The 72,089-nt window shown below is 39.6% G+C and overlaps 1 protein-coding gene and 2 pseudogenes across 1 annotated transcript; 2 read left to right on the plus strand and 1 right to left on the minus strand.

Moving 5' to 3' along the window:
- The first annotated feature begins 5,489 nt into the window (after positions 1–5,489).
- On the plus strand, positions 5,490–6,481 carry LOC105463394 (E3 ubiquitin-protein ligase RING2 pseudogene; annotated as a pseudogene).
- A 5,166-nt stretch (positions 6,482–11,647) lies between these two features.
- Positions 11,648–12,798, plus strand: LOC105463390 (hsc70-interacting protein pseudogene; annotated as a pseudogene).
- A 13,017-nt stretch (positions 12,799–25,815) lies between these two features.
- Positions 25,816–30,381, minus strand: LOC105463389 (neuropeptides B and W receptor 1). The gene is made up of 2 exons (XM_011710453.3): positions 30,198–30,381; positions 25,816–29,825 (listed from the first exon to the last, which is right to left on the minus strand). Exon 2 carries the CDS (start codon positions 29,626–29,628, stop codon positions 28,642–28,644), a length of 987 nt encoding a protein of 328 aa, XP_011708755.3. The 5' UTR covers positions 29,629–29,825; positions 30,198–30,381; the 3' UTR covers positions 25,816–28,641.
- Positions 30,382–72,089: the final 41,708 nt, after the last annotated feature.

The raw sequence follows: 72,089 nt of genomic DNA on the forward strand, positions 1-72,089 counted from the left end.
CCCTTGTTTGGGAGACTAGCTTATGTACATGTATATGTGGACACCTTTTCTCACTTTGTCTGGGCTACATGCCAATCAGGAGAGTCTTCTGCCTGTGTTAAATGTCACTTTTTACAGTGTTTTGTGGTGATGGGCGTTCTAGCTTCTATTAAAACAGATAACACCCCAGGCTATACTAGCCAAGCACTAGCTACATTTTTCTCTATATGGAATATTAAACACATTACTGGTATCCCATATAATTCTCAAGGACAAGCCATAGTGGAAAGAATGAATCTCTCCCTGAAACAGCAGTTGCAAAAGCAGAGGAGGGAAAACAGGGACTATGGAATACCACATATGCAACTGAATCTAGCATTATTAACTTTAAATTTTTTGAGCCTGCTCAAAGGCCAGATGCTATCAGCAGCTGAACAGCATCTACAGAAACCAGCTGCAAAGACAGAAGCAGAACAACTGGTTTGGTGGAGAGATCTGATAACAAAAAGTTGGGAAATAGGTAAAATAATAACTTGGGATAGAGGTTATGCTTGTGTTTCTCCAGGCCAAAATCAACAGCCAATTTGCATACCATCAAGACACCTGAAACCTTACCATGAAACAGATGCTGAGGAAGAGATTCCAGGAAGATCCTGAGGACCCCCCGGTTGCAGCCTTGTTGAGACTGACTCTGAGGAGGACCCCAACGGTCACAAGCAACACCCATCGAACACAGCCATCCACCTGGGGACAGATCAAGAAGCTGTCACAGATGGTAGAAGAAAACCTGGGACCTGAGGAAAGCAAGACAATCAGTCACAGTAAGTAATTTAATGGTAGCTATGACAGCAGTGATCACCATTGCCACTGCAGATGTGGATCCTGACTCCTGTGAGAAGTATCTCGTCATGACAAAGCTGCCTTTGCTTTTATTGCTTTGCAAAACAAAGAAGGGGGACATGTTGGGAACAGGCCCCAAAATCTGCCCATAATCTGGCCCCAAAACTGGCCATAAACAAAATCTCTGCAGCACTGTGACATGCTTGTGATGGCCTTCATGCCCACACTGGAAGGTTTTCACTTTATCGGAATGAGGGCAATGAACACCTGGCTCACCCAGGGCGGAAAACCGCTTAAAGCGTTCTTAAATCACAAACAATAGCATGAGTGATCTGTGCCTTAAGGACATGTTCCTGCTGCAGATAACTAGCCAGAGCCTATTCCTTTATTTCGGCCCATCCCTTTATTTCCCATAAGGAATACTTTTAGTAAATCTTATGACTGGCTTGCTGTCAGTAAATATGTGGGTAAATCCCTGTTTGAGGATCTCAGCTCTGAAGGATGCAAGACCCCTGATGTCCCACTCCACACTCTATATTTCTGTGTGTGTGTCTTTAATTTCTCTAGCGCGGCTGAGTTAGGGTCTCCATGACTGAGCTGGTCTTGGCACAAGGTCAATGGAGAAGAGGCAGACAAGGAAAAAGGGAGCCAAATATTGGAAGGATTATCTGTGTGGATACTGAAAGATCTAGAATTATAACAGGAGTGTTGGACAGAGCAGCAGGGCAGGTGCTAACATCTTCCATTAACGTGGAGAGCAGGACAGGGCCTGGAGATGATTGTGCTAAGGAGGGCTAGTGAGTAATATAGACTAACGGCATAGGCTGCAAAGCCAGGGCTTTTTCAGAAGGAGGATGGGACACTAGTCTGGATGTGGCAGTGGGCAAGGTGAGCAAGTACTCTACCCCCAGGCCTAGTGTTACAGAGCTTAATGAAATGTAAATAGACGCCAATTGATAGAGCTACAAGGGAGGCAGTACACTCAGATAAGATCATGATTTTGGTCACAGCAAGAAGGAAGAGGGTCAGAGGAGGTCCCTAAGGAATTTACTGGTGATGCACCATGAGCTCCAGAGGCTGCAAGAGAGGATTTTCAGGAGGTCAGGAAGGATAAGAGAGAAGGAAAAGAGTTCAAGTCTTTTTTTTTTTCACTAATGATGTAGTTTATATCCTCCCATACTAACAGATAAAAACACATACATTCTCTAGGCACAAAGCTTGTATTCATAAATAACTCTCTGCCTAAAGACAAAATTTCAATTAATATTCACAATGGGAATCTAATTATTTAACTTATTTAACACAACCATGAATCTAAAATGTTATCGATAAAACCTAAGAAGTTTTATCACAAAACCGGGGACGTGCATTAGTAATCTATACAACTTACATTACATCAGAAAAGGAATTGAATATTTCCCTTGATTTTTATACAAAAATTAGCTGGGCATGGTGGCACATGCCTGTAATCCTACCTTTTCAGCAGAGTGAGGCACAAGAATCACTTGAACCCAAGAGGCAGAGGTTGCAGTGAGCCAAGATTGCACCACTGCACTCCAACCTGGGCAACAGAATGAGACTTTGTCTCAAAAAAAAAAAAAATTCCCTTCATTTTTAGTGATTTTCAAATTTCATAGCACAGATTAAAAAAACAAACCCTGTAGAAACATATTTTAAATACATTTAGAACACCAAGCTAGCCCCAATCTGTTGAAACTGACTGATAAATATGTGCAATAACTAGACAGACTTCAGTTGTCATGGTACTGGAGATCTATCTATCAAAAATCCTTTGGGATTAATTTCTCAATGAAAACATATGTTTGTAAGTAGTGCAATAATATAAACTTGGAAACATACCTAGAGTCAGGAGAGAGATGAAAAATAACACACAAGTCAATCTTATTTCTAACCTGTCAGCATAAAGCCTTCTGGCTCCCAAACACCCAACATTGTCCCTCAGTATACAAATTAAGAGTAGAATGACTTTACCCTACTAGCTGACATTCTTCTACAGAATAATCTTTCACTGCATATCAAAGCAGGGCTCAAGCTTCATTCATCTGCTTCCACAACATGTAATTAGCAGAGCACACCAAATTTATAAGCTGATGTGGCAACTCAAAATGCTAAACACACTTTTCTAATGGAAGCAAACTGGATTTTCTTTTCTGTTGTTCATTCTATATACTGTATTATTCTTTTTTTTTTTTTTTTTTTTTTTTGAGACGGAGTCTCGCTCTGCCGCCCAGGCTGGAGTGCAGTGGCCGGATCTCAGCTCACTGCAAGCTCCGCCTCCCAGGTTCACACCATTCTCCTGCCTCAGCCTCCCGAGTAGTTGGGACTACAGGCGCCCGCCACCGCGCCCGGCTAGTTTTTTGTATTTTTTTAGTAGAGACAGGGTTTCACCGTGTTAGCCAGGATGGTCTCGATCTCCTGACCTCGTGATCCGCCCGTCTCGGCCTCCCAAAGTGCTGGGATTACAGGCTTGAGCCACCGCGCCCGGCCTATACTGTATTATTCTTTATTTTATTTATTTATTTATTTATTTATTTATTTTGAGATGGAGTCTCCCTCTGAGGCCAGGCTGGAGTGCAGTGGCACCATCCCTGCTCTCTGCAACCTCCGCCTCCTGGGTTCAACCAATTCTCTTGCCTCAGCCAGGTCCCAAGTAGCTGGGACTACAGGCACCTGCCACCATACCTGGGTTTTGTGGGGTTTTTTATTTTTAGTAGAGATGGGATTTCACCACGTTGGCCAGGCTGGTCTCGAACTCCTGAGCTCAGATGATCCACCAGCCCCAGCCTCCCAAAGTGCTGGGATTACAGGCCTGAGGTACTGCACCTGGCTGCCATATTCTTGAAACTTATGTGGCTACCAATTTAAAAAAAAAGTAGGGAAGCTTTAAATATATCTTTTTTTTTCTTTTTTTCTTTTTTTTGTTTTTGAAATGGTGTCTTGCTCTGTTGCCCAAGCTGGAGTGCAGTGGCGCCATCTCGGCTCACTGCAAGCTCCGCCTCCCAGGTTCATGCCATTCTCCTGCCTCAGCCTCCCGAGTAGCTGGGATCACAGGTGCCCTGCTACCACACCTGGCGATTTTTTTGTAATTTTGTAGAGACAGGATTTCACTGTGTTAGTTAGTCAGGATGGTCTAGATCTCCTGGGTTTGTGATCCGCCCACCTCGGCCTCCCAAAGTGCTGGGATTACAGGCATGAGCCACTATGCCTGGCTGCTTCAAACATATCTTATACTTTTCATCAAGGCTAATGTGTCAAATGTCTCCATATATCTGGTATTTTAATAGGAAAAAAATCAAACATATATAATAAAGGACCTGAAGTGATAGTAGAACACCAAAAAAAGCACTCTTTTTTTTTTTTTTTTTTGAGATGGAGTCTCACTCTGTTACCCAGGCTGGAGTGCTGTGGTGTGATCTTGGTTCACTGTAACCTCCATCTCCCAGGTTCAAGAGGTTATCCTGCCTCAGCCTCCCAAGTAGCTGGGATTATGGGTGTGTGCCACCACACCCAGCTAATTTTTTCTTTTTTTTGTATTTTTTAGTAGAGACGGGGTTTCACCATGTTGGCCAGGCTGGTCTCGAATTCCTGACCTCAGGTGATCCGCCCACCTTGGCCTTCCAAAGTGCTGGGATTACAGGCGTGAGCCACCATGCCTGGCCAAAAGCACTCTCGAATATACTTGACGACTACATTTCACAACCAATTTAATTTTTCTTTCTTCAGCAAAATCTGTCAATGAACCAATTTCTCATAGATTAACATTAAGATTTTGTTTGATTCTCTTTCCAGGACCAGAAATTCCAAAATTATGAGGGAAAAGAATAGAAAAAAGTAACAACATGGCATTACAATGGACACTAACTCAATAAACACTTGTTTCTAAAATAAGAAAATTATGGAAGAAAATACTATGGACGGAATAATTCTATGAGAATTGTCTTTAAGCATGGTAAATTTGATCCTTAGTCTTCATGAAGATACTTCAGTTTATATAGAAAAGAAAATATACAAGACTCTAGGGAAAAAAGTCGGAATACATATTATGTAATATTCTGTAGGTCTAAAGACTTTTTGAGGGGGAAAGGGGAAATGATGGCCAACTGAATGTTTACTTAAGGATACAGAACTATGAAAAATTTCTGAGCCAGAAGTGTACTTTAAATGGAACCAAACTCTGTGGAAAAGAATATATATATTTAAATTAATTTATTTAGTTTTTCTGAAATGGAGTCTCGCTCTGTTGCCCAGGCTGGAGTGCAGTGGCGTGATCTCAACTCACTGTGACCTCCACCTCTCAGGGTCAAGAGATTCTCATGCCTCAACCTCCCAGGTAGCTGGGATTACAGGTGTGTGTCACCAGACCAGGCTAATTTTTGTATTTTCAATAGATACAGGATTTCACCATGTTGTTCAGGTTAGTCTCAAACTCCTAACCTCAAGTGATCTGGCTGTCTCGGCCTCCCAAAGTACTAGGATTACAGGCATGAGCCATTGTGCCTCGCCAAACTTAGACATATTTTTAAGAGAAAAGAAAAAGTACTGAAAATGGAGTCCCTTCCAAAAAGAAAATCATAAATTAAGGGGAAAATATTTGAATAGTCCTGCTAGTCTAGGTCAAAAAGAAAATTGGGCTGGGGGCAGGAGCTGCAATGTCTCAGGCTGTGCAAACAAATGGATCTCAACCATTAACCAAAACATGGGAGTTCAGTTTATATGAATTACAACGAACACCTGAAGAGGCGGTAATAGATGGCTTAGAAATTGGGGCTTCACCTCAAAGTCTACACAGTGAAATAATGGGCCTAATTTGTTTGGATGTGTTGAAAGACACCATGACCACAAAGGAGTGTTTACATCATTTTTGTGCAGACTGCATCATCACAGTCCTTAGAAATGACAGCAAAAGACACCCCTCCTGTCAAAAAAAAAAAAAAATCTGTTTCCAAAAGATCACTAAGGGGATCTTTCAGCTCTTGGTGGTGGTAGCAATGGGCTCAGTGTTAGGGATGCCAGAAAATGCCATAGGGTGAGAAAGGAAAAAAGAGCTAGGATTATCAAAAATGAGGTGGGGTGGTAGGCAAATAATTGGGAAGGCCTCGTAAGCCTTATACTTTAGTCTAAAATGTTTGATGCACTCATCAGTAAAATTTACCCAAGTCGTGATGAGTATGAAGTTCTTGGAGAGAGAGTATTAGCCAATATCCACAAGCACAGTAATCAGTGAGCACTCAGTCTCAGCTCTGAAGAAGGACTGAAGGTACCAGTCAGGAGCAGATTACAGTGAGGCAAGAAACAACAGACTGAAAATGGTAGCAGAGCAGAAGAGAATACTGATAGTTTGCACTGTAGTGCATCCACACAGAAAAATAAGGAAACAGGCCATAGTCACAAATGGACTAAAACATCTGCTGATTCTGGGCTTGAGCTTGATCTTGACAATGCAACATTTGCCATTGATTCAGAAATGGATGGTGCTAGTGAGATTGAATTAATATTCAGGCCTCATCCCACAATTATGGAAAAAGATGATAGTGCACAGATAAGATACATAAAGACTTCAGGTGACACTGCTGTTGATCACTTATCCAGGTATCTGACTATGAGGTTAGTTTCAGAAGAACTTTGAAGCCAAGGTACATAAAACTAGATGAACCACGGCCAGAGCAAAACTCAAGTATCAGACACCATGGCCACTGGCATCACCAGACTATATGGCCAAGAGTTCAAGTCTTCAGTGGTGATCTAGGAGTCTGGGGATTCTTTGGGCAACTGACAGAAACACAAACAAGGGGTCTTGTACTACAATGTCTGATGTTCTCCTAGGCAGATTGAAGTGCTGACATCATGGGTATTAGGAGGAAGGGTGGCAGGAGAAAGGAGCTGCCAAGATCACATAGCTCTCTGGCCCTTTACTCCTGCCTATGGCAGCTGGCAATCAGGGAACACATGAGGTCGCCAGGATCATGGGGGCTGGGGGACCATTTCTCAATTTGCTGACATCAATATGTAGGCTGGAGGAATGACACATCCCACACATCTCAAAAAGTCAACTCTAGATGGGATATCTGAGGGTTTTATATAATTCTAACCAAAATCCTGCTCTCTAGATTTCTCCGTACTGTAGATAATACATTTGGTAAAGAACACATCATGAAGCCTTTCAGCTATTGGCTGTAGGAGCAACAGGCTAAATGTTAGGGATGCCACATAAAGCCATCAGGTGGGAAAGGGAAAGAAGAGGGAGGGATGAAAAAAATGAGGTGGGGAGGAAGGCAAAGAATTGGAAAGGCCTTATAAGCCTTATACTTCAGTCTAAAAATGATGGGAATCTACTGAAAGGTTATAGGCAGGGGGAAGATAGGATCATTCACTTTCAAAAAAGTGAATCACTCTGGAATGTTGCATCTGTTGTCATCAGGCTGTAAACTGAAATTGTCTAGTTTGTGTTACATTTATGAAATACAAATTGAATGACTTAAGGCCAATTTTATAATATTTCCCTTAGCCCTAGAGTATCATAATAATATGGATAATACAGTCTATTTCTGAAGTGTTAGAGAATGTATCAGTCAGGGTTCTCCAGAGAAACAAAATCAGTAGGACACACATAGACATAGAAGAGGGGATTTATGATGGGAATTGGCTCATGCAATTATGGAAGCTGAGAAGCCCCCTGATTCGCCCTCTGCAAGCTGGAGGCCCAGGAGAGCCAGGGGTGTCATTCAGTCTGAGTCTGAAGGCCTGAGCACCAAAGCAGCTGAGAGTGTGACTCCCCGTTTAAGGCTGAAGGCCTGAGAACACAAAAGGCCAACAGTGTTAAATCCCAGAGTCCAAAGGCCCAAGAACCTGGAGCTCTGATGTACACGTGCAGAAGAAGATGGGGATGACTCGGCTCTAAAAAAGAGGCCTTTCTGTTCTACTCGGGCCCTCAACAGATTGGATGGTGCCCATCCCACACTGGTGATGGCAGGTCCTCTTTGCTCAGCCCACTCAATCAAATGCCAGTCTCTTCCAGAAACACCCTCACAGACACACCCAGAAAGAATGCTTTACCAGCTATCTGGATGTGCCTTATCCCAGTCAAACTGACATAAAATTAACTACCACAGAGAAGTTAAGGTGTAATTCATATCAAAGATCTCCTGCATACTTCACACCTGGCTAATATTGACACTTAGCCAATAAATACTAATATTCTCCACAAGACCCTTTTTATATGTATATTAGAATTAGGATTTTGTTATTTGGTATGGGAAAACATTCATAGTATTTTCTAAGAAAACATATAATATGCAGAATTCCAGAAAACAGCCCTTTGATGGTAAACAGAGCAATCTGTACTTTATTCCTTAGCATAGATACTTGCTTCTTGAAATAAAAATGGTGTTTCCAATAAGGGGTGAGTTCTCAGAAAGTTTTGTCCTTTCGGAAAAAAAAAAAAAATCCTCTTATTTATTCTTCAAGCTAGTAAATATAGTGAAGAGACAGTAAAGTGAAGCAGAACTCATCATTCTACTTCCCTATAAGTTTTTTGAAGGCATTCAAATAACACTGAGCCAAAAAGATGCTTTTTCTAGCTCTTCATCTTGTCTTTGAATTTAAAATTTAAAAATTAACACAAAAAGCATGAGCAACAAAAGAAAAAACAGACTGGACTTTATCAAACTTAAAAACTTTGGTGTGTTAAAAGACATTGTCAAGAAAGTGAAAAGACAACCTACAGAATGAGAAAAAGTACTTGCAGATCATGTTTAATAAGGGTCTAGAAACCAGAATACATTTTTTTAAAACTCTAAAAACAATTTTAAAAAGACAAGCCAATTAAAAAATGGATAAAGGACTTGACTTGAACAGACATTTCTCCAGAGAAGATATACAAACGGCCAAAAAGCACATGGAAGGATGCTCAACACCATTAGTCACTAAGGAAATGCAAATCAAAACCACAGTGTGATAACACTTGATACCCACTAGAAGGGCTAAAATTAAAAAAAAAAAAAAAAAAGATAATAACAAGTCTGGTTAGGATGTGAATGTAAAATGGTGTGGCCCTTTTGGAAGATAGTCTGGCAGTTCTTCAAAAGGTTAAACATTGAGTTACTCTATGACCTAATCACTCAAGAGAAATGAGAAAAGCCTACACAGAAACTTGTACATGAATGTTCATAGTAGCATTATTTGTAATAGCCAAATGTAGAAAATAAATGTCCATCAACCATGAATAGGTGAATGTAAGGTTTTTCAAATGTAGAAAGCAGCAAAATTCTATACATGCTACTGTGGGGACCCACTCGGCCCCCAGAGTTGGTATGAAGATTGTTTTAAACTGAAGGCATTTGAGGGTCAACAAACTGATGGCATTTGAGGCATTTGTGGAAAGAAGCTTTTTGGAGCTTCCCTTATCCTACTAGAAGCAGAAACTTCTAGGAGTGAGGCTGCCACAAAATCCCTCTCCAGGGAGTTTTACAGCCCAGAAAAAGATGAAGACCACTTGTACCTACATAAACAAAAATCATCACAAATTTTCTTATCTTCTATTTGTTCCCCTAAAAATCCATTTGTCTTTCATAAGGAAACCATTGGATCTGCCCACAGAAGTCCCTTCTTCCCTCTCCTCTTCCCCTATGAAAGCTGCCATATAAACCTCTACTTTAGCAGTTCAGGAGCCGCTTCTTTTGTGTTCTACATATGAATAAACTTTATCTTTTCTCCTGTTAATCTGTCCATTGTCAGCTAAATTAGCATACCCCAGTCACTGAACCTAGATTGGTAGGGAAAAAGGTTTTTCCTCTCACACCACACTATGAATGAACCTCGAAAACATTATGCTAAGTCAAAGCAATCAGCCACAGCAGGTCACATGTTGTGTGAATCTATTTATATGACATATTCAGAACAGGCAAATCTTTACAGACAGAAAGCAGATTGGTGGTTGCCAGCGGCTGGGGGAAAGAGGAACGGGGAGTGACTGCCTATGGGTACAGGGTTTATTTACGGGTAATAAGAATGTTTGAAACTAGGTAGAAGTGGTGGTGGCCAAACTTGGTGAATGTACTAAGTATCACTAAATTGTTCATTTAAAAGTGTTTATGTGAGTTTCACTTCAATAAAAAAAAAATTAAAAATTTAACTGGGGCTCAACTTTGATGAACCTTGAATGACAAGATAAAGTCTTTAGATTATAGCCCATAAATAACTGGAAACATTTCATAAATATTTCTTAAAAGCAAACTTAACATTTTAGGATAATTAATTTCTAATGTATGCGTTTATCCAAGATCAAAGCACCCAGTTAGGAAGTAGAGCATTCAATCGACTTGTCTAAATGAAGCTCCCCAATTGCCAAGCCTATTTTTTTTATTTTTCCCCCACTTAATGAAATTGGCAAATATAGTGACTGGTTCTGTCTGCATTCAGTTGTGTGTGATCACAGAGCCCCTTTCAGTCTTTAAACAAGAATCATTTTATGGATACCTGAGATAGTAACAGGGTTTTGAAAACGCTAATCTATGATGATCTGAAAGTAGCATGAAAAAGTATGTACAATAAATGAGAAGAGTGAGATAAGAGAGAAGAGCAGTGCCAGAGACAGAGAAAATAAGTCAGAGGCAGCCAGGTGGTGGCCTGTAATGTCAAAAGATTGCTTGGCAGGAAGTGAGGCCTGAACAGGGGTTTGCTCCTTTCACATGGAACGGAGGGATCACGATCCGTTTTCTTAAGACTCGGGCAACCTGAGACAACATTTCAGGAAAACTAAAGAGGAAGGCAGACTTCTGGAAACTCAGACAACAGAAAGCCCTGTATCTGTTAATTTATACTGGATTTCTAAAATTGCTCTACATTTGTGCAGTTTACACCTCAAATGATTCACATTTTTGCCCTTGAATAGACAAAGACTGCTACAAAGGAGAGGAAAGGGGACAGAGAGCGAAGGTAACAGCTTTAAGGTCTTAGCACTTCATAGAAGCCCTGACTCCAGCCACATGGAGCCACCTACCGGGAATTGATGGGCTGCTGAGGAGGAAACCTGGTTTTTTTACCTCGCATTCAGGTTTATAAGTCAAAAGCCACATCATGACACCTAATCATTTACTTCTCTATTTGGTTTCTTTTTTTTTTTAATTTTCTTTAAATACTCAATTAATATAAAGCCCCACGGGATATCAGTGATAAACTCTCATTTTCAAGATAAATGAAATGGCCAATATGGTCTGTAAACTAATAGATCAATAAAAAAACACCCAGCTTAGGACTATAAGGTGACTTCTTTATGACTGAGTAAACCATCTTTAGCAGCTATTAGAGAAGAAACACTGTCATAAATCTATTTCTTACTGCATTCCCATAACACCTTATGTGTATTTCATGCCAGGAGGCCTCACCTGTAGTGAATGTATTCATCTCCGCCATTAGACCATGAGCTCTCTGAAAGTAGGAACCTTTTCCTATATTTCTGCAGTACCAGTGGTCAGCACAGCACAGAGACATAGAGGAAATGTTTAGTTAATAATATGAACTCTGTCTATGGCTCATGAGGTCAGAGACTGTATGCCTTGCTCACTGTTGTGCCTTCAATACACAGTTCAGATGTAGCACATAGTAAGACCTCAAACATGTGTTTGTTGAGTGAATGAATGAATGAATGAATGAATAATAGGTTAATTAAGGGATGCAGATATTCAGCTATTTTCATTTCTTAGAACCCTCTTCCAGTATTAAAATATCCAAATACTTCTGCGCGCTCACGCGGAGCCAGCGCCTGGGCCTGGAACAGGGCCGTAGCTCCCAGCTTCCCCCACCACCTCCCTACCATGGACCCCCGCAAAGTGAACGAGCTTCGGGCCTTTGTGAAAATGTGTAAGCAGGATCCGAGCATTCTGCACACCGAGGAAATGCGCTTCCTGAGAGAGTGGGTGGAGAACATGGGGGGTAAAGTGCCACCTGCTACTCAGAAAGCTAAATCAGAAGAAAATACCACGGAAGAAAAACCTGACAGTAAGAAGGTGGAGGAAGACTTAAAGGCAGATGAACCATCAAGTGAGGAAAGTGATCTAGAAATTGATAAAGAAGGTGTGATTGAACCAGACCCTAATTCTCCTCAAGAAATGGGAGATGAAAATGCAGAAATAACGCAGGAGATGATGGATCAGGCAAATGATTAAAAAGTGGCTGCTATTGAAGCCCTAAATTATGGTGAACTCCAGAAAGCCATTGACTTATTCACAGATGCCATCAAGCTGAATCCTCACTTGGCCATTTTGTATACCAAGAGGGCCAGTGTCTTCGCCAAATTACAGAAGCCAAATGCTGCTATCTGAGACTGTGACAGAGCCATTGAGATAAATCCTGATTCAGCTCAGCCTTCCAAGTGGCAAGGGAAAGTACACAGACTTCTAGACCACTGGGAAGAAGCAGCCCATGATCTTGCCCTTGCCTGTAAATTGGATTATGCTGAAGATGCTAGTGCGATGCTGAAAGAAGTTCAGCCTAGGGCACAGAAAATTGCAGAACATCGGAGAAAGTGTGAGCAAGAACGTGAAGAGCAAGAGATCAAAGAAAGAATAGAACGAGTTAAAAAGGTTCGAGACGAGCATGAGAGAGCCCAGAGGGAGGAAGAAGCCAGACGACAGTCAGGAGCTCAGTATGGCTCTTTTCCAGGTGACTTTCCTGGGGGAATGACTGGTAATTTTCCCGGAGGAATGCCTGGAATGGGAGGGGCCATGCCTGGAATGGCTGGAATGCCTGGACTCAATGAAATTCTTGGTGATCCAGAGGTTCTTGCAGCCATGCAGGATCCAGAAGTTACGGTGGCCTTCCAGGATATGGCTCAGAACCCAGCAAATATGTCAAAATACCAGAGCAACCCAAAGGTTATGACTCTCATCAGTTTGTCAGCCAAATTTGGAGGTCAAGTAATGCCCTTCTGATAAATAAAGCACTTGCTGAAGGAAAAGCAACCTAGATCACCTTATGGATGTCGCAATAATACAAACCAGTGTACCTCCGACCTTCTCATCAAGAGAGCTGGGGTGCTTTGAAGATAATCCCTGCCCCTCTCCCCCAAATTCAGCTGAAGCGTTTTACAGTGGTTTGCCATTAGGATATTCATGTTTTCCTACTAGGAATTACAAACTTTAAACACTTTTTAAATATTCAAAATATTTAAAACAAATTTAAAGGATCTGTTAATTCTTATATTTTTCTTTACTGATCGTTTTGGATTATTTTCTTTGAATTGGGCAGGGAAGATACTTATGTATGGAAGATTATTGCTCTAATTTGAGTGAAATAAAAGTTATTAGTGCGAGGCAAACATAACTCATTTGAGGATAAAGTTTGTGTTGGACATGTGGTTCATGATGCATTTTGACTTGTCTTTTTAAATGCTTTATCTTTTTCTTTAAAGATTTATTTCAATAAAACTAATTGGAACCACCCGTATTTCAGAAAAAAAAAATCCAAATAAAGGCTTTTAAAAAAAGGCCATGTGGACATTTTGCCCGTACATCACCAAACATTTTCATGGTGGATATATCTAGATGTGTAATACTATGAACCTGGGTGACTGTATATCATACTTCTTTAGATACTTTAACGTGGTTCAGTACAAGCATTTTCAATCATTTTCTTTGTGAGCACTATTTGTTAATTCTCCTTTATGTGAAACAAAAAAATGGACTTCTAATCTAGCTCCTTTCTAGACAAGAGCTATTCTGTCCTGGGTAAATCAGCATCTGAGTGTACATGATTTTTCTGCTGTTCTTTCTTAGCTGAAATGCCCTCTTGCTCGGGGAAATGATCTGAAATTGCTGCTCATGATTTGCCTCTCAGAACTTTGTGTCATCAAGGGTGGCTGTGGCCTGGTTTCATGCCTTTAAAGTAAATTTCTTTTGGACAGAAATGTTCATATGCTGTACTAAACCATTACAAAAGCAATGTCCTTTTCGCCTTTTGGAAACAATAACAAAAGTAAGCAGGGAAAAGTACAGTCTTTTAGTATTTAAAGCATGACTTTTTACATTGACGTATATTTAAAACTTGCTTATCAGATATTTTAGCAACTATAGTTTATTAACTCGCAGGCTAGTATAACTAAAAAAAGGAATGGTAGATATGTAAAATTCTAACACTGACTGGAGACATTGGGAAATCTGAAGTATCTTCAGATTCATAGAAAACATATTATTATAGAATTCTTTAGGTATTAGGCATATGCTGTTTTAGCCAAAGTCTAATTAAAAAAAAAAATACTAGAGTATAAACTACTGTCTATGGATGGATAGATCACAGATATAAGCAGATAAAGGTCAACATGTCTAGTCAAAGTCTTAAATTTTTCAAAAAATGTAGTATAAACTGTTGAATATGTATAGTCAAAAATCTCCATTTTTTTCAACTACTTACAATACAAATCAGTTCTGGTATATTTGCTTCTATTTAAAAAGATTTGTGCACATTTTCATTTGTAACTTTGGACCAAATATTTAGCTGTTATTATGACAAATGCCAAAGCTATGACTAAGTCACAGTATAGGAAAAAGTGACAGAGGATTACTAAATATACATGGTATATATATGTAGTTTACAAATAATTATTGTTATTAATGCTAACTAAATCTGCTTTTGTTTTATGTCACATTCCCTAAGAGACCCATTTTCTGGCCTGCCAGAATGTTCTGATTAATAGAGTGGATAATGTCAACATATCCAGACAATCAAAGTCATTTTCTGTGTGATAAATGTGAAAATGTTTGAGTCCTGGAAAACTTCTCACATCCACCTTGCCAAGAATTTCCTCTCTCATCAGAAATATTTTAGGAAAATCCAAAGCTCAAATTTCTTATTACTGTGCATTTACTCACAATAGTCTTTGACAAGAGTCTCTTGATTCTCAGCTTGTCTTATGGGGGCGTTCCAAACTCGTTTTCTTTGAAAGGGAGATTTTCCTTTGCTATCGGTAAGTCAATGCTAGACTTTAGTTTGGTTACTAGCTTACATATTTGAATAGAAGATTTAAATTTGGCATCAAAAGCAAAGGTGCCTACAGACACTGTTCCCAAATAGAACCACTGTCAGCACTGTGAGCTAAACTGAGCCCAAAGAGCAGTGGCTAAGAACACACAAGAACAGACCCCGGGACCTACATGAAGGTGGAGGGTGGGAGGAGGGTGAGGATCGAAAAACTACCTTTCAAGGACTATGCTTAATACCTGGGGGATGAAATAATCTGTACAACAACCTCCTGTGACATAAAATTTACCTATATAACAAATCTGCACATGTACCCCTGAACCTAAAAGTTAGTAAAAAGAGACATAAAGAAGAGAAAAGAAAGAATTCAGCAATCTATGAACTTGGATTGAAGGGAAAAAAAAAGGTTCTCTAATCTAAAACTAAAATTTTGCATTTCTATTATGAATATGGCAACAAACTATAGTAGCATTAGGAGTACCTAAGACTTTGTCACCAAGAATGATGACAGGAATGTTCGTAACTCAGTATAGGCATTGCAGAATTCTCAAAGCATGGTTTATTATTATTACTACCTCAAAACTGTAGTAAATGATTGGACCCACCACTAGATCTTGTTTAATGCATTAATAGACATTTGTTTTCCTGTATCACACATATACAAAGAATACACAAGAAACATGTTGTACTTTTCAGGACAAAAGAGTTATTAATATAACAAACCTTATAGGGTTGTTATTGTTATTTTTTCCCAAAGAGTTTCCTCTGTAAGAATTAAACTAAAAACAGTTATATCATCATGGTTGCACTAATGTCAACAAATGTAAAATTTATCATATCTCAAATTATGCCTGTAATCCCAGCATTTTGGGAGGCCGAGTCAGGTGGATCACCTGAGGCTGGGAGTCTGAGACCAGCCTGGCCAATATGGTGAAACCCCGTCTCTACTAAAAATACAAAAAATTAGCCGGGCATGGTGGCAGGCACCTGTAATCCCAGCTACTTGGGAGACTGAGGCAGGAGAATCGCTTGAACCTGGGAGGCGGAGGTGGCAGTGAGCTGAGATGTTCCACTGCACTCCAGCCTGGGCGACAGGGTGAGACTGTCTCAAAAAAAGAAAAGAAAAGAAAAAGTATGTTATGCTTAAATTGATTGTATTTGGAGAAATCCAAATGTTTGGGATAATATAAAAATAACATACAAATAAAGCTATAGTGAAATTAAAATCCTGATATCTTCATCATGTATACATAAGCATAGAATTTAAATTTAAATTTCTTAACAATTGTGTGCAAACATATCATCAAAATCTTAACAATACAGAAGACTAATACAATTATTGAAATTGTTTCTGGTCAAAATTACCTTAATTGTGGTTTCTTAATTCTTAATTCTGGTTTAAGAGTGAATCTATAACTATTAATATTTCAAATTTTGTGGGTTTAACTTTAATGTGTAATTTTTATTTTAATATACAAGATGTGGTTACATAGTCATGAGAAAAATTGCCATTTCTGAGTAAAACCTGGTGAAGTTATATAAAAGACCCAACTGACTTGAATAATTAATAATACTGGGGATTTTTTTCCCTGCAAAAATGGTCTCCGTGCTCCCTCTAGTGGCTTCTCTGGAAAATTGACTTGTCTGTTCTCCAAAGTTGTTTCCAGGGCTTAAAATTTCAAAGAAAATTTACCAAAACTCTAAATAAGCAGCGAAGCTGCCTGAAACATAAATGCCTAGCATTAAAGATATTCATTTACCTATCCTCGCATTCAAAACCATTCACTGGGTACTCACTACGTCAGATTCTGCTTTGGGTGTCAAAGGCTCAGTGACATCCCAGGAAGCACCAGGCCTGCCATCAGGCGGCTCACATGCAGTGGGAATGACAGACAAAGTCAAGGAAGCAAAGAAATAAAATACCTAGAAATTCTAGCAGAAACAAGGAGTCAAAATGGAGAAGAGCATTGAGTAGTAAGCTGAAGTCTTCCTTCTGAGTAGATAAGTGGCCTCAAGGATAAGGAGTTGGCCCTGTGAGAACCGGGGCGGCATGGCTGGTCTAGCACAGAGCAGGTGCGGAGACACTATGGTGCAGAAGCCCGGGTCTGGGCAGCCATGACCCCTAGGGCGTGGTGAGCCCAGGGGAAGTAGCCACGTGAAGAGTTTGGGGAGCAAAGCAGGGTGGAGTCAGGCAGTTCCCTAAAGAGCATGGTAAACATGGTAAGACATTTGGATTCTATTCAAACTGTAGTGAAAATCTACTTAAGAGACATTTGCAAGAGAGTGAGTGAAACAATTTATTCTTTAATAAGATAACTCTTGCCGCTACAAGGAGAATGGGTTGGAGGGAAGCATATCAGTTCACAAGGCTGTTTCAGTTGTGCAGGCAAGAGATGGCAGGACTCCCACTAGGACACGACAGTGGGGGTAAGAAAGTGTTCTAACATGGAGAAAAGCTGAAAGAAAAGTGCGAAGAACACCTGTATTTCTTCTAATTGTGACTGTTTTGATGTACATGCTTTCTAAAGATACACACATATTTTGCCAAATAATCTAAAAGTAAATTACAAATATCATAAGACTTCACCCCTCGCGTTTATACCTTCATATCCTAATAAATTCTTCTATATAACCAAAATCTTTTCTATAAGTAAAAAATTTACCAAAAAACTTAATAATTTCTAAAATCTAATCCACATTCAGATTTCCCCAGTTGTCTCTGAAAGCTCTTTTAGAGCGGGCATTTCAAATCAGGATGCAGTCAAGGTGCATGCATTGCATTTGGTTATTATTTTCCTTTAGTCTATTTTAACATTTCCTCCATCTCTTTTGGGTGTATGTGTGTTCCACGGACTTTTTTGGAGAGTTCAGCAAGACAGTTGTCTTATGAAATTGCTCACATTCTAGATTTGTGTTTTTTTGTTTCCTCATTTTTTTTCTTATTCTTATATCCCCAGATTTTCTATTTTCTCCAGAAATTAGTCAAATAATTGATTAGGTTACAGTTAAGCATCTTGAGCAAGAACATGTCATATATGCTATAGTGCATGGTACCATACAGCACATAATCCCAGCTTGTCTTGTCATTAGTCACATTACATTGGATTATTTGGTAATCCAGCCAGATTTCTAATTTATAAAGGTTTATCTTTTACCCTTGCAATTAGCAAGTGATCTTTGGGGTGCTATCTTGGCACCATGCAAATATCCTTGCTCCCAGAAAACCTTCCACCTAATAGTTTTGTATCCATTGATAAACCTTGCTTAAATCAATTATTACAATGTGGTTGATATTCTAACTGCAAAATGGTGATTTTTCAAAATCTTTCATTTGTTTCTACATTTATTAGCTGGCATTCATCTGCAGAGAAGAGTTTAAGGAGTTTTTTGTTTTTTGTTTTTTGTTTTTTTGGAGACAGAGTCTCACACTGTCGCCCAGGCTGGAGTGCAGTGGTGCGATCTCTGCTCACGCAAGCTCTGCCTCCCAGGTTCACACCATTCTCCTGCCTCAGCCTCCCGAGTAGCTGGGACTACAGGCTCCCGCCACCACGCCCGGCTAATTTTTTGTATTTTTAGTAGAGATGGGGTTTCACCATGTTAGCCAGGATGGTCTCGATCTCCTGACCTCATGATCCACCCACCTCGGCCTCCCAAAGTGCTGGGATTACAGGCGTGAGCCACCGCACCCGGCCCTAAGAAGTTATTTTTAATTAACCATTGAAGTTGAAAATATTAGAATGTTTGAATGTTTAGGGATGGGGCACTTTTCTTTTACCCTTCTAGGTTATCTGAATGTGGCCCTGGAAATTAAACCAACAGAAAACAGATGAACAAGAGAAAAACAGAGTTTATTAACATCTGCAGCATGCATACATGTGGAGAAACTCAGTGATGAGTAACTGAAGGGTGATTAGAACTTAGGCTTACATACCATCTCAACAAAGAACAATAAACTTACAGAGAAGTGACAAGATTTTAAAAATGGGTTTAGGTTTTTAGGGCTAGCAAACTGTGGGAAAGTAAATGTAACAGGGAAACTAATGGAAGAAATGTGCAGGGTTTGCTGTGCAGATTCCTCTTGGTGGCATTTCTGGGCTACAAGTCTAGTGTTGTCTTTGGTGATTCAGAGACAGCCTGCTTTTAAGCAAATGGGAGGGGAGGCAGAGAGTTCTTTTTTGTTTGTTTTGTTTTGTTTGAGATGAAGTCTTGCCCCCAGACTAGATAGAGTGCAATGGCACGATCTTGGCACACTGCAACCTCCACCTCCTGGGTTCAAGCGATTCTCCTGCCGCAGCCTCCAGAGTAGCTGGAATTACAGGCGCCTGCCACCACACCCAGCTAGTTTTGGTATTTTTAGTAGAGACAGGGTTTTACCATGTTGGCCAGGCTGGTCTCGAACTCCTGACCTCAGGTGATCAGCCAGCTTCAGCCTCCCAAAGTCCTGGAATTATAGGTGTAAGCCACCGCCCCTAGCCAGAGAGCGTTTTTGAATTGGTATCCAATGTTTCTCAATTATCTTCAGCTCAAAATAATCCTCATGCCAAAGTAGCATATTTTGAGGCCAGGCACAGTGGCTCATACCTGTAATCCCAGCCCTTTGGGAAGCTGAGGCAGGAGATTACTTAAGGTCAGGAGTTTGAGATCAGCTTGACCGATATGGTGAAATCCTGTCTCTACCAAAAATACAGCTGGTCATGGTGGCGCCTGCCTGTAATCCTAGCTACTTGGAGGCTGAGACAGGAGAATCGCTTGAACTGGGGAGGCAGAAGTTGCAGTGAGCTGAGGCCACACCACAGCACTCCAGCCTGGGTGACAAAGCGAGACTCCATCTCAAAAAAAATAAATAAATAAAAACTAATAAAATAATAAAAGTAGCATATTTTGGAGTGGTATATTTTGATCCCCTACAAATGCTAATAAATATTATGCAGTATGTGGATGTGTATAATTTAGGAGAGAAGAGGGAGCCAAAAGAAACAAGCCCTTGAGAAGGTGAGAAGAAAAGGAATCAAGAGCCACCGGATGCAGTTGATGTTTGGTTGGAGAGACACCTCTTTCATATGACAAAAGGGTGGAGGGGGAAGCCTCACAGAGGCTTCACCGTGAGAAAATGAAGGAATAATTCCACATCTAGGCACACCCTAAGGAAATGATTTTTAAAACAAGCTAAAACACATGTATGGAGATCCCATTATAGTAATAAGAAAAAATGTCTAAAATAGCAATAGTAGTCTGGGGACAGGGGCTCATGCCTGTAATCCCAGCATTTTGGGAGGCCAAAGCAGGCGGATCACTTGAGGTCAGGAGTTTGAGACCAGCCTGGACAACATGGTGAAACTCCATCTCTACTAAAAATACAAAAATTAATCAGGTGTGGTGGAGCACACCTATAATCCCAGCTACTCAGGAGACTGAGGTAGGAGAATCCCTTGAACCCGGGAGGCAGAAGTTGCGGTGAGCTGAGATCACGCCACTGCACTCCAGCCTGGGCAACAGAGCAAGACTCCATCTCCAAAAAACTAAAATAAGATAAAATAAAATAACAATAGTAAAGGAACAAACTGCAGTAGAGAAATGGCAAAGACTATTGCTACATTTTCGCTTTCTGTGGAATGTTATGATAAACAACCCAGCAAGCGGGGAAAAATTCAAGATTATTATTATTATCATTATTACTACAAAAACTAGCAGGGCTGCAACTGCAAAGCTCGATTTTTCTGCACCAGTCATCCTTAAGGTGGCAGCAAGTCCACTTTTTACCAACACCTTAAATAGAGAGAAAATACAATAACTCTTGCAGATTTATTTTATCAGTTTTGCTCCCCCTACTGAGAATAACAAATATAATTAATTTAACTAGTTTTCTTTTTTACTGACTGGGCATAAACTATTACTCATAGAGAAAATGTTTATTTTGGAGGGTTATTTATATTTCAATATATTAATGGCAAGGAAAAAAACAGAGTTTTTATACACACCACAGGCCAAAGAAATAATTCTTGTATGATTTTTTAAAAAATAAGGCACTATAATCAAGAGAAGCATGTGCCCTGGAAAGCCTAAACAATCAATATTTTGATATTTTAGATTCTAAAAACGTGCAAGCTTCTGAAAGAGAGCAGTTAAAAGCAAGCTCAGAATCACTGATAATTACTGATAGGTGAGAAAATAAAATCACATCAGTGTCTCAGCTTTTACCACAATAGTGCCACATAACTCAGAGGCATGCAGTGGCAAGCATTGATTCTCACGTTCTCAGAGCTGCATGTCGTCTGAATGGCTTTGTTCCACGTCTCATTCTCGGGTCTGGACTGGGAGCTTTGGAAAGGCTGATGCCCTGATACCACCTGGAGAAGCTGATCTAATTAACGGGCCTCAAAGGCAGCCTGGCCTATGTGGATGATGACTGCTGCTGTGTGTGCTGGGCCTGGCCTGAGGGTGATGCTGAACTACACAGAGGTTCTGTGGCGAGTGGGCTACGCTTTCTTGACAGATACATGTGGGTATCTCCAAATAGCAGAATGCTGGTTGTCAGGGAAACCTAATATTTTAGATTGCTTGAATTTATCATTTCATTCCAAGACATTTCTTGACATTTGTAGACTAGGCTTCTTCCAAGTAACTCATTTCTTACCGAGTTCTTCTAAGCCAGAAAGAAATTTCTCTAAAATGTCATTGAACCTGTTACACACACACACACACACACACACACACACACTTCAGTTTAAGATGATGACATTTACACAGTATTTATTTACTGTTATATTCTATGAAAGCCCTACTATAAGAACAGGAAAGAAATTTCTTAAATGGACAAAGAGCTAGATAAGCAATGACAAGGGTGAGAGATACCGGTGGATTTCGAGAGGTTGGTCAGCAGAAGGAGCGCTGGTAAGCAACAAAATGCAGAAATGTCTACAGCAGTGTCCCTTTTATCCAATCTGATTTGCTTCTAAAGCTACTCAGAGAGACCACCGTGCCCGTGGAAGTTGGGAGTGAGCTGCAGGGCCACAAATAGGGATGCTGAAGGAAAGCTGTGTGAAGAATGGTTAGGCTCCCCAGCCTGGCCGCTGCAGCCAGGGGACACCTACTCCCCATCTCTGCTGGAGACTGGAGTTTCACAGTCTGGAGAAATTGGTTCCAGAGATGCGTTGCAGGGAACCAGGTGCTGCAAAAAGACAGGAACCAAGTACAGGAACAAAAACTAGGGAGACAAAGTAAAAGTCTGAAAACAGAATAAGTGGAGGGATCCCCTGAACACAACTGGCTTTCAAAAGTGCCAACAACCCCGCCCCCAAAATCTTCACTATCATAATGTCCAAAATTAAGCAAATAAAACATTGAGGTATAAACCTAAACCTATAAGTCAGTAACAAGGAGGTAAATCCCAGAATCAATAGTTCATGTGGCTGGGAGGGACTATGGCCAGTTGGGACTGGGTGGAAACTTGATGCTTATAATAAATCTTCTGCGACAATCAAAAGTTGTAGAAGTTTAAAATCAGCAAGAAAAATACCAATAATCCCATTAAAAATGGGCAAATGACATGAATAGGCATTTCTCAAAAGAAGATGTAGAAATGGCCAACAAAGTCCAGGGGAGGTGGCTCATGCCTGAAATCCCAGCAGTTTGGAGGCGAAGGCAGGGGGATCACATGCAGTAAGGAGTTCGAGACCAGCCTGGCCAACGTTGTGAAACCTAGCTCTACCGAAAATGCAAAAATTAGCTGGGCATTACAGCAGGCACCTGTAATCCCAGCTACTGAGGAGGTTGAGGCAAGAGAATTGCTCGAACACAGGAGGTGGAGGTTGCAGTGAGTTGAGATCGTGCCACTGCACTCCAGCCTGAGCAGCACAGCGAGACTGTCTCAAAAAAAAAAGAAAAAAAATGTCCAACGAACATGAAAAAATGCTCAACATCAACATCACTGTAATCATCAGGGAAATGCAAATAAAACCATATGAGATACCACCTTACCCCAGCCAGAATGGCCATTATTAAAAAGTCATAAAACAATAGATGTTGGCATGGATGTGGTGAAAAGTGAATGCTTACACACTGTTGGTGGGAATGGGAATCAGTACAACCTCTATGGGAAACAGTATGGAGTTTTCTCAAAGAACTCAAAGTAAATCTACCATTCAATCCAGCAATTCCACTGCTGGAGACCTACCCAAAGGAAAAGAAATCATTATATCAAAAAGATACCTGCTCTTGTAGGTTTATGATAGCACAATTCACAATAGCAAAGATATGGAACCAACTTAAGTGGCCACCAACAGATGAGTGGATAAAGAAAATGTGGCATATATACACCATGGAATACTACTCAACCCCTAAAAAGAATGAAATAATGTCTTCTGCAGCAACTTGGATGGAGCTGGAGGACATTATTGTAAGTGAAGTAACTAGGAATGAAAAACCAAATACAGTATGTACTCACCTGTAAGTGGGAGCTAAGCTATGGGTACGAAAGGCATACAGAGTGGAAAAATGGGTACGATGTACACTACTCACGTGATGGGTGCACTAAAATCTCAGACTTCACCACTATACAATTCATCCATGTAACCAAAAACCATGTGTACACCTAAAGCTATTGAAATGTTTTACGTTTGGATGTTTTTAAATGTAATTTAAAATTAATGTATTACTTTGATGAAAATTAAACTGTCTCAAGCTAGGCGAGGTGGCACTTACCGGTAGTCTTAATTACTTAGAAGGCTGAGGCAGGAGGATCTCTTCAGCCTAAGAGTTCATCTCCAGCCTGGGCAAAATAGTGAGATCTCATTGTTTAAATAAATAAAACAATTTCAAACATAAAATTTAAACGCAAATTGAGCTCAACATTATTAAATGAAAGTTAAAAAAATTATGTGGATTATTGTTTTCATTATCATTTGAAAGATTCAATAGAAAAGTTATATAGATGCATTCTTCCTTTCAACTGAAAGTATAAGCCACAAGAAACCTCATTAGTTAACATATTCTGTACATTTAAAATACATTTTCATTTTAAATAAATGTATTTAAAGGTTTAGTATAATCTTTAACCATAATAATAAATTCTCATGATAAATCCAAGATGCAGTTTTTTTTAAGGAATTATGTAACTCCCTTTTAACTAAGACCCCTGAAATTCCTCTGGAAAGAGAATAAATAGAAATGTAGCAATGAGGAGTGGTATTTTTATTGGAAGAGAGGAGTTAAAGGAATCAAAACAGTATTATGTAGGAGAATGTGGATAATTCACTTGGTACTTTTGCAGGTGTAAATATTTACATCTTTTCAGGTTTGATTGCTGCATTCATACCACAGTGACTGAATAGGGCTGATTTTTCCTTCTCTACCAGACCATTCATCACTGCCTAAAGGAAGAAGCTGCTTTGACAAATGGATGAATCATTTAAGATATCCGTTTTGTTGTTACTATTTAGCATTCACAAATGATTTGCCCCTCGCCTTTGGGAACACTAGCAATTTCTTCCACATTGTTGACTACACACACACCCACTCTTTCCGTGGTGAACGGTGGCCTGGTTATTGCAGTTGTGACTCTGGTCCTTGGGTTAGCTCAGAATGGGGGTGAGTTAACCTTCTGGTAGAACAATCTTTGTGAGAAGATCCAGATTTTACAGGAAAATGCTGAGCCGCTCTCTAGGTCTTGGCCCAACAGGGCATCAGGTCTGTGTGCACTATTGCCTCCCAGGCACAAGAGAAATCTTCTTCGGGACTGTGGGAAGTACGCAGTTCATGCATTCTGACAGTTTCTGAACAACATCATTTTAAATTTCCTTCCCTTTTTCCATCTTTTATTTTTATTTAATGTGATGTCACCAATGTAACCTTATGAGATATGGTACAAACAAATAAATTTCCCTTGCCCTAAATTCAAGGACAGCATCATCGATTGCAAAGCTCCATTCTATGGAGATAGAGCCATCATTAGCATTGTATCCTATACGAACAGTCCCTCTGGAGCACAGTTCCACGTACATAAAGTATGGGGGCTGCTAGGCACATGGTGCCTTTGTGTGACAGCTCTGTTAAGAATTTTTGTTCTCATATAATTTTCAACAACCCCATACACTTTGTAAGTCTCTGAATTAAGACTGGAGTTTTATAATATTAAATCTTACCCTCCCTTTATCTCATATGAACTAATGGTAGATACACCTTGCTTAATCTACTAAATATTTAAAAGATATCGTTTTCTAGTCTAATATTTCCAAATTACACATTGCAACGAATTCCATCTCTGCTGAAAAAAGATGACGCAATTCCTAGAATAGAATAGGAACTGGATGACTCTGATTAGTCTTCATTGATCTCTGTGGGCGTGGCTAAATTGATCTACTTCCTTGTATCTCACTTTCTTTGTATGTAAAACGGGGGCCGAAGAGCCAGACCCAAAGCTGTGCTAATAAAAGACTGTTATGGGCAGAATTCTCTGATCTCTTTCTTAATGGGCATAAGCATACATTATTAATATCCAAGGTGGGTTATTGTTTTATTGTCTTCCTGTTGTTTTCCCAGCATGTTGTTGAGGAAAGAAGGGTTTATAATAAGTTTGTGGGTTTTTCAGGTGAGATTCTCCACCTTGCATATTTGTGCTATGTCTATGCATATTGCTGATAGCGATGTGTATGCTAATAATTCAAGCAATTTATCTTCCCTTCTCCCCCTCCACATAGCTGCTCAAATATTTAAGAAATGAGGCTTTTGATGGTATGGCAAAAGCTTGGCATCCTTTCTCTGCCCAGCATAAGTTCTAGAATCTCTGCGTTTATCAGCAGCTTTGCATCATTTTCACAATCAACCAAATTAAAAAGTGGGGTGGGGGTGTTCATTCTTAATTTTGTCCTGTCAAATAATTCTATTTATTCATTGAGTATTCATTAGATCACTTTTCCAATGAAGGTAGTATTTTTAAATAATAATACTGCACAAATGCTAAGGTGACTGAATTGTGAATAACATGTTCTCAGAAAATAGAATGCTCACTTATTACACAGAATGTTTCAGCTTTTATTTTAAACTGAGTTCCTCTACAATGTACTATAGAGTTTCTGCGTTTATCAAGAGAAAACATAAGCATATACATTACGTAACTGTACTAAATTAAGTAAAAGCAAATAGACATTTTTAACTATTCAAAGTGGTAAAACCAAACCATAGAGTTTACACAGAAACTGCAAGAATTCAACACAGTGTTAAAACCTTTGCAATACAATGATGTGAATAAATTCTACTTTTGTCTGGTTTATATGTGTATTTATTCAACCGATTACCCAAGACATAAAAAGGAAGCCTGAGATGTACAGTCTACATGCTCATATGAAGGGCAACTACCTAGAAATAATGATACAACAGTTTATCCAGTGATCAGAAAGCCCAAGAGGAACTGAACTACCGAGTCCTAATTAATCCCACAGGCATACTCAGAAGCCAATCCATGCCTTGCTGGGGATGAATAGCAATGTCAGCCAGTGTATTTTTCCAGCAGTCATCTCCATAGATTCCAAGAAGGCTCAAGGTCAATCTACTGTAGGGATGAAACAGTGGACAGATGGATCACTCAGCTGTCCCCCATCTGAGTCCAGTTACTGAGCTTATTAAGACTGATGAGAATTGAATCCAGACAATCACCCCGGCTGTGTTTGTAGCCAAATGTTCACCTTACTCTTTGTCCATCACCTTAGGTAAATCTAGAAGTTACTCTAAATTTAAAACTTTAATTTTGAAAAGTTACGGAGGATTCATGAGATAATTTTGAGAGTTTTAAGGAAAATCAATAGAATGATTCCTGGAAATTCAAAAGATACTAAAATGAATTCCAAGAAGCCTCTGAAGCCGGCCAGGAGAGAGAGGCTTGAGGTCCACCATTTGAAACTCATTGCAGATGAAAGCTTTCTTTTAAACAATTAACTATTATTTGCCACCCAAGACAGAAGGTTTTTTAATGTATATTTTCTAAACTGATGGTTATGAATTATTTCAAGGTTTCTAAAAACTCTGAGAGCTAAGAAAGCAATTCTCATTCACCAAAATCAGAGAGGGGGTTTGCTTCCCCCCATTCCAAGGGGGCGTTTTTCCCTTCCAAATATTTATTAAAAGCTATTTTCAACCTAAATAATTGAGAAATTGATTGAAGATGCCAAACTAAGCAAACAAAATCTGCTGCAACACTCACATTTTGTCTCACATATGACATAGTAGGAAAAAAACATTTGTAGAAATTTTCATCCTGTTTGGACTTCATCCCAAAGATTAATACCTTTTAAAACACCATAATCAATGACCAGAGTTTGGTTAGGGTTCCGCCCTCATGTCTAAGGCTAAACTGCAGAGGATTGGGCAAACCCAGTGCCAGTCCTCTCTCTTAATCTACTTTGTCTTCCATATGCAGAGATAAAAACACAGGTAGGATGCTGGCCAGTATCCCTGATGACTCCAGAACCAGTATTTACCCGGTTTACCGGGACTACCTGCCGGATGCTGTCTACAAGTAAGGAATAAAGCCCAGGTAATCCACAGCTCCCTGTGAAAAGTCCAGCAGAAAAAACCTGAAGCCATCGGTCATCTCTGCTTCCTGCTGTCCCTAAGGCGGGGCCCAGGAAGCACAGAGGAGAAAGGGAACACAAGAGAATAGATAGCATTTCTTTTTATCTTATTTGATCTTCATGGCAACTCGTGAGATTAAGACATGTACATTATTTGTAAAGTTTTCAGTTCTGAAAAACAGTACACACATGAACAGTTACAACAAACTGGTCTAAGTCAGACAAGAGACGAGGCCAATTGGGGGAATGGGGCGTGGGGCTTGGCGTCCTCTAGAAGCAGCGATGACCAGTGCGCCGCAGTGCTGTGAAGCGCGCTCAGCCCGAGCGCTCCACCACAAAGCCCTGCGGTCCTCGGACGCTAAGCGCCCGGCCGCTGGCTCCTACTGGGGGCGCCGGAACCGCGCGCCCGGGCTACTCCAGGTTCCTTGCTCAGGAAGTCTGAGACATTTTCAGGGGAGATTACGGATAGGAAAGAGAAAAGACAAAGAAAAGAAGGAGTTGGGGCACACAGGAAGAAGGATCACTATTCGTATCATATTCTAGGCAGTCACAGCCAAGCGCCACCCTCCTTCCCCGAATCTCATGCCTCCGCAAAGGCGCGCACACCATACCACACAGGGGTGTACACGCACCCCGATGGGGCACCCCGAGTTGGTGTGTTTTCCCGAGTTGAGAGACGCTGGCGGCCTCGGCAGCCGTCCCCGCGCGCGGCGCCAGGCCAAGTGCGTCTCACAGGGTGGGCGCCAAACGCTCGCGCCCAACCCTCTTCCCAGAGCGCGCGGAGGACAAGGTGACCCGCCCCGGCTGTGCGCCAGCTACAGCAGGGGCCACGCGGAGCCGACGCCTAAGGGCGCCCGCAGCGTCCTCGGGCCTCCCTTCGAAGGCGCAGAGAGCTCCTACTCCAGCCATGTTCCAGACGACCAGGGCTCGGGGTGGGGGAGCAGGGAGCAGGGCAGGGAGGGGGCGGCTCCCAGCAACACCCGCCTCCTCCTCTGCCCTCCTCTACCTCTACCTCTGTGTGAGGTAGCGCTCGGCGTGGCGATCTCAGCCGCAGTGCTGCTCACGCGGCGTGGACGCGCATCACCTGGAGGGCAAGGTCAACCTGCTGGCGCAGCCGCAGCGCTTCCGATCTGCTAAGTAGGGGATGGGGGAGAGAGTCAGTTTCCCCGGGAGGCCTACGAGGCCTGTCGGGTCCCGCACTCTGGCGGCGGCTCCTCCTGCGCGGTCCAGGGGTGGCGGGGCATTTGCGTAGCCGGACGATGGGGAGTTAGGCGGCCGCGCGGCAAGTTATCAGCTGGCGGAGGTTCCTGCGAAAGCTGTCGTCCAGGAAGGCGTAGAGGAACGGGTTGAGGCAGCTGTTGGCGTAACTCAGGCTGGTGATGAAGTAGGAGATAGCGATGACGAGTGGCGTCTGCGGGAGGTCGGTGGTGAGCGCCACCACGGTGCTCAGGTGGTAGGGCGTCCAGCAGAGGAGGCACACGGCCAGGATCGCCACCACCAGGAACGTCACCCGCTTCTTGGCGCGCTGCAGGGCCTTGGCGTGGCTGTCCAGCCGCATGGCATGCAGCCGGCACAGCAGGGTGGTATAGAGGACACAGATGGTGGACACCGGGATGGCGAAGCCCAGCACGAGCGTGTAGAGGCGGCTCGCGCGCCACCAGAAGGCCTCGGGCTGCGGGAAGACCAGCACGCACTGGCGCCTGCCCTGTTCGTCGTCAAGCCGGGCGAAGACTGCGAAGGGCAGCACGACGAGTGTGACGAGCCCCCACACGGCCAGGCTCACCGCGCGCGCTGCGCTGTAGGTGCGGCCGGCCACTCGGCGCGACTCGGCAGTGGCCAACACCACCAGGTAGCGGTCGGCGCTCATGACGGTGAGGAAGTAGAGGCTGGAGAAGGTGTTGTACTGGTCGATAGCCACGATGAGTTTGCACATGAGCTCCCCGAAGGGCCACTGCCGCAGCAGGAAGTCGGCGATGTTGATGGGCAGCACCAGTGTGAAGAGCTCATCGGCGATGGCCAGGTTGAGGATGAACAGGTTGGTGACGGTCTTCATGCGGGGCGCCCGCAGCAACACGTACAGCACGGCGGAGTTGCCCGCCAGACCCACGGCGCAGATCACCGCGTAGACAACCGGCACAGCCACCGCCAGCGGTGCCGGCAGCGGCGCCAGAGTCGACGCGTTGGAGCAGCTCAGCGCCCAGCCGGGGCACGATGCGTTGGCGGGCCAAGGCTCCGAGAACGAGGCGTTGTCCATCTCAACGAAGGCAGAGGAGCCGGCGACTCGGCGTCCCCCACGGCCGCCCCACGGAACTCAGCGGTCCCGAAGCCCGGGTCTGCACGGACCTGCTCGCGGACGCTCGCTTCAGCTCTCCAAGCCGTTCTCTGGTTTTTCTAGAGGAGGGTGCCGTTCCCAGCCACCCCACGGCCCACTGTCGCCGCGGACTCACGGGGCTGGAAAGAGGAGTTTAAAGCATAGGTTAGTTCGTCGACGTGTAACTTTAGAAAAAGGCGCGGTCCCGAGGGGTGTGTGTGTGTGTGTGTGTGTGTGTGTGGAGGAGGGCGCCATCATGCCCTAAACCTCTTCCACGTGAGCGCTTCTGCTACCTGTTGAAATCTCACTTCTACCAGTTGAATACATTAAACGAAGTGCTAGAGAGAGAAGAATCCTCCCCTTTGTAGGAAAAATACAAACCCTTCTCCCCTCTTTTAGGAAACTTCAGTAGACCCAGGTCACCCCACCGAATCCCGCAGTGGCAAGTTTCGGTCTCCCTAGGGTCTGTGCGCCCTCAGTAACAGCAAGCTCAACAGCAGTCTTTACCTTACCTGGCTGGCTGGGGAAGGGGTCTGCCTTTCCTGGAGCTGTCAGGAGAGGAGCCCACCGGCTGCTGGGAGGCTGAAACGCCTGCCGGCTGGTTGTCTGCCTCCTGGTGTCTGCCTCCCCGCGTTCGCCAGAGTCCGCAGCTCGCGTCCCCGCCGGTCCCTTCCGCGCGCCTGGAAGTGCAGGGATGGCGCAGCCGCGACTGCGTTCCACTGCCCCGACCGCCGCGCCCATCCCCCACCCCCAGTAAAATGGTCTTGGAACTAACAGAGAACAGAAATTCCCCCAAAATTAAGGGATTCCTTTCTTCCATCCTAGTAGTGCAACCTCACTCCATCTGAAGTAATAGAAAGTTCTCCTGTTAAGAATCGAATTTAAGAAAAACAAAGTTAGGGTGTAAGTGATCTATTTTTAAAGGAGAACAATGCAGTGGGGGCTCCTGTTGCATTTTTTAAACACCGTAACACAAATGGGCTAATGTAATGTGAAATCTGTGAGTGCAATTTTATAATGCAAATCACCTGTTTTCTGCTACTCTGGTCTTCAAGGGGATAGAAGATTGCTAGTATGTTTTCTAAAACTACTTCTACTTCTACTTTTGTGTAAGTGAAGACTTGATTAGTAAAGACAAACGGCTTCCGCAAAGCCTTTTAAGGAACCATGACAATGCATATTTCATAAATTGTTGCAAGTTGTTCAACACACTCTCTACTCATCCACACACATGCCCGATTCTCCTGCAAATGAAAGCTATCCTGCGATCACAGCAGAGAGTAGCCAAGGAAGGACTAGCAGGGGGCAGTCTTGAACTCCTCTGTTGCTATTTCCGTGGACCTTGGATTCTACCTTTAGGAAGCGGAAACCATCTTAGGTTCCTCACCAGTTCCCCTGAGAATCGAATGAAATTAATTAAATATTGGTTATTTCCAATTTCTGCTTTTTTTTTTCCCTCCACATTCCCTTTAGGAGAGACAGCAAATTAAAACACGAGATTATATCGTCTAGTAAGCTTCCCTTCCACAAAAGCGGGCAAAGCCCAAATAAAGTGCATTTCTGGTCCTCTAGGATGCATCTTAGAGAAAGGGGCCTAAGATCCCGAGAAACCTAAAGTCGCCAGTAGAAGCCTGTAGGGCCAGAAATACAGTAACCCTCCCATACCTGTGGGGGATAGGTTCCAAGAGCCCCAGTGGATGCCTGATGAAACCATGGATAGTACCCATTGCCATCAGTGGGAACATGTTTCCGTTCTTCCATCCAAAAACGACGCAACAGCAAAACTAGCATGCATTTCTTTTTTCTTCTTCACATTTTCATGGATAGAAGATTTGTTTTTAGTAGATCTTGGCAACCTCTGCATATGATTTTTTTTCCTTTTCTTATTAAGTCCAGAAGTTTTACCTTTTAATTTAAAGGAGGCATTTGCAGCTTCTCTTTGGCATATCTAAATTGCCAGCATCACTTCTCTTGCACTTTGGAGCCAGAAAGAAATAAGGGCAAAAAGTCAGTAAAATGAGGGCGACTTGAACATACCGCACTGGTCGTTGCCACAGTCATCTAATAACCCAGACTGTGAAATGACTAACAGGTGAATAGTGTAGACAGCAGGGAAACGCTGGGCAAAGGGAGGACTCACCCTCTGTGGGAAGGAGTAAGATGGCTGGATCTCATCACGCTAATCAGAACCCCACACAATTGAAAACTTAGGAAGTGTGTATTCCTGGAATTTTCAGTTTAATATTTTTAGACCACAGTTGACCACGAGTAACTGAAACTAAGGACTCCAAAGCCACTGACAGGGGGATCAACTGTACAAAAGCTCCCTGGAATTTACCTACTCAATTATCTTTTTACCAGGATCTATACAAATCAGCTCCCCTGCAGTTTCATGCTTTCTGTGAAAAAAATAACAGACGATTCTTAAACTATGTCCATAAGAAGCACTATATGATAAAACACCATATAAAGTTAAAGAAAAAATATATATAATAGAAAATCTCCAAACGGTTGAAGATGATCAACTATATACACACACATATACACACATGTTTGTGTTTATATGTTTGTGTGTATATACACATGTATGTATATAGTTTATACACATGTGTATACACGTGTGGGCATGCTTGTGTGTATATATACACATGTATGTATATAGTTGATCATCTTCAACCGTTTGGAGATTTTCTACCCTTTTTGTTGTTGATTTCCTGTTTAATTACACTGTAAACTGAGAACATACTCAGTATGACTTCAATTCATAGATATTTTTTGAAACTTACTCCCCAGTGTATAGTTATTTTCTAATTATTTCATATGTACTTGAAAAATTGTTCTGCATTTGTTGGGTGCAAAACTCTAAATTTGTCAACTAGTCAAACATACTATGTTGTTCAAATTTCTCTACTGATTTTTTTTTTTTTTTTTTTTTTTTTTTTTTTTTGAGACTGGGTCTTGCTTTGTCACTCAGGCTGGAGTACAGTGGCGCAATTGCAGCTCACTGCAGGCTCAACCTCCTGGGCACAAGTAATCATCCCCTCTCAGCCCCCCTAATAGCTGGGACTACAGGCGTGCACCACCACACTAGGCTAATTTTTTGTATTTTTCATAGAGATGGGGTCTCACCATGTTGCCCAGGCGGGTCTTGAGTTCCTGAGCTCAAGTGAACCACCAGACTCAGCCTCCCAAAGTGCTGGGATTACATGTGTGAGCCACGTGCCTGGCTTCTGTTAATATTTTTATCTAACTGTCTCATTAGTTACTGAAGGGATGGGGGAAAATTTCAATTAATGAGTGTGAATTTCTCTACTTATACTTTCATTATATGCTGTCAATTTGTACTACATAATTTTTTTTTTTTTTTTTTTTTTTTTTGAGATAGAGTCTCACTCACTCTGTCGCCCAGGCTGAAGAGTGGTGGTGGGAGCCTGCGCCTCCCAGGTTCAAGTGATTCTCCTGCGTCAGCCTCCCGAGTAGCTGGGACTACAGGGGCACACCACCACGCTCAGCTAATTTTCTTTTCCTTTTTTTTTTTTTAATGTATTTTTTGTAGAGATAGGGTTTCACCATGTTGGCCAGACTGGTCTTGAACTTCTGACCTCAAGTGATCCACCCGCCTTGGCCTCCCAAAGTGCTGGGATTACAGGCGCGAGCCACCATGACTGGCCAATTTTCACTACATAATTTGATGCTGTTTTATTAGGGGGACATGAGTTTAAGATCACTATATTTTCCTGTGGAATTTACCCTTTCATCTTGATAGTCTGATTATAATGATTTTATCATCATGTTATTTTATTTTATCAAATGATTATACACTTAACATTATAATACAGAATATATCACATATAATTATAATATTATAGGTATATATTACCTTGTATCATTTTAACATCTTTAACTAGGTTCCTACTTCTTGCTGTATGTGGCCACTTTTGTTTGATTTCATTAACTGTTTTTCCATTAATATTATCATGGAATAGCTTTTTTTAAAAAATCTTTTTACTTTAAACTTTTCTGTGTCTTTGTATTTAATGTGGATCCCATGTAAGCATTAGAACATTTGTTTTAATCCAGTCTGACAATGTCTTTGAATTGAAGCACTGAGTTCATATCATGTTAAATGTAGTTAAAGATAGTATTAGGATTGTTACGGTCTGAATGTTTTTGTCTCCCCAAAAATTACTTATTGAAAGCTAATCCTCAATTGATAGTATTTGGGTATGGGCCTTTGAGAGGTGACTAGGTTCTAAGAACAGAGCCCTCATTAATGGAATTAGTGCCCTCATAGAGGCGCAGAGTGCAAAAGCCTCCGAGTGTGTGGAGCACCACAGAGAGTTCCTGTGAAGCCCAATGCCCAGCAGAGCTGGGGCAGATCTGCTCCCTTGACCCAGAGCAGTAGAGCAGCCAGTGTGTGATTCTAGCCCCAGGGAGCCAGGATGCAAGCCAGGCACCAAGCTGCCCTGGGAGCAGGGCTGCCCAAAGCTGTGGAGACAGGTTCACCACTCAGTATGTCTGAAAGTGGGACATGGAACCAAGGAAGATTATTTTTAAGACTTAAGATTTAATGTTGGCTGGGCACGGTGGCTCACGCCTGCAATCTCAATATTTTGGGAGGCCGAGGCGGGTAGATCACTTGAGGTCAGGAGTTGGAGACCAGCCTTGCCAACATGGTCAGACCCTTTCTCTACTGAAAAAAATACAAAAATTAGCTGGGTGTGGTGGCACACACCTGTGATCCCAGCTACTGGGGAGACTGAGGCAGGAGAATCACTTGAAACTGGGAGGCAGAGGTTGCATTGAGCGGAGATTGCACCATTGTACTCCAGCTTGGGCAACAAGAGCAAAACTCTGTCCCCACTCCCCACCCCCCAAAAAAAGACTTAATGTTTGCTCTGTTGGATTTTGGACTTGGGAAGCACCTGCTATGAATTTCTTCTTTCCTCTTTCTCCCTTTGGAATGGAAATGTCTTGTCCTATGCCTGGTCCCACTGTTGTGTTTTGGAAGCACACAACATGTTCAATCTCACAGGTTCCCATCTGAACAGCAGTTTGCCTCAGAATGAATTGTTCTGTGAATCTCACTTGTATCTGATTTTTAAATGAGACTTTGAGCTTTAAACTTTTGAGTTGATGCTGGAGCAAATTAAGATTTTGGGGACTATTGGGATGGAATGAATGTATTTCAGATATGAGAAGAACATGAATTTGGGAGGAGCCAAAAGGGGAATGTTATGGTTTGAATATACGTGTCTCCCCAAAATTCACATATTGAAACCTAATCTTCAATGTGATGGTATTAGGAGGTGACCCTTGGGAGGTGATTATTAGGTCATGAGGCCAGAGCCCTAATGAATGAGATTCGTGCCCGTATAAAAGAGGCTCCAAGGAAATCCCTTATCCTTACTGCTTTGTGAGTTATAGCAAAAAAGATGGTCATTGGACTTCAAATTTGCCGGAACCTTGTTCTTAGACTTCCCAACTCCAGAACTGTGAGAAATAAATTTCTGTTGTTTAGAAGCCACCCGGTGTTTAGTATTTCATTATAACAGCTTGAACAGACTAAGACAAGGATATACACCTGCTATATGCTTTGTCCTCTATTTTTCCTATCTCATTTCCATTCTGTTTTCCTTTCTTACATTATTTTGGATTAATTAATTTTTTTATTGTTTACTTTCTCCCACTCCATTAACTTATTATTTCTACAAGCTTTAATCATTCTTCTGGACATATACTAGAGATTATATGTAACCTTAACTTACTAATATCTACTTTAAATTATTGTTTTTACAGCCTCCCAGACAATGCAAAAACTTTTTAACACTGAACTCCATTTACTGCCCTCTTCCTTATGTGCAACTGTTAACATATATTCTAAATCTGCATATGTTCAAAACTCTATAAAACATTATTATTACTTTCAAATGGGCAATATGCCTTTATATTTACCCACACGTTTGTGTTTCCAGTGTTCCCTGTTCCTTCCTGCATTACTGTGGTTCCATCTGGTATCACTTTTCTTCTACCTAACGAATTCACTTAATATTTTAAGTGCATTCTGCTGTTGATAAACTTTTACTGCTATTGTTATAGTTTTGAAATATCTTTATTTTCCCCAACTTTTTTTAAAGAAATGTTTCACTGGATATTAAATTTCAGGTTTGCAGTTGTTTTCTTTCAACACTAAAATTCCATGATCTTTTTCTTCCATTATTTTTATTTTTAAAAGTGTTTTTTTATGTCACTATAGCTCTTTGAAAGGTATTTTTTCTGTTTTCTATCACTGTTATTAAAGTATATCTTTGATTTGGTCTTTCAGAAGCTACACTATGATGGGCTAGGAGTGATTTTCTTTCCATTTATCCAGGTTTTGGTTTATAGAGTTTCTTAAATCTGTGATCTAGGGGTGTGTGTGTGTGTGTGTGTGTGTGTGTGTGCATGTGCATGTGTGTGTGCGTGTGTGTTTCAATTCTGGAAAGCCCTCAGCCCACTCTCTCATCCCTCCTGCTGGGACACCAAGTACATGCCTGTTAGGCCTTTATGCTTTCCTCTGTACTTCAATCTGGTCTTCTAAATCCTGGCTTTCTTGGCTGCTCCCCAATGCCTTCAAACAGATGTTTTAAGTTGCTTTTTTCTTCTTCTTCAGTTTTTCTGGTAGTTCATAATAGGAGGATTTGTGCGATATTAGCTACCTCATTTATAACCAGAAGCAGAAGGTAAAAAGTTTTATATATTAAGTTTTCTATACAGTAATTACCAAATGAAACTACATGCCTATATGTGTGTTTCATATACATAATTACTTGGAAATATGTGACATTATGGAAACATATATACCAAAATGTTAAAAATATTTCTGTAAGACATGGACTTATCAGTAACTTTGATTTCTTTTATAATTTTCTGAATTTCCAAAACTTTTAAATAAAGCATATATTACTTTTATAATTGTAAATGTATATATTTATAAAAATTACCATAATAGTACTTTGTGTTCATGAAATGCTAACTAATAAGAAGAAATTAAGAATATATGGAGAAGAGATTTCTCCCAGCACTTATGAAATGACAATAACCATAAAAAAGTGAAAAATATATGTAAAATAAACATTTACATATAGAATTTACCTTATATACCCTGAAACCTACCCACACTATTGTCAAAAAGGAAATTTCCATTAGCAATTTTAGTGCTTGAACCAAAATTTTTATCAATAATAAAATACTTAACTCCAACCACCCCTCATTTTGAAAAGTATTGAATGTGATATTTGAATATTGAGTACCAAGAATAATGATATCTAGTGCAATCGCTGTTCTTGGTTTGGTGACGCTCTGACTTTCAAAACTGTTTTTCCTTAGCCTAGAAAAAATTTTTTTCAAGGCAGAAATCAAAAGATAGAAACATCAAAATCATAGTACTTGTCATACAAAAAGACTGGATGTTTTTTCCTTAAAATTAACAACAAGAATGTCCTTTCTCAGCCTTTCTAACCAGTCTTATGCAGGAGATTCTAGCCAGAGAAATACGGAAAGAAAAAGAAATTTTAGGCCAGGAGAAGTGGCTCCTGTCTGTAATCCCAGCACTTTGGGAGGCCAGAGGCCGGCAGATCACGAGGTCAGGAGATCAAGACCATCCTAGCTGACAAAGTGAAACCCCGTCTCTACTAAAAATACACAAAATTAGCCGGACATGGTGGTAGGCGCATGTACTACCAGCTACTTGGGAGGCTGAGGCAGGAGAATGGTGTGAACCCAGGACGCGGAGCTTGCAGTGAGCCAAGATCAGGCCACTGCACTCCAGCCCGGGCAGCGGAGCGAGACTCCATCTCAAAAAAAAAAAAAAAAAAACAGAAAGGAAAAAGAAATTTTAAAACATCCAATTTGGGGAACAAAGAAGTAAAACTGTTGTTATTTGAAGAGGCAATAATTGTCTATGAAGAAACTTCTATGGAATCTATGAAAAGACTTCTAGAATCTATAATTGTCTATAAATACTCCTAGAATATAGAATCTATAATTGTGTATGAAGAAAAATTTTTGGAATCTATAAAAAAACTTCTAGAAAATTTTATGGAATCTGTAAAAACAAACTTCTTGATTAACAAGTGGGTTTATCAAGATTGTATGATATAAGATCCATTTAAAAGTGTTTTACATTTCTACATCCTATACGTTGTTAATATGATCAGAAATTTAAATGTTTTTAAATTTAAATTTTTAAAAATACCATTTACAATACTATCAAGCAATATGACTACATAGGGATAAATCTTACAAAAGATGTAAAAGAACAGTACACTGAAAATTATAACACATTACTAGAAGAAATTTTAAAAAGACCTAAATAAATGGAAAGACGTGCCATGTTTATGAGTCAAAAGACTCAATATTGTTAAGATGTTAATTAACCCTCAAGTTGATCTTTAGATCAATGAAATCCCACTCAAAATCTTAACATGTCTATCTGGGGGTGGGGAAGGGAGTATAAACTGATAAACTGATTTTAAAACTCATATGTGGCCAGGTACGGTGGCTCACACCTGTAATCCCAACTCTTTGGGAGGCCAAAGTGGGCGGATCATGAGGTCAGGAGTTCGAGACCAGCCTGACCGACATGGTGAAACCCCGTCTCTACCAAAAATACAAAAATTGGCCCGGCATGGTAGCATGTGACTGTAATCTCAGCTACTCAGGAGGCTGAGGCAGGAGAATCACTTGAATCTGGGAGGTGGAGGTTGCAGTGAGCCGAGATCACCCACTGCACTCCAGCCTGGGCGACAGAGAGAGACTCTGTCTCAAACAAACAAACAAAAGACTCATCTGTAAATGTACAGGATCTAGAATAACTGTCCAACTTCAAAAAAGAAAAACAGATTTGGAAAACTAGCATTACCTGATTTCAACGTTTATTATAAAGCGATAGTAATCAAGACCGTGTGGTTTTGGTGTAAAGATAGACTATTTTAGTTAATAAAACAGAATGAAGACTTCAGAAAAAGACCCACATATCCATGGACAACTGATTTTCAACACATTCAAAGACAATTTAGTGGAGAAAGAATAGTGTTTTCAACAAATGGTACTGGAACAGACAGATATCCACTAAACAAAAAAAATGAGCTTTAAGCTATACTGCACTACATTCAAAAATTAACTCAAAGGACAGTATGTCTAATGTAAAATCTAAAATTACACAGCTTCTGGAAGAAAACATAGGACAAAAACTTTGTGAGCTTGAGTTAAGCTAAGGTTTCTTAGATACAACATCAAAAGCATAATGTTGAAGAACGAATTGATAGGCCAGGCGCAGTGACTCATGCCTGTAATCCCAGCACTTTGGGAGGCTGAGGTGGGCGGATCACGAGGTCAGGAGATTGAGACCATCCTGGCTAACACGGTGAAACCCCGTCTCTATTAAAAATAAAAAAAATTAGCCGGGCGTGGTGATGGGCGCCTGTAGTCTCAGCTACTCGGGAGGCTGAGGCAGGAGAATTGCTTGAACCCAGGAGGCGGAGGTTGCAGTGAGCCGAGATTGCGCCACTGCACTCCAGCCTGGGCAACGGTGCAAAATTCCATCTCAAAAAAAAAAAAAAAAAAGAATTGATAAATTGGACTTAATCAAAAATTAAATACTTCTGCTCTTCAAAAGACAGTGTAAAGAGAATAAAAAGACAATCTGCAGACTGAGTGAATGCATTTGTAAGGTTAATATCTCATAAAGGATCTTTATGCAGAATATTTTTAAAATTTCTCACAATTTAACAATGTGCAAACAAACAGTCCAATTTTAAAAACAGGCAAAATTTTATCACAAAAGGTAACTGGATGGCAAATAAGCACATGAAAAGCTGCCTGACATTATAAATTATTGGGCAAATGCAAATTAAAACCTCTAAGAGATACTGCTACAACACTTATTAGAATGGCTAAAATTAGAAAGACTGATGATACCAAGTGCAGTCAGGAATACAGAGGAACTGAAACTCTCATACACTGTAAGAGTATGAAATGGCACAACCACTTTGGAAGACTGTTGGATAGTATCTTTAAAAAATAAATACGCATCTACCATGTAATCCAGTCATTCTATTCCTAAGTATTTATTGTAAAGAAAAGGAAATATATGTTCATACAAAGCCTTATACATGAATGCTCACAGTAGATTTATATCTAATAGCCAAAAACTGAAAACAACCCAAATGCTCATCAACCGGTTAATAGATAAACAAACTACAGTACAGTCATGCGATGGAATACTGCTCAACAATAAAAAAGAATAAAGAATTGATACACACTAAAACATGGATGAATCTCAAAGTAATTATGCAAAACAACAGAAAGCAGACCAAAAAAAAAAAAAAGTCTTAAGACTGTACTTATATAAAATAGTAGAAAATCTAATCTGATCTATTGTGACAGAAATCAGATCCGTTTTTTTCTTGGCAAAAGGGATGGGAAGGGGAGTAGGAAAAGGAGAGACAGGGGGAGAGGACTAGAGGGACACGGGGAAACTTATTGCATGTTTACTGCAATATCTCAACAAAGCTACTTTTTAAATAACACATGGAAAGCCAGCAGATGGGACTTAACTACTTGAGGCAAAAAGGTGAAACTGAGACCCCTGTGTATGTACAACCTCAGTGCAGAAAAACTCCCCTAGCAGTTCAGAGGGCAGAAAAGGAAAATTATACCTAGCTTAGATGAAGGAAACGAAATCTTACCCCAAAATGAATACCTGTGCCTTTTATTTCTAGTGAATCTGGAGTCCAGATCTGCATTACATACTTGCTGCAAAAATCTCCATACCTTGAAATCAGTGTAAATGCTGATCTCCACCTGGAATTGTAGCCACAGTTCTGAAGTTGGTTACGTGTCTTTTCCATCCATGCTTCTATACTTGTAGTACATTTTTTAATCCAAAATATATTTAATATTCCTTTGAGTATTTTAAACATTTACATAGGCCGGGCGCGGTGGCTCACGTCTGTAATCCCAGCACTTTGGGAGGCCGAGATGGGCGGATCACGAGGTCAGGAGATCGAGACTATCCTGGCTAACACGGTGAAACCCCGTCTCTACTAAAAATACAAAAAAAAATTAGCCGGGTGCGGTGGTGGGCGCCTGTAGTCCCAGCACAGGGGAGGCTCAGGCAGGAGAATGGCATGAACCCAGGAGGTGGAGCTTGCAGTGAGCCAAGATTGTGCCACTGCACTCCAACCTGGGCGACAGAGCAAGACTCCGTCTCAAAAAAAAAAAAAAAAAAAATTTACATAAATATTATCATCATCTAGCTATGCTTCTTCACCTTGCTTTTATTCAGATTTTTCTATTTGATATGTTATTTAGTTTTTCTTTTTAATCCTTTATTTATCTTTTATTTTGCAAATACCATAGCTTGCTGTTATAAAAATATTTTTAACTCTACTCTTGGCCACTTTTATTTTTAATATTCTTATTTGTACTTTACTTTTTCTTAATATATTTTGCCAGAGGTTTGAAAGGACTATTTTAATAGACTTCTCTAAGATTGAGCTATTTGTTTTGTTGATCCTATTCTTTATTTTTTATTGAAAATTTAAAATAATTTTTTCTTTCTTTCTTGGGCTTTTTCTTTGCTGCCTTTCCAAATTCTTACAATGATTGTTTCAATGGTCACTTTTTACTTATTTTTCTATCTGCCTCAAAGCACCAATTCACCTGTATCTTAAAAGTCTTATATGCACTGTGGCAGTCAGATCTTTTAAAAAATTGCCATTTTCATTATTTCTTTCTTATCCATAAGTTATTTTGAAGTTTTTAAAAGAATTATGTCACATGTGTTTTGCCTGTCAATAGTGTTAATAACAACAGTAATGATTACTATTAGAACTACTTTTCAGTGTTGTTTGAGAATTAAAAGAAAACAAACATAAAATACAACAGCACCTAATACTTAAAAGAACTTGATAAACATTAGCTATTATGACACAAACCCTCTCTAATCTCATCTTCTCCCATTTTTTTTACTTTATTTTGCTCTAGTCAAATTGGACGTTTGTGTCCTTCAAACATTTGGAACTTATTTCTATCTTTGCAAAGACATGAGAGTAGAAATAAGCTTATTGTTCTTATTCCTCTGCCTAGGATACTCTTCACTTCCATCATCACACGGTGTTTGGGTTTTTTTCTCATGTTTAACGAGGAGGGCTTTAGAGCATGTCTGCACCACTTATTAGCTGTGCAACCCTGCATAAATCACTTAAACTTTTTATGCCTTATGTTTTCCATCTCTTAAATTACTTTGAGGATTTAATGATAATATATGTAAAGTGTTAAGAATACTGCCTTGATATAATTAGTATTCATTACATCTTTGCTCTTGCTGTTACTACTATTGTTATAAGAGGAAATGGAGACAGAATAAAAGTAAGTCACTTGTCTATAGCACATCATTGGGTTGATGTTATACACAGAACTGAAAAGCCTGTCTTCGCTTTCCATCGAAGCCACCATGCCATTTTTTGGGGAAAATTTGACAAAGACTGTCTCTGTCTTGATGCTCCTTCATATTCTCAGAAGTAAAGGACTAAAAACCCAGTTGTGGATTTTGACATTTTCCCGTATGTGTGATATCTGGTTATGATTTTAAGATGCATATGTAAGTCATCACATTAAATGATGTTTGTGTAATAATGCTAATAGGAAAACTCAGGAAAAATACTAAATTCAAACTCTGAAACATCATTTGGTCAAAGTATTAAAGTTCTGTTTCATAAAATGTGCAAAGCAAAAAAACACAAGCAGGAGATATCTAGTTCAGTTTGACATGTAAAGAGTTTGGAGGTCGGCCGGGCGCGGTGGCTCAAGCCTGTAATCCCAGCACTTTGGGAGGCCGAGGCGGGCGGATCACAAGGTCAGGAGATCGAGACCACAGTGAAACCCCGTCTCTACTAAAAATACAAAAAAATTAGCCGGGCGCGGTGGCGGGCGCCTGTAGTCCCAGCTACTCAGGAGGCTGAGGCAGGAGAATGGCGGGAACCCGGGAGGCGGAGCTTGCAGTGAGCCGAGATCGCGCCATTGCACTCCAGCCTGGGCAACAGCGTGAGACTCCGTCTCAAAAAAAAAAAAAAAAAAAAAAAAAAAAGAGTTTGGAGGTCATTACTCATGTCCTCTTAGCAATGGCAAAGCCAGGCTCTGAAAATCATCAACTCTTCTTAGATCCACCCAAAAACTGAGGATGGAGGGCAAGCCACCAGTCCAAAACTCTACAGAAAGAGAGACAGGTGGATAAAGAGGATCACAGCTGACAGGGGCTGGAGTCACCACTAAGGCCAGCAACCGGTTGAAACCAGTTGCTGAAGAATGAGCATGGACTAGATTGAGAAAGTAAAACTTCTGTGGGCACAGCCTTAGGAGATCCCCACACTTTTATCACTTTTACCACCAGGAGTCCCACCAGGTTCTCACTACGAAGTTAAAATAAAAATTCCCTCCAGCTTCCTGCATGGGGAGGGGAAAGGTTACAATTTTAAAATACATCCAGAGCTTCTGCTCTTCTTAGCAAAGGCTTGCCCTCAATGGAAGCTACTTCACCAGCCTAACTCATGTGGAGTAAGGGAAATACCCAATTTCAGCCTCTTCTAAACTTCATCACTAGGGGAGGGAAATACCCAACTCCAGCCTCTCCAGTCTTCCTGACTCACCTAAGATGGTTAGAGGGGAAGCTAAGAAGCATTTGTTGGGGTCACCCCTCCCAATGCATAGGCTCACTAAAAGACAGAGGTCTAATCAAAGGACTGTAGAACGTCTCTCTCCCTCTACAATTTACTACCATGTCAATGGAGCTGCTTCTGTATAATAGCAGGGAAATATAACTGAAAGGATTGCAGTTATATTTTGGGTTTAGGGAAACCCAAAAACAACAGAGGAGACAAAAACAAGGGCAATAGAAGAAATTAATAGCTTCTGACACCTATAGCTACAACAAACAGTAAATGGAGCCTAACTCCCAGCCAGGATAAGCATAAAACTTCATTAATGAAAGTTCCTTTCACACAATACACCATGTTTGGATTTTAACAAAAAATTACAGCAGACACTAAAAGACAAAACATAGTCTGAAGAGGCAAAGCCAACATCAGGATTAGCCTCAGATATGGCAGAGATTTTGGAACGATCAGACTTGGAATTTAACTACAATGAATATGCTAAGGGCTCTGTCTTAGTTCAGGCTACTACAACAAATGGTTGCAGAACTTTTCCTTAGTTCAGCTAAAGATGGGATCCTTGTCCATCCCACGGGCCACGAAAATTTAGGCTCGCAGATGGTTTGAAATATGAGTAAAACGGTTTTATTGGGTGGAAAGCGAAAAAAAGGTGGGGGTTGTGAAACAGGGATCCTCTCCAAGGCCAGAGTCCCTGTTAGAGTGCTTCCCACCCACAGCTCAAATCCCAGGTTCCACAGAGGAAGAGGAGACAGGCTCCTCCCCCCTGCAAAGTGCATGAACCTCCTGAGGCTCCACCCCAGTGCACAAGCTGGTTGGAGGTTTTCTGAGGACCTCCTCCCACCTGGCTGTCTCAAAACTACTATGGTTTGGGTGGCCTAAACAACAGAAAGTTGCTTCTCACAGTTTTGGAGGCTGAAATTCTGAGATCAGGGTGCCCCCATGATTGGGTTCTAGGTGTGGACCCTATTCCTGGTTTACAGATGTCCAGTTTCTTGCTATTCTTACACAGCAGAGAGAGAAAGAGGCAAGATCTATTTCATTCTCCTCTTATAATGGCACTGATCCCTAACCCTTATGACCAAATTACCTCCCAAAGGTCCCCACCTCCAAATTATCACATTGGGGATTAGAGATTCCACATACAAATTTGGGACGGGAGCACATACGTTCAATCGGCTCTAATGGACACAGTAGATATACAGAAGAAGAAATATCAAATACAGAAGAAGAAATACCAAAGAAGATACACAGATGGCAAATAAGATTATGGAAAATGGTTAAAGCTCTATATCTTTAGAAAGTTGTAAGATAGGTAATAATGAGATACAGCCATACACCTAATACAAGACCCTGACAACACCAAATGTTGGTGGACAAGAACTCTCATTCATTGCTAGTGAGAATACAATGTAGTACAACCAATTTGGAAGACAATGTGGCCATTTCTCACAAATCTAAATATAGTCTTATAATACCATCTAGCAATTGTGCTCCTAGATATTTAGGCAAATCACTTAAAAATTTATGTCCACACAAAAACCTGCATGTGAACGTTTATAGCAGCTTTATGCAGAATTGCCAAAAGGTGGCAGCAACCAAGATGTCCTTCAACAGGTGTCTGGATAAACAAACTGTGATATAGTCATACAATGGAATCTTATTCAGTGATAGAAGATACCATACCATGAAGAGACATGGAGGAAACCGAAGTGTATATTGCTTAGTGAAGGAAGTTAGTTAGAAAAAGCTCCATCCTGTATGGTTCCAATGATATGACATTCTTGAAAGGCAAAATAAAGAAGATCAGTGATTCCCAAGGTTTGAGGGAGCAGGAGATGGGGAACAAGGAGGGGTGAATAAGTAATGCGCAGGAGATTTTTAGGGCAGCCAAACTATTCTGCACGGTTCTGTAACTGTGGATACTTGATTTGTATATATTTGTCAAAACCTGTACAATTGTATGACACGAAAAACTGAACCCTCATATAAACTAGGGGCTTTAGTTATTAATAATGTATCAATATTGGTTCATCAATTGTAACAAATGTACGACATTAATTCAAGATGCTAACAGTAGGACAAACTGTGTGTGTGAAGGTAAGTGATTGTGGGGATGAGATGGGAATTCTCTGTATTTTGTGCTCAGTTTTTCTGTAAACCTAAAAATAGTCCAAAAAATAAAAGTCTATTAAGAAGAAAAAGGGGAAGCCCTTCCCAGAAATCTGTAAATGTGTGTAGTTAATGAGTTGCTATGAAGCATAGTGAACTTATATTTAGATATATTAGAAGATAGTCCATACCATTTATGTTGTCATGATTTCACTGGTTTTACGATACTGGAATTGTAAGCCACAGAATGAATTCCAAGTAAAATGTTTTAAATGTATTCATCAATCAAGAATCATCAAAGTTAAATCCCACTAATTGCTTTATTATATGCAATTTCAGTGCCAAAACAACATTCAGATTCAAATATAAAAGATATTTATGTGATTTTTGCAATTGTACTTAGAGTTTAATCCATTTCTTTCATAACAGCCAAAGGAAAGGGAATTTTGATAAGTAGCCAGCCAATCTTAAATTAAGCATTTTCCTTAAGAAATGTATCGTTCCCCTGAGCTCAGAAGTTCAAGATCGGCCTGGGCAACGTGGCAAAACCCTGTCTCTATTACAAATACAAAATATTAGCAGAGCATGGTGGCCGGCGCCTATGGTTCCAGCTACTTGGGAGGCTGAGGCTGGAGAATCACTTCAACCAGGGAGGCGGAGCATTGCAGTGAGCTGAGATTGCGCCACTGCACCACTTCAGCCTGGGCCACAGAGGGAGACTTTGTCTTAAAAACAACAACAAAAAACCAAAACAAGAAATGTATCATTCTATTGATTGCTGATCTCCTATGCTCATTACAAAGTTTAAACCTAGTAGCACCTCGGACCAGTAGCCTCAAAATGAAAGAACTTCTCAATTGTAAGGAAATGACCTTTTCCAACCACTATGAATCACTTTTTGCTTTCGTTATTTCTGAAGAATTGGTCTCATATAGTCAGCAGCTATTTTTTTATATTAATAAATCATTTTCACTTAGAGAATTTAAGTTGGAGGCTAAAATAGGATTAAATAAGCCACTCTGATATCAGTTTGTTTTTATAGCTTAGAAAGATAAGATGATGAACATAAATTGGTCAAAATACCAAAAAATATATCTTCATATTGGAACCCTGTGTGCCAGGAGTATCATTAAGACTGAGTAATGGACAATAAAGGTACTGCCGGTCCCAAGTGGCAGGGCAGAAATGTGTGCATGATGTGGTTCTGTTTACACAGATGTTCTTCAGAAGGCTTGTCACGTAATAAAATAAGTTGCAACATTTATCTGAGTTCATTTTTTGGGGGACAAAGGCACTTAGAGCAGCTTGGTTATTACTGTTTAAAAATGAAATGCTTTTGATGATACTAAACAGATGACAGCACTTTCCAATTTCTGCACATTGTACTTCTGAAGGCAGCGCTAAAGGGAAAAATGATCACAGCAAAGTGGTCACTGATTTTATTAATAAAAGCCTAGGAGAAAACGGATTCCTCTTTACCTTCTTAGAAGGCAGACCAGGAGCACACGGAGTCATGTGACAATAGATTTTAAATCTTCGAATATAGTACCTACATGGACTACGCAACAGTCAACCAAGTCACGGCAAACTGCGCCTTATTAAAAGTTGGTAAATGTGGCCGGGCGCAGTGACTCACGCCTGTAATCCCAGCACTTTGGGTGGCCGAGGCGGGCAGATCATGAGGTCAGGAGATCAAGACCATCCTCGCTAACGTGGTGAAACCCTGTCTCTACTAAAAATACACACACACACACACACACACACACACACACACACACACACCCACACACAATTAACCGGGCGTGGTGGCGGGCACCTGTAGTCCCAGCTACTTGGGAGGCTGAGGCAGGAGAATGGCGTAAACCCGGGAGGCGGAGCCTGTAGTGAGCCAAGATGGCGTCACTGCACTCCAGCCTGGGCGAAAAAGCAAGACTCTGTCTCACAAAAAAAAAAAAAAAAAAAAAAAAAAAGTTGGTAAATGAATAGACCACCTAGAAGAGGCTGGATGCTTCTCTGACTGGGCTGACTCATCAGTACTTTATTCACTAGAACTAATGCTCTAATATTTCATTTGAATATTGGGTTTCTTATCATTTTTATGTCTTCTTTCATCAAGCCAGTGGTAAGACTTCCAAAAGTTTATAATTGTTCCATTTAAATTCCTGTGGTGTCATGTATTCATCTTCCTCACTTCTTCCACTAATAGTAGCCTCAAGCAGTTCTAATTTCTCAGTCAGCTCCCTCTGGTAGTAGTAATAATTCATTTCCTTTAGTTCCTGATGGTCTGGTTAAAGTTCTAGCAGAATTGCCTGCAAGAAAACATTACCAAAATCTGGCTCAGAGTGTGGAGCGAGATGCATCACATTCAACAATTATCAAGTAACTATAATGCATAAGATAATGTATAGAGTACCTAGAAATACCACAATAAGAAAGCAGATACTACTGTATATGGCAAAAGTGCTCTGAAAGATAATGGTAGATAAAGGGTGAAAATGATTAAATATGGTAAGTTAAAGATAAAAACTTTCTGTATTGCAGATCCTTCTAGAATCTTCAGTATGCTCATGTAAATCAGGAAACTCCAAGACAAAGAGCAGTAGACAAAATTCTTTAGACTTAACATGTCCTAAGAACACTTCTCTATGTGGAAGCTTCCAAGGGACTAGTCGTCTTCAGAACACACGTTAGAAACATGCCATCCAGGATAAACTGCCGTGATAAAGGCAAAGCAGTATTCAGGCAAAGTCTTGTGGAGGTCCATTAAAAGGAACTGTTCTTGCCAATTGGGAGAAATCAGGGAAGATGTCATTGAGGATGTGGCACTGTAGTTAGTTTCTGAAGGTTATAGAAAATGAGGATAAGGACAGTTCTATTCAGACAATATATGTGCAAAAAGATGAAGACACGAAAGCATGTGGTTGTCTGTGAAAAGAGTAATTTTGATGTTTCTTGTCTACAAGACTAGAAGAAGGATGATACCATTTACCAATGATAGGAAAAAAAGGAAAATGAAAAATTTTGCCAGAGAAAGCTGGAAGATGAAAGGAGTAGAATGTAGAAGATAGAGATGAAGAATTACTTTAGACTTGTTACATTTGTGATGAAGACGTTCCTGGTGAAAATGTCAAGAGAAAATTGGAAATTTAATTCTGGAGATTAGAAGAGATCCCGGAAGAGACAATAAAGATTTTGAATATCTTTTCCTATAAACAACATCAAAAAGTATGAGAATAGATAAAGTAGCCTATTAGGGATCAACCCTTGGTGACATTAATCATATATCCCAGAAAGCAGATTGTTTGCTGACACTATAAAATCATGACCATCTTTCTAGTGGCAGAGAATAAGATTTCTGACCCTAGAATATGTAAGCATTTTGAAGAGGAAATGACTGAGTTTATATCTTATAACATACAACACATTCAAAAAGTAAGCCCTCAAAAATTATAGTAAAACTGAATCCTAATTCTTTGATTTCTCGGACATCTCTCATGTTATTTGAAATAAGATAGGTCTGCCTTGTCCAGACTGCATGTGGCCGGAAATATTACCCTACATCAATTCATGGGCAAAAGCTGAAGGATTGGCTGAATGGTAAGGGATGTGCAAAGGACAGGATTGGAAGACTGGTGACAATAAGGTTTGGGAAAGAGTTACATAGATAGATCTTTCAAAATGGACATATTGTGAAGATATTTGTGTCTGTATTTGTTATCTATTCTGTATATTTATCCCCCAAAAAACTTAGTAGCTTAAAACAACAATCCAGTAATGGCTTAGCTGGCTCCTCTGCTTCATGGTCTCATAAGGTTGCAGTTAACACATCAACCAGGTCTGCAATCTCAACTGAAGTCTTGAGGAAAAGAGCCACTTCCAGGCCCACTCACATGATTGTTGGCAAAGATTCCGTTTCTGAATCTGAAGACCTTAATTCCTCACTCGCTGTAAGCCAGAGGTCACCCTTGATTCCTTGGCAGATAGCCCTCCCTCTCTATCAGGGCAAGTATGCAAACAGAGCCAGAGAGAGAATGCCAGTAAGAGAAAAGTCATGGTCTTTTAGAAACTAATCTCTGAAGGGACACACCATCACTTTTGCTATATTTTATTTCCTGGAAGCAAGACATTAGGTTCAGCCCACACTTAGGGGAGGGCATTAACAAGGGCATGAATGTCGGGAATCAGGCATCATCAGGCAGACTGTGTACCACAATGTTTCATATGAATACTCATCAAAGGGCATTCCCTGAAATGGAGGCTGTCAGTAATCAGGTGAACAAATGGTGACTTCTGTGGATGCTGGCCAGCCTCTTTCGCCAACACCACAGTACTTATGAACCCAAGAGCAAAATGTCCATGGTGACAGGAAGAGGCTATTCATGGGCTCAACAACATGGATTTCTCTTTATCAAGGCTGACTTGGCTGCTGCTGCTGCTGAGTCTCTAATCAGCCAACAGCAGAAAGAAATGTTTTAGCCCCAAATATGGAATCGTTCTTTTGGAGGTACAGCCAGCTACCTAGTTGTAGGTTGATTACACAGGAGGCTCGACATGGAGGCTTATCATAGAGGAAGTAAAGATTCATCCTCATTGGATGTTAACTTTTTAAGTTAGTCTCTGGGTAGCAGGATTCTCAGTGGAAGATGACTAAATTTGAGGAGTAACTAATATGTTCTGTGACAGTTGCAGTGACTATTCGGACTGTATTTCTCATTTGGGGGAAAGGGTAAGAATGTCTTCACTTGTAGGAAGGACAGCCGCATCTTGTTAGGTGAAAAGGTAAAGGTGTTTAATTGTCTTGTGGGAGTTTAAATGCCTGAGGAAGTGTGCATATGGAACCTGAAAAGGGGTACATGATACAAGTTGTCATTTCGTTGTCTGTCAACACTAAATCCCTCCTTCTTTGCCCTGTGTTGCAATATTGTAGTTAGATCCTATAAATATTTCTCTTTTTCCAGCTGGCACAGTGTTAGACTTTGTCAAAGCAAAATGAAGTCGCTTCTCTTCCTGATTCCAGTAGGGTTTTTTCCTATGGTGTGGCTGCCACATTCACTGAGTTTCTCTGCCACCAGCACTTTACTAACTGTGGAGCTGCAACATATGTCTGCGGGAAGAAGTTTCCTCCCTCCAGGGGTGGCAGGTGCTCCTGGCAGCCACTGCCTCTCTGATGAGGTCACATTGAGCCTTGCGGAGGGCCCTCTTCCAAGCTGTTCATTCATTCCTGGTTTACTCTGTCTTAGGCCTGTTTCCTTCAGTTGCTATTTCTGCATTCCTTAGAGTCTTTTAAAAAAAAATCTCTTTTAATAGTTTAATAGTTTTTCTAGTTAATAAGTCTTAGTACTGAATGTCTCCTGGGAGACAAAATCACCCCCAGCTGAGAACCACTGCTCCGAAGCCTGCTTCTCACAGCAGCTGGTGTGATCCTTTACAAAATAAATCATATAGAGTCCTCCCTGCTCGGAAACCTCTGCAGTCTTCCTTTACAATGAGAATAAAACGTAAATTCCTCTTCCAGGCTAGCAAGACCCGCTGTGGTCCGGCCTCTGCCCCTCTGCAATTTCATCTCCTATCACCCTCTTCACTGACTTCACACCAAAGCTCAATCCTTCTTAGTATTTGTGGTGGGCATTTTCTCTCCCTGCCATGCTCTTCCCAAATTCTTCCAGGGAATGGCTGCCTCATTTTATTCACAGTTGGCTTCGATGCTGCCTCCTGAAAGAAGCCTTCTCTGAACACTCGATCTACAGTGACACCTTCCTGCATCTCTCTCTCTCGCCTTATCCTGCTCAGGTTCCCTTCACAGCCCCAGCTGATATTACACAGTGTTTTGTTGCTTGCATGCTTATTATCTACCTGACCCATTAGATCATAGGCTGGCGGAGGGCAGAGACTTGTACATCGAATCCAGAAGAGTACCTGGAATAGGCCTTTAATAAATATTTGTTGAATAAATAAATATGTGTGATTTCGTATTGTTCCTTGACACTATTTTGCTCAGCACATTTATAATGTAGAACAAAATAAACATGTACATATAATGATCAAGTCTTCATTTATATGGCCTCTAATTTTTAACTTCTGGGTTTTTAAAATTTTAGCCACAAATTTATAAATAAGGATGTGGGAGAGTGAATTTCAGATTTGGACACAATCTTTTTAGACATTGTTTTTAATGTTTCTATTATCCTATGTTTTTATTTCTCAATAATATTTCAACTGGAATAATTTCATTTTAGCTCCTCCAACTGTCTTTGACTATGTGGTTCTTGTATATGAAGATATTTTCACAAGGGTGAAAGCACTAGCAACAGCAACTAACAGAGGTCCATTTAAATCCAAAGACCGAGGATGCATCCCAAAATGCACTTTCATACAGTTGTTCTCGGAATTGTATGAAATTCTGTGTCTTCACAGTGAAAACAAGAAAGAACACATTTCTATCTCTATCAGTAATATTACCAATGTAAATAATTCATCTCAAATTTTCACTTGGTGAGCCTTCATAAAATCATGGAAGTAAAGAATATAGGCAAATTTTTTTTTTTTTTTTTTGAGACGGAGTTTCACTCTGTCGCCCAGGTTGAAGTGCAGTGGCGCGATCTCGGCTCACTGCAAGCTCTGCCTCCTGGGTTCACGCCATTCTCCTGCCTCAGCCTCCTGAATAGCTGGGACTACAGGTGCCTGCTACCAAGCCCGGCTAATTTTTTTTTTTTTTTTTTTTTTAGTAGAGACAGGTTTCACCATGTTAGCCAGGATGGTCTCGATCTCCTGACCTCGTGATCTGCCCGCCTCAGCCTCCCAAAGTGCTGGAATTACAGGCGTGAGCCACTGCACCCGGTCCAAAAAATATTTTTATAAACTTTATTTTCTGATTGGATTATGCCTTTAAAATTAGATTTTTTCTTTTGTATTTCATGAAGGTCTTGACATAGCCAACTAAGTTATGATGACTGAACTTTACAGTCAACGGCACATTCTCTTCTCAGGGCATCTCAGTTGTATATTTTGCTTCAGAGTTATACTCAAGAAACACACACAGGCATGGTGGCTCATGCCTGTAATCCCAGTACTTTGGGAGGCCGAGGTGGGTAGATAACCTGAAGTCAGGAGTTCGAGACCATCCTGGCCAAGATGGTAAAACCCTGTCTCTACTAAAAATACAAAAATTAGCCAGGTGTGGCAGCGGGCGCCTGTAGTCCCAGCTAGTCAGGAGGCTGAGGCAGGAGAATCGCTTGAACCCAGGAGGCAGAGGTTGCAATGAACTGAGATCATGCCACTGCACTCCAGCCTGGGCGACAGAGTGAGACTCCATCTAAAAAAAAAAGAAAAGAAAAAAAGAAGAAAAAACAGAAACACACTCAAATAACTAAAAGCCAAACCCTGTAACTTCTGCATTTCCAGTACTGTGTAATGTAGCACTTTTCCCTTTTTAACATATCCCAATGGAGCCCTAGGAGACAAAACTTTTTTCAGGAAAAAAAATGGCACATTATCAATGAATCATGGAATCACACACATAGCCTTGAAGTGCAAGTGGCTGTTATTATAAGAAGTCCTGATCCTCTCAGCTGCTGAGGATGTGAATGAACCAGAACCTATAGCAATTTTTAAAGAGGTAATTAAGTTAGAATCACTTATAATGGTTAGCAGTGAACAAAATATGGAGCTTCATAATATACCATTAAACTCCAAAAGCCCTAGTTGTCATTAACAAAGTCATGAGAAAACACCTTTGCTAAACACTGGAGAATACGTTTATATTCTTTCCCCAAATCTTTATTTTTATTTCTTTGGAAGCTATTACATTTTAAATAGAAGATAATAATTTCCCGTAAGTTAACACTGAAACACAGTGTGTTCATGTTTTCGTAATATGATGCTTTTTGTGTACATATATAGTTGGTTGTGACTGCATTTGTAGTGTGTGTTTATTTGCTATCCAGATTTTATCACATTTTTGGTAATGTAACAGTTAAAAGGAAATGGACTTCATACTCCCAGCCCCAGTCACCTCTCTGTGCTGGTGACACAGCACTCAAGTCTGCCACTCAGCCTAGGTCATTCCTGCTAAGTCCCTGCATCCGTGCCCTGGTGCCTACTGGCCACCTTCTTTTTCATATCCACTGGCAGCTCTCACCCAGCTTTCCACAGCAAACTCATCACTTTCCCCATCCCTCAAACCTGATTGTCATATTCTCTTTATGAACAGTACCAACAGAGATATGCAGTCACCCTGGCCAGAAACCTCTCAAACCCAAATTTCCAATTAGAACTATTGCTGATCCTGACTCCTAAATAAACTCTTGAATCCAAGACCTCCTTTAAATTCCTACTAAACCAGCTGAGTTCATGTCTTTATCATGTCTTGCCTAGAGCATTGCAATAGCTTTCTTAATTTCCATATTTCCATTTCCCCAGCCCACTGTCCCCATTTACTCCTTTATATTGCTGCCTCAGTATTAGTTCTCAGACCCAAATCTGATGATATCATTTTCCAGTTAAAATCTTCCCACTGAATTATGTTACTTATAAGATAGAATTCAAATGCCATCAGCCATACCTTAACTCCTTACAGGTATAGGCACTCCACTTCCGGGTCCTCAGGACACTTGAATTTCTTCTCCACAGACTTCTTCCCCAAGACTGATGTTTTTAACCCCTCCATGTTTCCAGCTAGACTGGCTGCTGACTGAAAGAGGTGAGAGTAGCCTTCACATCTATTTTCACTGCCAAGTACACAGTGCAAGCTTAATAAATGTTTAATGAATGAATCAATAAAGTCTAATATCAAAGGATGCTACTGAGTTAATTGAAGACCCCTCTCAGGTAATGTTTGTTGTTTAAAGTATTTCAAAGATGTTTCAACCCTAGGAAAGCCTCTAGGTTTTCAGTTACTGGTCTGGCTAGTGGAAAGATACAGTATTTGCAAGCAAAGATGCCTCTGATGGATCCTCAGCCAGAGCATTTTGTGCTGCCTGTGATCTATATGCTTAGAAGTGGTCCTGGATATGTGTCATTATTCACAGTTTGTCCATCATCATTCTTGGCCAGCTGAGTCACTTGTGAGGTTACCCTTAAAACTGGCCATTTTTACAGCTTAATCACCATGTCAGTTTGGCTTGCAGATAATTTATGTACAACTCAAGTTTCTGTAACTTAAAGGTCACAGAACTTTAATAGAAGTCTAAAGTCTACTATCATTTATCTGTTTTCTTTTATGGCCCTATGTGAGTGACACAGAGATAATATTGGTAATTCATGGAGGTTCTTATTTAGGTACTTAGAATACAATGCTGAGAACTGGAAAAGGTATAATAAGATGACATAATAACCAAGGCATCTGTGTGGTAATTTACTGCTCAGATTGTGTCATCTCTAAGCAACAGTCCCCCTTTGCTGTGATTTGAGGGAGTTCTGCTGCTGCGCTCCCTGAGTAGCTTCTCCTCAGATGACCTTCGCCTTCCAAAAGGTTCTGGGGATCGAAGATGGTGCCATGCACACAAGACGTGGCTGCCACATATAAAGACTTGGGCACCACAGTATGTTGCCATAAAGCAACTCCGTGCTAGAAGTATGCAAGAGTGCAGTGAAAAGCCAAATCATTGTTTATGGAATGGACAAGAAAACATCATTTGAGTTGATGGCTCCTAGCGGCTCACTCTCAAATTGTAGTCATTCCAGAGAAACTGAGTCAAGGTAGCACGTGAGTTTTTTTTCTAAAGTTTGACTTGTTTCAAGGCTAGCTCATGTTAAAGAAATGGTCAAGAAATATTACATTTTTTGCCTGTTGAATTCATGGAATGTTTTCATTTCATGTCCAATTATAGTCAGATAGAAACTGAGCATGCTTAGAAATGGACCAGCAGAAATAGCACTTCTGGGAAAGATAATCTACATTTGTTGAATGCTTGTGAAGTCTCAACTCATCTAATTCTCATCATCCCCATCCTCCAGATGAGGAAACTGAGGCATGCAAAAGGAAGTCATCTGTTTAAGGTCACAAAGTAGTAAGCAGAGAAGACAAAGTTTAAGACCCAACCATTTGGTACTTAAGCCCTGGCTCCTTCTTACTCCTACAAATGGTAGCTCCCCTAGGCTATTGCCATAGAAGGCTAGGGAACAAAGCATGTTATCCAGGGAGACTTATAAATATGTACATAAGGGGAAATTCTTAGAATTAAAAAAATACTGACCATGTAATAAAGCCATGAAATTAGAGTCAATAAAACTGGCCAAATGTCTAACATCTTTCCAGACTACTAACACTTCTGCTTACCAACTAAAACTTTGCTTGAAATATCAATTCTTGATAGCACTTAAAATGTCAGTAATGTACTACCCTCTTGTATCTGGATTGCTTCAAGTCCATTTGTAATAAGCCAACAGAATGACTATCATTGAAAACTAAGAGGCAACTCTCAAACAACCTCTTTCCCAACTAAGCTGTCCAATTTCTTTTCACTTCTCAGCCCAGATATATAACTCTGAATATTGCAGGTATAAGATGGTCTATTTTTTAAAATCCTGTTTATTTTTCCTTATCTGATGAAATTTAATTTTCTGAAGATTTTTTCTTATAAATACATTCACTTAATTTAAGTTGTAACGTATATTTTTGAATTATAGGCAATTCATTCTTTTTTTTTTTTTTTTTTTTGAGACAGAGTCTCGCTTTGTCGCCCAGGCTGGAGTGCAGTGGCCGGATCTCAGCTCACTGCAAGCTCCGCCTCCCGGGTTTACGCCATTCTCCTGCCTCAGCCTCCCGAGTAGCTGGGACTACAGGCGCCCACCACCTCGCCCGGCTAGTTTTTTGTATTTTTAGTAGAGACGGGGTTTCACCATATTAGCCAGGATGGTCTCGATCTCCTGACCTCGTGATCCGCCCGTCTCGGCCTCCCAAATTGCTGGGATTACAGGCTTGAGCCACCGCGCCCAGCCAATTCATTCATTTAATAAGTATTTATTGAGTGCTGGACATCCTGATATGGATGGCTTGTAGTTACCAAAGCTAGTACAGCATGATATAATGTTTTACATTCGTATTTTATAATCTTTCTAGCGAAGCTTCTAAATAATTAATGCTTATTTCAAATTAATGTGAAGTCAAAATATAATCTCTTGTATGCAATTTTATAGTGATATCAAATTATAAGGAAATAGAATTTCTCCCTTATAATTATTCTGTTCTTTTAACTTGACATCTTTTAAAATGAAGAAATACATCTGTTTAAACTTTCAGTTTGCCCAAGTTATACTTTAGGCAATCTCCATTCATGGGGTTTTTGTTGAAATACAATTTAGAGTACATTTCAGTCCCAGTGGTAATCCAGTAGCACACTGGATTTGGGGAATTTGCAAAGTCTTAGTAGAAGACTATGAAAAGTATGAATAATACTTAGGGAAATGAGTAGAAATAAGAAAAAGTGTACTCTGGAACCTCATGTTTACGACGATTCTCTGAGATTCCTGCACAGGGATGTCCCTGCTAGAGGTTATTTTGCCTGTTACACAAAGTATTCTCAGATACCTTGTTTTCAGTTTGGGGTTCTCATGGAGGAGCCACAGTTGAGGAAGAAGAGGCATTAACCTCCACGGGCCTGAAAGAATGAAACAAGGGAGCAATTTCTGGAACTGTGTTGTCTGGATAGCATGGCAGTACCAAAAGCTTGGTAGGAGGATGTGACTGGATCTCCTCACTCCACAGGTTCACAGGAAGGAGCCATGGGAAACACCCCTCAATACCTTCCTGCCCTCTGACCTCCTGTGGGGTGTCCATTGGCCTAACCTAGTGGGAAGCCGGAGAGCAAGGGAGGGTGTGGGCGCAGCCCACGGAGGTGAGTCAGCTAGATCTAGGCAGGCTGGCGCAGGAGGGAGAAGGAGTGAGGGACTGGAGGGATAAACAGAAGATGCTGCATGTTGTTTCTCTGTTACTTTTATGCTATAGGAATTGCAAGAGCCCCATGAAATGTAGCCATTCAAAATTTAATTGAGAAAATTAATAGCATAATAGTCTCTTAGGTTTTCCTGCCTTTTTAAATGTTTGCTTCTAACTCCTTTTGCTCTGAAATTGTACACAAAATTAAGATAATTCTTCTGTAAATTCTAGGTTGAAATATTTGAAGAACATATATAAAAATATTTTGTTTGATGTACCTACATCCTTATGTTAATTCTCTACTTTTCCCAAACCGAGAGAGAAAAATACCAAAATAGTTTAAAATAGCAAAATAACATTTGAAATACAAATTAGAAGAAAGGTAAAGAAGATGTGCAACATGAGGAAAATGCCCAGTGTTTCTTATTGAGCTTGCTTTCTTCAGTGACATTGCCCGAAAAACATATACAACACGAATGAATGAATGAACCAATGAACTGGGCAGTATAACACATAAATTGGTAGGGCCAAAGATGTTTCTGCTCTAGCAGGAAGTGGTTCAGATCCCTCTCCTATTGTATTTCTTCTAAGATGCCTTTGATGGCACTACTATATGTAAAGTAATTTGTTTACTTTTCTGGCTTTTTGATCAAATTGTAAATTCCTTCAGGGCAGGTACCACACCCTATTAAGAACACACATTAGGAACTCAATTAATATTTTTAAGTTAGTGAAATAGGATGTACAGCAATAATCACCAGTAGTTTACATAGGAAATACTTAATCCCAATACTGAGCTGGTACAAAGGAAGTCAGAGAGCTCCAGAATAAAAGTAAAATATGTAAGCTTCAAAGCAGAAATAAAACAAAGACCTTGACTATTAAATACCTGTGACCGAAGATGACTCTAATAAATATATATTGACAGCAATACAAGACCACGTTTGGAATCATCATAGATGATGCTTATTTGCTTACACTTATCATTGGTAAATATATAGTCCTTATGTGCTTATGCCCAACTTTATCATTAGAAAACATAAATAGTGTTTACCATATGTTGTGTTGATCCTCCTCAAATAATTCCCTCAAAATGGCTGCATCTTTACCTCATACTGCCTACCATACAATTCCCAATAGATTATAGAAGCAATTGTCAAAATCAAAATATCTGAATTTCCAGACCAACAGTTCTCACTATACACAATGCAAAATCAAAGAATGAGACCAACATCTAGACCTACCCTGATTCTCTTTTATTGTCATTTCAAATATATAAGAAAAAAATCATGCATTCAGGTGATGAAAGAGATGCAATAATCAGGTTGATGGCACCGTTTTCATCAATGCTAAATTCAAGAAGAAAATGCATCACAGTCCAAAAAACACTAAGAAAAACATTTGTGATCCAGTAATCTATACTCTTTAAGTTATATTTGTGTGTGTAACCAAGAAGATTAAAACCTGAAATGTCTAAATGGTGTTATTTCTCATTATAACCTCAATAAAGTTTATGAAAGGTAAAAAGAGATATTAATAAGTAAATATAAACACCAAAATCATAAAGAAATTAGAATAAAATATAAGTGAAGATTTTGGCAGTAATGGGACTGGCCACATCTTTCTAAGGCAGGAACTGTAAAGTAAACCGTCAGTAGATTTGACCCCTAAGATTTTTTTTTTTATTCTGCCATCACATAATTCTTTTTGTGTTGAATCCCAGGTTAAAGAAATCTTTGAGAGACCCATGCATGCTTGAATCTAGGGATATCCAACCAACTAGTACCGTTTAGTAGCCAAGCCATTGTAATATTTCCCAGTTGACCTGGGGCTGGAGGTATGTTTTGCAGAGATCAGGGAAAAAATCTAATATTTATGATCATTATCTAAGGTACCCATGCAGGAGTGTCCCTGTTTAGAGTTACGTAGCTTGTTACACAAAATATTCTCAGATATTTGGTTTTCAGTTTGGGGTTCTTAAAGGAAGATCCTTCTTTTTTGAGAGAGGAGAGAGTCATGAATGATAAAAACTAATTCCAAAAAGAAATTGTAATTATTTGATCCTTAACTAAGTTACCACTGGCAGCCTAATATAGTGGTAGTTTATGCAGTTCACAAATGAATTTCAAAGGTGTCTGAACAATATATCCAATGCTAAGTAACATATTAAATATTGCAAATATTTGTGCTTAGCCAAAACTAGAACATATTCATGATAGTCAACAAGCATTCTACACAGAAGGTTAGATTATGAGCCAGTCTTACTATTTTTACTGGAAAAGAAGAAGGCAATAATTAGAACTCTTACTTTAACATTAATGTTGCAGACTAGTTTTGAAGATGAGCTGAAAGAGTTTTCAGATATGTTATATTCTCTATTGCAGGGGAGCCAGCGATCACCTCCAACCCTGGGCTCCTCGTTTGGATCTAGAATTGACTCCACAGAGATTAACAGGAGAAAGGCATACAAATTTGATTAGTTTTCCACATATAAGGGAATCTTCACAAGAGAGTGAAGTCCAAAGAAGTGGACAAAGGAAAATGCTTTTATACCATTTAGACAAAGAATAAATTTGAGAAGAAATGAAAGGACAAATGGGGTCTGGCTAGAAGCAGGAAATTTCTAGGGGAGTCACTAGGAAATATTTGGGAGGGTATAAAACTAGTGGAAGATAAGGAGTACTTCATTAAGTAAATTTATTCAGGTCCATTGCAACCTCCAGTTCCCAATCTCTGGTGATAAGTGCTGTTTGTTTGCCCTTGTATGGGGCGGGCATCCCTCCTAGACTTATCTTTATGGCTTACTGGATGCAGGAAGAGACAGGGTCAGCTCACACTTTCTGAAACTACAATTTCTCCAATGTTTCCAACTCAAAATAATCAATATATCAATCTTGCATATATTTGGATGACATGGCTTTCACTCCTTCACTATTTCCCTGCATCTTTCTAATAATTTCCATTATTTTCCAATGTCACAATGATAATAACATATTAGTACCCTAATAGCCAACAGACTGATACGTATAAAGTTGTTCTATAGTCTCGTTACCTAACCAATTGTATTTTTCTTCTTTAAACCACAAAAGTCATATTTTGTATATTTTTATTAATCAGGCATAAAGTAAGAGCCATTATTAAGAAATTATGGAGTACTACAATGAGATAAACAATGTTTGTGTCCTTCATGATTTTTAAAATTTATACCATTTACTTTTATTTTTATATTTTAAATTTTTTAAAACATAGACTCAGTGTTCTTCAGGCCTTTCCTGAAAGGTAAATGAAGAAGACACATTTACTTAGTTCTCTTTTCCAAAAATGAATTGTCACATACTAAATTATCTGTGAATCATATGATAGCATTATTAGATAGCACCATAGAAAAGAATTATCAACTACACAAAATATGCATGCTACCTGATTGACAGCAGAGTCTAAAATACCTTTTCTTTTGAAATTTTTAGAAAATATTCAGCTCAACACATTTGTGTAAATGAATTGGTTTTCAAAAAGGGAGTTTATTCCCTAAAGCATCATATATACCTTAAAGAATCTTTCCATACTTTAAAGAAATGACATCACAAAAGATATGGAAATGTCTGTTATGAAATAAAATCAGAAGGTTTTTTTTTTGCCTTTTTAAAATCCCCTACTCTTATCATGCATAAGTTAGTCACATTGATACACATAGCCTTGTTATCAGCCCCACATGTGGAGAAGTCTGAGGTCCTGGTGAAGGGCTTCTGAGAGAAGGGCTCCTCTTCCTATCACTCTGTGCATTGTCTGAGCTGGGTACTCAATGTTGAATTTAGTTGGATAAAAATCCTTCAGTATCATTAGAAAGTCGTCTCATTCAGTATTTGGGTTCTCCTTATTATTATATATCAATTAGAATATGCATAGAAAAATGTAAGACAGAATGAAAAGCAAATGTCCCTTGCCTGTGTAGAAGTGTTCACGTGTTCCAAACTCCAAAAATATTTGAGTGAAATAAGCCTTCTTCTCTATCTTCTTTCTTCTTGTCACAGTATCACGTTTATCTCACTAATACCAATGGTTTTCCTTGTTTTAAACTTAGGCTGTCTCCCATCTCCACATTATACAAATGCCTGCATTACAAGGTGTCTATGACAATATTAATATCCATTATATATTTGTAAATATTAAGTACAATATATTCAGTTTTGTGTAATCACCAAAATTCACGTATTTGCTATAGAAATTTTAGTGCAGATACTGCGGAAATGATGGCCTTTACTGTAGATTTGCTCTCTGAGGAAACAATCCCAATTCCCTGATGTCATCATTAATTCCAATCCAGAATTTAAATCCAAAGGTTTTAAAGCAAAGCTTTGCTCTGTCTTCGTCTGTGCATCTTGTGGTTGCAGCAGAAGCTTGCAAAAGTTTTTAACCTTCGTAATTCACAAAACAACTGGTTATTTTAATAACCACATTCTAATGGCAAAATATAACTTTTATCTGTGCTTAAAACTAATTTGGAGACTGGTTTCTACAAATTTAACATCTAAGATTTGTTACCTTAATTTTTAGTCAACATAACTTTAAATGTTTTTTAAGTATATAGTGAATCAAAAGTTAGGAAAAGAAATAAGTTGGTACATATTTTTTAAAGCTACTACTTTAGGCTAAAATGAGATGTGCCTTACTAAAATTTTCATACAAATATTTGATTTCATATACTCTGTTGTAGGAGGAAGAATTTCAAGCTTTTACCTGAAACATTATCATAATGTCTGAATGCATTTGTGAGTAAAGGTTTTCCCTATTGTTTTACTACTCATTTTGTGTTTAACAACTCTCACACTCAGTAAACTAATTTAAATCCACTTAGCTTCTTTCATGAAGGGCAAGCGAAGTTCCTCTTGATTTATCTTCACCAGAATTATTTATTAGATTATACTGAGTCTTCTCACCTAAGGAAATAGAAAATTATTCTGAGGCAAACTGACTGGGTGCACTTCTAATGCAAAATGGCCTCATTCTTTTCTTATTTTTGAGTTTCACAGGTTAGTGCACAAGAAGTGAGGCAACTCAATGGTAGGATTCTCTTTCTCTCTTTTTTTTCTTTTTAAAACTATGCCAAGTTTCAGGAAGAGGGTAAGTTGTCAAGGATTTCTATCTCTTTTGTTCACTATTGTAATCATAAGGCTTAGAACAATGCTGTTAGTTGTTTCATTATTACTTTTTGAATAAATGTATGAACGAAAGCAGATCATTCTCTCCTAAGTGTAGATTTCAAAGCTGGAAATTAAGGTCAGATACTACTAGGTTATATCATAAACAAGAAAATAATACAGATTCTCTAGTTTTTACCGTTTCATTTTAGTTCTCCAACTAACAAAATTTTAGGTAATAACCCAAATAAAGCCAAATGTGAGTGCTTATAATATGTTTTGACCTGAAAGTGATAGATGATAGATAGATAGACAGATAGATTATAGATAGATAGATAGATAGACAACAGATAGATAGATAGATAGATCATAGATAGATAGATAGATAGATAGATAGATAGATAGCTCGCTCCCAGGTTCACACACCAAGTTTGATCAGGTTGGGGAGGATAAATGGACCTTTGTGAATGTTTAAGCACAAAACCAACTTTGAGTACGATGAGCTCCCCACACTCAACTGATAATGAGATACCCCTATGAGGCTTGTTTGAAGTATATTCCCAGGCGCCTTCACAAAGAGTCTGTTTCACTACCTGAAGGGATCCCAAGAACCTGTGTTTTATAACATAGGGTGGCAACTTGAAAACTAAGAACGATGTATGAGTAAAGCACAAAGAGAAAAAAAACTAGATACATTCTGATAAATATCAGCATATGATGGAAGAGTAGAGAAATGACTATTTAAATGTCTTTTTAAAAATAAAATGTTTTTTATAAAAGAACTTTTATTCCTTACTTTTACCAGAAGTTAAGTATCTTGGCATATTATAATGACAGCTTCTAAAAGTGTGCAACTTATGATTATAAAATTCTGTCCAGGGGAGGATATTGCCCAGGAAAAGGTGACCTTTTCTTTGGAAATTGAATGAACACCTAGTGTCTGATAGACTATTTCAGGGATATGACTAATACACGTAATTAAAGTGTTACTCTGCAGGTGGAGGGAGAGGAAACCTGCAACTTTGAAATAAATTCTTACCAATTTCAGGACCTCACAGTTTTAAACTCCAATAAGGAAGATACAAACCAAATTTTGCAGATGAAGTTTGAAGAAAAATTGTTAGAGACAACACAGTCTCGAGGTCCCTGTGTGTGGCTTCCTCCTTTGTGGCACCTGTTAGGTCAGGGGCCAGAACTTGGTCTCTGCTTCCCAGTTCCCTGAACCACTGTGCTCGGCTCGGCCTCAACCTGCCCTCTGTGCTAAGGGGACATTGCCCTTGGCACAGAGCTGGAGAAAACGGGGATGGGGGAAGGTACCCTTTACGCGTTCCCCTTCCCTCACCGATCAGTCTTGTACTGCCTTTGTCTGATACCTAAAAATATGTATCCAGTTTTGTAGATATTTATGGTAGGAGGACTATGCGGATATTCTCTCAATTGCTGGAAGTGGAAGTCCACCAGGCTTGTGTTACCTGCCTCAGATAATTAGAGGGATAGTTAGAATATGAATTTTAAAACAACGAAATTAGAGAATATAGACAAGAGAAAATCTACCCCCATTACAGGTTAAGTAACTTGAAATCATACAATACTCCATTAGTGGTCATTAGAGTAATCATCTTCTTAATCATCTTCTTAATCTTCTTTGAAGATTATCTAGTGTGCACATAATCAGCATCCAATTTAATTCCCTTGGACAGTTTCTTGACAGTACCAGCCTCATTATCCTGTGTTCAGTTTCTTGTGTACTATATGTGTGTGAAGTTGAACCACATGCCTTTTATATTTCTTCTGATGACAATAATCTTGTGAAATATTTTCATATTCAACTTTAATAAAATATAACAATGTATTTTAAAGTGCCTCCAGAAAAAAATCATGCATTCCAGTACCAAAAATATAATTTCTGAATTACTATACCATGAATTTCTATAATCAAATGTATACAATTTGGAAAGATTATTTTGCTAAACATTCCTGCTCTGAATAAAATAGTAAAAGAAATGGTGATAATGATGAAATAATTACTGAGATTTGTACCCATGACAGCCCTTTTAGAATGCCCAAAGATTTCAGTTTTGGGATCTTAATACAGCTTGCAAGTGTTACCCAAAGGCACTTTCCTGTGATATGATAATCAACCTGGATGATTTGGCATAGTCTGTGATTCAAAGATGTTTCAAATTGACCTCTTTTGCTATATGTAACTACTTTTAAATTTTGGATCAAATGGTGCCAGTTACAGAAGATTAAAACTTGTATTTACTTTTGAGTTGACAGTGGAGTTAAGCAGAAACCAATGCCTGTGATAATGGCGACAGACATTACCATTGTCACTGCTCACTGCTCTGTCGGGTGCTCACCATATCCAGTTATCTTTCCCTTACTGGAGGCCAGGGGAATAACATCTCCTAGTCCTCTCATGCTTATGTGGACAAATCATAGTTCTGTCAAATGATCGATTAAAAATATTAAGTTATGTATGTCCATTCTGACTTGCAGCACTAAAGAGCAGGTGCATAATTTTGTGTACTCTCTGCTTCCCTGCTGTGGTTGTCATGGAAGAATCTTCATAGTGGGGTGACACACACCAATGTCTAAAAATCCTGAAAGTTAACCCACTGGATTGATTTAGAGTCACCCAGAAACCCAGAGCAGGTTAAATGTGTGTGAGAAATAAATATTTGCTGTGTTTAGCCACCAAGATTTCGGCATGCTTGTACCAAAGCATAATCAACTTTATCTTGACTGATAAAAATATTGGTAGCAAGAGCTGGGTCTGGCTCTGACAAGTGTCTCAAATGTGTATGTCAATGGCTTAGTAGTCAGAAGGCAAGAAACTATGTTGTGTAGCGGCAAACATGTAGCAAAACAGAGATAATTTTAGAGGCAAATAAGGTAGCTAATTAAAGTGTCACTCTAGGAAAGAAGGTTGGAAAATAAAATTTTAATAGTGTATATCAAATGCTTTTGACTACATTTGACAGAAAAATTACAAGAAAGAGAGAAGCTCAGAAAGAACCAGTTTGCAAGCAGTTATGTAGAAGAAGGGAATTTGGAAATTTGGATTCTTGAAGAGTTGAAAGCCCATTGCTTCTCTATCCCAAATAATAGAAGATAAAACTGAGAAAAAAATATTAAGCTTGAAAATCTCAGATTCTAAAATTCTATAACAATGCTACACAATTAAATTCTAAATTTACACTAAATTTCTTAACTGTTTACTTTCCAGATTTATACTGAATTTCTAGTTTGTTTTCTTCATGAAAATATTTTTTGCCTACTTCCAGCTGAAGCTATTTACTTCATATCAATGACATTTTTATTCTGTAGGATTTCTAATATTCATCAATTTTCTTCCATATTGGCTGTACTGTTTAAAAGGGTATGATTGAATATCCATAGCTTTCTGGCAAAGAAGGAACAATTTTAATTTTTTTTTTTTTTTTTTTTTTGCTATGTAAGGCTTTCTAACTTTTGAAAACCATAAACCTTACAATATTTTTGGACTCTCAGGCACATGATAATATCAACTAGCTATTGTATTCTCATGGTCTAGATGATGTGCCTTCACATTCATTCATTCATTCATTGAACTACAATAAGCCAGGTACTATTCAAGGTGGTGGACATACAGCAGTGAGTAAAAAGGCACTCTGAACTCATGGAACTTACATACTAGTGGAGAGAGGCAGAAAATGAACACATAAGTGTGTGACTAGTTAGTATTTTAGATTATGATGAGGATTAAGGAGAACAACAAAGCCGAAAAACCAGGAAAAGGAAGAGATGGAGGATAGAGTTAATATTAATATATAGATCAGGGAAGGCCATTCTAATAAAAATGATATTTAAAGAGAAAACTCAATTAAGGGAGAGAGAGCCATACAATTCTCTGGGGAAAAAAAATGTAGGCTGAGGAAATGTCTAAAGGCCTGAGCCAGCAGTGTTGGTCTGAGTAGCCTTAGAGTAGACAGAGGGGGAGACTCATGAGTGTATGTAGCTAGTAACCAGATCACTAGGGCTGCGTAAGGCTTTGGGTTTTACTACAAGTGGAATGATGTTTCAGTTGGAATTAGATTTTTATCCATGTGTTGCAAATCTAACTATCTGTGGCTCAAACAATCCAAAGTTCAATTTTTACGCCCACCTGAAAATGTAGAGGTACACAATCTAAGGCAAGAATTTGAGCTCTGATCTGCAAAGTTTTCTGGGAGGTGAGCTCCTTCTAGTTCATGGCTCCAACATCCCTCAGGCTCTAAGCAGCAGAATGGAAGAAGGAAGATGTTTGTAATACAGATTATATAGCAAACCACATTTTCTGCATGTAAAACTGCAAGGTGTTGGTAGAACTCACCTATTTCAATTTCTAACGTTTTTGCCCATAGTTAGCAGAGTCTTCAAGTTACCCGCAGTTTATTCTCAGCATAAGCATCTTTTTATATGAATGGATTAGGTTGATGGAGGTTCCAGAGACAAGTATTGGTTGCCTCCTTGACCCCATCTGCTGTCTGAATGCAGTTTGAAGAAAATGCTGACTTTTGGGGGGAAAACTCCATCTTGCATTGAATTCTAACAATTCCCTTGGGAACTCTGTGGGTTCAGGTACTGAACTGGAGCATTGAAAAGCATAGACACATTTTCTAATTAGCAAGAGATTAGGGAAAATATAAATGTTAAATCAAATTGAGAAATATCTTCTATTGTTAAATAACAGAGTGGCTCTTTTGTTAGAAAAACACACATGAATCCTTATCCACAGACCCTCACAAACACACACACAAAGGCATCCTCTCATTTCCTGTGAAAAATTTAGTGACAATATTATAATTTACAAAGGAATGAATGACTGACAAACTTCATCATTTCAGAGGTTATCTGAATACTTAAGATAGTACATATTAGTATCCAGAAATATATTTTAATTAGAGAAATATATAAAATTGCCGGGCGCGGTGGCTCAAGCCTGTAATCCCAGCACTTTGGGAGGCCGAGACGGGCGGATCACGAGGTCAGGAGATCGAGACCATCCTGGTTAACACGGTGAAACCCCGTCTCTACTGAAAAATACAAAAACCTAGCCGGGCAAGGTGGCGGGTGCCTGTAGTCCCAGCTACTTGGGAGGCTGAGGCAGGAGAATGGCGTAAACCCGGCAGATGGAGCTTGCAGTGAGCTGAGATCCGGCCATTGCACTCCAGCCTGGGCAACAGAGTGAGACTCTGCCTCAAAAAAAAAAAAAAAAAGAAATATTTAAAATATTAAAATATATATCATCCATTCATAAATATGTACTTATGTATAAAATATATCTGATTATATATAAAACATATAATATATTTCATACATATCCAGATTGATGATAAATATACATATAGAAACAGATATAGATCTACACACTAGGAGGTCCTCAGGTTTCCATTTCTCACTCCAGGTGGCTCCCTGTGACAGCTTATCCAGAAATTCAGTACGTGCCCAGGTTTGGCATCCTTTTGAAAACAGCAGCCTTCCTCAGCCTTGAAGTCACCCAGTAGTGCATGACTCAGTAAAATTTAAATGTCATCCTCTAGGGTAAGAATGCATTGGCATGTAAAGTATTTTAAACCATTAATAAAGGATCTTAAGGATCTCTCAAAGAAAAAAAATCCCACTACAAGTTAGCCTTGGGGAGAGGATAATGTTAAAGTTATGACTTCCACACTGGGTGCAGTTGCTCATGCCTGTAATCCCAGCACTTTGGGAGGCTGAGGTATGAGGCTTGCTTGAGGCCAGGAGCAACACAGACCAGCCTGAGCAACATACCAAGACCCTGTCTTACAAAATAAAATGTAAAACTAGCCAAACATGATGGTGCAACCTGTAGTCCTAGATACTCGGGAGGCTGACATGGGAGGATTGCTTGAGCCCAGGAGTTCAAGGCCACAGTGTGCTGTGATCGTGGCACTGTACTCCAGCCTGACTGACAGAGTGAGACCCTATCTCTAAAAAAATAAAAATAAGATTATGACTTCCTACCTATTGTTAAGCCTCACAATGGATCAAGATTCTTCTGTGCAGAGAGCAAACTAAGCGTATAAGATCTACTAAATTCTAAATTGTATGGAACGGCTCAAAGGTGTAGCTCTCCCATTGATTCCAGATCAACTCAAGACACCTCCTCAAGTTGGGAACGAGAGGCAGGGTTGCAAGAGACAATGAAGCAAAGAAATACAGCAAATCCAAGAACCAAAGACCTTTGGGTGTGGTTAATAATGAATAGAACAGACTAGAATCAAATAGACCATAAGTCTACTAGGTTTCAAAAGGAGTTGCAATGCTAAACACTGCTGTTCCCTGGGAGACAGACTCTGCAAGAGTTAAAGAGAAAGGGCAGGAGTTTTCAAAGGAGTGCCCTGGGAGCACACTTGTGGAAGGGAAGGGAAGGGAAGGAAGCAGAACTCAGCAGAAAAGAAGCTGGGCTCTGATGCAGCCTCAGTGGAGGATTCAGCCAGGCATGAGTGGCTGAGTGATACATCATGGTTTTCACCAACTGGAGCAAAGGACTGGGACTATACACCCCTGTGTTGGGCAGTTATGGATATGGGCTACCCAGAAAAGGCATAACATTGGGTAAGACAGCTCTCTTCAAGTCAGGCCATTCTGAAGAGCTTGCTGGCAGAGAACTCTCTGTTAGCAACACTCCGGGATGCTGGGAAAATAAGTCCTTTACTTCTACATGAGGTCTGAGCAGTGCTTCCCAGGGTCCACTTCACCAAGAAACCACAAGTCTGGACTGTAAGAACATACAGCTAATTGAGCTTGACTCCTAACTGACTGTGGGCAGACAGGGAGTTGAAAAGCTGCTTGGCTACTCACAGTAACAAAGACATGGAATCAACGTAAGTGCCTCTCAGTGGTTGATTAGGTAAAGAAAATGTGGTACATACACACCAAGGAATACTACACAGCCATAAAAAAGAACGAAATCATGTCCTTTGCAGCAACATGGATACAGCTAAAGGTCATTATTCTAAGTGAATTAACACAGGAACAGAAAACCAAAAACCACATGTTCTCACTTATAGTGGGAGCTGAACATTAGGTACTCATGAACATAAAGATGGGAAAAAATAGACACTGGAGACCACTAGAGGTCAGGAGAGAGAAAGGGGGACATGGGCTGAAAAACTACCTATTGGATAGTATGCTTAGTACCTGGGTGGCAGGATTATCCATACCTCAAACCTCAGCATCACAAAATATACTCATGTAACAAACCTGCGCATGTACCCTCTGAATCCAAAATAAAAGGTGGAAAAAAAGAAAATCAATAAAATATTCATCACAATCAAAGAAAAAACTACAAATAATCAATATGCTTAGGTAAATATGCACAATTTTATTAAGTAGAGAAAAGCAAATTAAAAATAAAAATATGTCTCAATCATAAAATTGACAAAAATTAACTGATAATTTTCTCTGTAATTAAAGATCTGGGTAAATAGGAACCTCATACACTAGTGGTGGAAATATAAACTGGTGAATCCTTTTTGAAACATAATTTTACATTTTTTTCAAAATATTAAATATTCATACTAGTTATTTCAGTATTATATTTTTAGGAATCAATTATTAAAGAAGAGAAAGCCTAGTTAATGCACCAAAAAGTTAAATATGCAGGTATGTCCAGTTCAGCATTGATGACAATAACAAATAAATGAAACCAACATGAAGAAAGATAGCCTAGAAACAAATGTTGCTAAAGCAATTGGACATCACAGGACAAAAAAAAAAAAAAAAAAGAACTTCAACCTGAGTTTTACATTTTACACAAAATTTAACTCAAAATGGGCCACGACTTACCTGCAAAATGCAAAACTATGTGACTTTAGAAAATATAGTAGAAGACAAGCTCCCAGATCAAGGTCTGGGAAAGGGTTCTTATAATTGGCACCAAAAGCATGATCCACTAAAAAATAAAAATAAAAAATAAAAAATAAACTGGACTTTGTCAAAGTTAAAAGCTTGATTTCTGAAATACCTTTGAAAATGATGAAGACACAAGTTACAGAGAGAAAATATTTGCAAATACATATGCAACAAAGGAACCAGCATGTAGAATAATAATTTTTAAAGACTCCTGAATTTCAGCAGGAAAAATCAAACAATTCAAATGTAAAATAGGCAAAAAAACTGAAAAAGATAATTCACCAAAAAAAGATACACAGGTGGCATATAGGCACATGTGTTCAACATTATCAGCTATTAGGGAAATGTAAATTAATACCCCAATGATACATAACTACATATCTATCAGGATAGTAAAATAAAAAATCATGACAACACCAAATGCTGGTGAGGATGTAGAGAAACTGAATCTTTCATACTTCTCTGGTGGATAGTAAATAGTATAAATGTAAAATGGCTACAGTCACTCTGGAAAACCATTTGGCAGCTTCTTATAGTGAAACATTCAGCAGCCATACAACCCAGCAATTGCATCCTTAAACATCATCCCAGAGAAATGAAATTTATAGTCACACAAAAACCTGTAGATGGACATTTATATGGTTTTATTTATACTGGCCAAAAACTGCAAACAACCAGATGTGCTTCAATGGGTGAATGGCAAAACAAACTGCAGTGCATTCATACCATGCATACGACTCTGCAACAAAAAACAAGTGATTGATAACGTGCAACAACTTGGATTAATCTCCAAAGAATCATGTTGAATGAAAAGGGCCAATCCCAGCAAGTTACATTCTGTATGATTTCATTATATCATGGTTTTGAAATGACAAAATTATGGAAATGGAGAACAGATTAGTGGTTTCCAGGAGTTAAGAAGGCAGTTTGGGCAGGAGAAAAGTAGGGGTGAGTGACCACAAAAGAGAGCATAAAGGAGCCTTGCGATGATGGAAATGTTCATATCTTGGCCATATCTATGTCCATATTGTACTACAGTTTTGCAAGACTTCACCATTGGGGGCAACTTCAAATCAGGGGAAATCTCATAAAGGGCATGTGGAATTTATCTGCATTACTTCTTACAACAGCATGTGATTTGACAATTATATCAATATTAAAAATGTGATTTCAAAAATGACATTAAAAAACAAAATGTAATGGAAAGAATACACAATTGTGGTGTAGATAAATATAATTCAAATGCCAGCTGCATCTTCTTTTTTATGCAATAAATGATAATTTAGAAAATTTTGGTGGATGATGAGGAGACTGAGCATTTTATTTAATGTCTTATGAAAAGAATACGTTAAACACATGGTGGCCATTATTATTGCTACTGTGATTATTAAAAGGCAGCATTTTTACAAAGCTTCATGGTTCCCAAGGAAAGCATATGTCCAATGTCCCTGTCAGAATTTACCAAAAAGGATAATAGAGAAGGAGCATTTCAGAGAATAGAGCCTAGACCAGAGAGGACAATAGTCTTGAGAGAGCCTCCTAAGAGCAGAGTCAGGACCTCATCAGCAGAGGGTATGGGCCAGCACAGTGTCTTCACAGGGAAATGTTAGTTTTGCAAGAACCAGTTCTGGAGCTTTATTTTCCATTTTTGTTCCTGAATGT

This window comes from Macaca nemestrina, chromosome 8 (genome assembly GCF_043159975.1).
Source record: "Macaca nemestrina isolate mMacNem1 chromosome 8, mMacNem.hap1, whole genome shotgun sequence".
In the NCBI taxonomy this organism is placed as follows: Eukaryota; Metazoa; Chordata; class Mammalia; order Primates; family Cercopithecidae; genus Macaca; species Macaca nemestrina.

What these genes read in the sequence shown, in the direction of transcription:
- LOC105463389 (XM_011710453.3), bottom strand. Translation starts at nt 29,628, where the DNA reads ATGGACAACGCCTCGTTCTCGGAGCCTTGGCCCGCCAACGCATCGTGC.